The sequence below is a fragment of the Sminthopsis crassicaudata genome, chromosome 2 (assembly GCF_048593235.1).
Source record: "Sminthopsis crassicaudata isolate SCR6 chromosome 2, ASM4859323v1, whole genome shotgun sequence".
In the NCBI taxonomy this organism is placed as follows: Eukaryota; Metazoa; Chordata; class Mammalia; order Dasyuromorphia; family Dasyuridae; genus Sminthopsis; species Sminthopsis crassicaudata.
In genome coordinates this window covers 644,180,174-644,252,262 of record NC_133618.1, presented here as the reverse complement: position 1 = coordinate 644,252,262, position 72,089 = coordinate 644,180,174, and positions in this window count along the sequence as shown.

The window sequence follows — 72,089 nt, the reverse complement described above, 5'->3', positions numbered from 1 at the left end:
TATTAAAGTTATTTGCTTATTCCTTCTCCAATAAATCAACTTTTCTTAGAATTCTTTAATTTGACCTTTCTGTCTTAGATAATCATGCATATTTATAAAACATTTCATGCAGAAAAGCCAAATCTAAACAATTGGATAAATATTAATTTTTTCATGGGCAGGTTGAGCCAATATAATAAAAATGACAATTTTATCTAAATTAACTTAGTATGTGTCACGCCAATAAAACTAGCAAAAATATTTTATAGAATAAATATAACAAGTTTTATCAGGAAAAATTAAAAGAAAAGATCAAGAATATTTTAGGTATCCAACAGGAAAAACTGTGATGTAAAATGACCTAGCAGGACTTGTTTTCAAACTGTATTATGAAGTGGTAGTCATGAAAACATCTTGCACTGGCTAAGAAAGGAAACAATGGATCAATGTAATAAGATTTAGTACATAATGCATAGTAGCAAATGAGCATAATAATTTGCTTGATTAGTTTAAAAATATAATCTTTGGGTGCTTTCCCCTCCAAATCATCATTTGGTAAAAAATTCTTGGAAAACTAGAAAAGTTTGGTAGAAATTAGGTAAAGAACAACATTTCACATTGTTTATAAGAATAAGTCAAAGTAGGTAAATGGTTTTGACATAAAAGATAATGTTATGAGCAAATTAATACAGCATGGAATATTTTGCCTGTGAGATTTATGGATAAGCGAAGAATTTAAGTTCAAATAAGTGATAGAGAACATTATAGGATGTAAAATGGATAATTTTGATTACATCAAGTTAGAAAGATTTTTTGTTTTTTTTTTTACCTAAATAAAATTATAGCATTTAAGTTTAGAAAGAAAATAAGAAAACAGGAAAACATTTTAAAATTAATTTTAATGATTTTTTTCTTCTTTTTCAAATATATGCAAATATAGCTTTAAATATTCATCTTTAAAAAATCTTAAGTTCCAAATTTTTCTCTCTCCCTTCTCCCAACCCCTCTCATACAGCGCAAACCATTCAATATAGTTAAACATGCAATTCTTCTAAATATATTTCTATATTCATTATATTGCACAAAAAATATCATATCAAGAGTAAGCTAAATAGCATAGTGAATGGAGCACTGGTCCCAGAGTCAGGAGGACCTGAGTTCAATTCTGACATTAGACATTAAGATTCATTAGCTGTTTGAGCCATAATTAACCCCAATTGCCTAATCCAAATAAATAAATAAATAAAATATCTAATCAAAAATCAAAGAAAAAAATAACACAAGAAAAATAACAAGCAAACAAACAAGAACAAAAAGTGAAAATACAATGCTTTGATGCACAGTCAGTCTCCATAGCTCTATCTCTGGACTTGAATGGCTCTTCCCATCAAATGTTTTTTTGGAATTGATTTGTATTGCCTCATTGTTGAAGAGTCAAGTCCATCACAGTTGATTATTACAAAACCTTGTTGTTGGTGTGTACAGCATGTTCTTGCTTATACTAATTTCACTTAACATCAGTTCATGCAAGTTTTTCAAGGCTTTTATGAAATCAGCCTGCTTATCATTTTTTTTTCTTTTCAAGTAATTTTTTTAAGTGAAAGCTTTTTTTTTATTTTCAAAATATTAGCATAGATAATTTTCAACATTCACCTTGCAAAACCTTATATTCCAATTTTTTCCCCTTTCCCCAACTCTGTCCCCTAGATGGCAAACAATCCAATATATGTTAAATATGTGCAATTCTTCTATACATATTTCTACAATTATCATACTGCACAAGAAAAATCAGATGTAAAACGGGGAAAATGAGAAAAAAAATGCAAGCAAACAACAATAAAAGTGTGAAAATTCTATGTTGTGATTTACACTCAGTCCCCACAGTCCCCTCTCTGGATATAGATAGCTCTCTTCATCACAAGACCATTACAGCTGGCCTAAAATCACCTCACTGTTGAAAAGAGCCGTGTCTGTCAGAATTGATCATCATATAATCTTCTTGTTCTTGTGTTCAATGTTCTCCTGGTTCTATTCATTTTATTTAGTATAAGTTCAGGTAAATCTCTCCAAAACTCTTTGAAATTATCCTGCTTAGGGTGTCTTATAAAATAGTAATATTACAAAACATTCATATACCATATCATTCTTCAACTGATGGATATCCCCTCAATTTGCACATGCTCAGTGTGCTGTAGTGATGTAATTATACTAAGGTATTTAGGGGCTGAGAGGACTTGAAATAAACAGACTCCATCTTTGACCAGCCTCGTGGATCTCCTGCCTTCCTTACTCCTTCATTAAGACTAGAACTCCCAGAGGCTCCAGAGACCTATTCTGGACAGTATATTTTGGCACCCCAACTTGAGGACTCTAGAAAGCACACTGCAAAAATGTTTTCTCAATTTATTGCTTCCCTTCAAATCTTGTCTGCATTACAGGTTTCTTTGTACAAAAATGTTTAAACTTAATATGATCAAAATTACATATTTTATATTCAATAATTAACTCCAGTTCTTCTTTGACCCCAAATCCCTTCTTTCTCCACAGATTTGACAGGTAAACTATCCTTTGTTCTTCCAGCAGCATTTGTCTAATTGTGAATTCATATCCCAAAAGCTGGGTCTTTGGATTTGTCAAACACTAGATCATCATACCCATTGACTATTTTGTCCTATGAACCTAACTTATTTCACTGATCGACTATTCTATTTCTTAGTCAGTACCAAATGGCTTTGATGAATGCTGCTTTATAATATAGTTTTAGGTCTGGCAGAGCTAAGCCACCTTTATTTTCATTTTTTTCATCAATTCCCTTGAAATTCTTGACCTTTTGTTCTTCCAGATGAACATTGTTTTTATTATTTCAGACCTGTAAAATAATTTCTTAAAAGTTTGATTAGTATGGCATTGAATAATTATATTGATTTAGATGGTATTTTATTTTTTATTATGTTAGTTCGATCTACCCATGAACTCTTGATATTTTTCCAATTGATTAGACCTGACTTTATTTGTGTTTAAAGTGTTTTGCAGTTCATATAGTTCCTAACTGCTTTGGGAGATAGACTGCCAAATATGTTATATTATCTACAGTTGTTTTAAAAGGAATTTCTCTTTGCTGGTAATATAAAAAAATGCTTATGATTTATGTGGATTTATTTTGTACCCTGCAATTTTGCTAAATTTGTGAATCATTTCTAGTTTTTTAGTTGATTCTCTAGGGTTTTCTAAATATAGCATCAATTATCTGCAATGAGTAAGAATTTGGTTTCCTCATTTTCTATTCTATTCTCTGAATATCTATTCACCTCTTTTTCTTCTCTTATTGCCAAAGGTAGCATTTCTAAACAATACTGAACAGTAATGGTGATGATGGGTAATCTTGTTTCACCCTTCATCTTACTGGAAATTGCCATAGTTTGTTAACTCTACATATGATGGTTGCTGGTGGTTTTAAATAGATGCGATTGATTTTTTTAAAGAAAAGTCCATTTATTTCTATACTCATTAGTGTTTTCAACAGGAATAGGTGTTCAATTTTATGAAATACTTTTTCTGCATCCATTGAGATAATGATAGATTTTATTAGTTCAGTTATTGATATAGCCAATTATGCTAATATTTTTCACAATTTTGAACCAGCCTTGCATTTATGGTATAAATCCTACTTGCTCATTCTGATGATAACTTTCTGTAATCTCTTTGCTAATGTTTTATTTAGCATCAATATTCATTAGGGGAATTGGTCTATAATTTTGTTTCTCTGTTTTTACTCTACTTGGTTTAGATAGCAGCACAATATTTGTGTCATAAAGGAATTTTGTAGGACTCCTTTTCTCTGTATTTTTACAACTAGTTTGCAAAGTTTTTGAATTGATTGTTCCTTAATTTTTTGGTAAATCCATCTAACCCTTAATTTTTTTCCTTATGGAGTTAATAGCTTGTTCAAATTTTTTTTTTCTAAAATAGGGCAAATTAAGTAATTTATTTCTTCTTCTGTTAATCTAGGCAATCTATATTTTTGTAGGCATTCTTCCATTTTACTTAGATTATCAGATGACAAACAGTAGAGCAAAATAATTCCTAATGATTGTTTTAATTTTATCTTCATTGATAGAAAGTTCTTATTCTTTAATTTTTGATAGTAAGAATTTGATTTCCTTCTTTCCTTTTTCTAATCAAATTAACTAAATGTTTATCAATTTTGTTGTTTTTCATAAACCAATTCAGTTTTACTTATTAATTCAATAATCTTACTTTCAATTTTATTATTCTCCCTTTTATTTTCAGAATTTCAAATTTGGTATTTATTTGGGGGGGTTAATTTGTTCTTTTTCTAGCTTTTTTAATTGCATGACCAAATTCATTGTTCTTCTCTTTATTTTATGCAAGTTAAAATTTAGAGATATAAAATTTCCCCTAATAACCACTTTGGCTGCATCCCACAAATTTTAGAATGTTGTCTCATTATTGTTATTCTTAGATGAAATTATTGATTATGTGTATAATTTGTTCTTGTACCCACTCTTTCTTGAAAATTAAATTATTTAAGGACTTCCGGCCAACATGGCAACATGGAAGCAGACAGCTGCTTGAGCTCTGCGTTTTCTCTCAGAACTTACTTCATGACAAGCCTCAGAATTAATGCTTGACCAGAAAAGAAACACACAAATAATCACCAAAGGAAAACATCCTTGAAATTCACCAGAAAAAGTCTGTGTTTGCTTGGGAGAGGGGACTAATAGACTGGGCACAGACTGAGGGCAAGCAGAGAGAGCAAAGCAAGCAGCTTACACTGCTCAGACTGGAGGGGGGAGGGGTGCAATCTCTTCAGTTTCTGTGAAAAGACTTTTATCCCAGTGTAGATACTCCATCTTGGCAGCAAGCCAGGAGCAGCAGAGAAGGTATAAACACCAGAGGTAAAGAATAAAACCCCCAGCTAGCATTTCTCTGGACCTGGCCACCCCCACACCCACCTGGAGTGATTCAACTCATTCTTAGAGCCTCAGAGCTCAAACTCAGCCCAGACATCACTGTCCTGCTAGTGACTCTCTGCTGCCTTCCACAGTCTGTAGAGGAAGCCCGTAAAACCATCCAGCCCCATCCCCCAGCCCAGAAACAGACCAATTGTTTCTCTTGTCAATTTGTTTTCTTTGATTCCCACTCTGACAAAATGAACGAAAAATTTAAAAGGGCTCTTACCATTGACAGGTTCTGTATGGAGAGAGAGAGCAGACTTCAAACACTGAGGAGACTAAAAGCAGATTGTCTCCAGAGGAATGCCCTAAGCGGGATATGAGCTGCTCCTCAATACATAAGACTCTCATAGAAGAAATCAAAAAGGCTCTCACAAGAGAGCTAGAAGAGAAATGGGAAAAGGAAAGGGAAGCTTGGCAAGAGAGTCTGGAGAAGTCATCCAGAGTGGATAAAGAGATCAAATCATTGAGAAATAAAATTAGTGAGTTGGAAAAAGAAAAACAGCTCTCTAAAAAATAAGATGGATGAAATGGAAAAAAAAAATTCCATAGAAGAAAAAAACTCTCTTAAAAACTCAATTGGACAATTACAAAAAAAAATATAAAAGAAGGGAGTGAAGAAAATACATGATTGAAAATTAGACTCAAACAAGTAGAAATGAATGACTCAAGGAGAAACCAAGAAGTAGTCAAGCAAAACCAGAAAAATGAAACAATTGAAAAGAATGTCCAGTAGCTTATTGGAAAGACAACAGACCTGGAAAACAGATCCAGGAGAGACAATTTCAGAATAATCATACTCCCTGAAAAATGTGAGGAAAAAAAAGAGCCTGGACATTATTTTCCAGGAAATTATCAACGAGAACTGCCCAGACATTTTAGAAAGAGAAGGATAAATAGACATTGAAAAAATTCATTGATCACCTACTGAAAGGGACCCAAAATCAAAACGCCAAGAAATATACTGGCCAAGTTCAAGAACCATCAGACAAAGGAAAAAATATTGGAAACTGCTAGAAAAAATCAATTCAGATATGGAGGAGCCACAATGAGGATAACCCAGGATATAGAAGCGTCCACATTAAAAGAATGAAGGGCCTGGAATATGATATTCCAAAAGGCTAAGGAACTTGGTATGCAGCCAAGAATAACTTGCCCAGCAAAAATGAGCATCTTTTTCCAGGGAAGAAGATGGACATTTAACAAAATAAATGAATTCCATCTCTTCTTGATGAAAAAACAAGATCTAAACAAAAAGTCTGATCTCTAAATACAGAACTCAAGAGATTTCTAAAAAGGTAAAAAGAAATCTTGAGAACTGTATTTCTGCCAAAAAGATATGTAAAGAACACATGTGTAATTTGTTCTAGAAACTAGAGGTAGAAAGGAAATTATATCATAAAAAAGAGTACAGTGGTGGTACTACATCTCATGAAGAGGAAAAGGTAACCTAGTGTATCTGAGAGAAAGAAAGGAGGAGGATGAACATAGTGGGTATCAATCGACTTCGATTTCTGGTGAAACTTCTTCCACTTCATTGAAAAGTGGGTGGGAAGGAGTAAGCTAAGGGGAAGGGTATACAGAAATTGTGAGGAAAAGGGGTAAAATAGGGGGAGGAACTTTAAGGTGGGGGATAGATAATAAAAAGGGAGGGCTGTGAAAAGCAAGTGGTGCTCACAAGTTTAATACTGGGGAGGGGGGTAAGAGGGAAGGAAAGGAGAAAAGCATAAGCAGGGGTTAACAGGATGGCAAGCAATATAAAATTAGTCATTCTAACCATAAATGTGAATGGGGTAAACTCCCCCATAAAGAGGAAGCAGTTAGTAGACTGGATTAAAAGCCAGAATCCTACTATATGTTGTTTACAGGAAACACACCTGAAATAGGATGATAGATTCAGAATAAAGGTAAAAGAGTGGAGCAGAATCTACTATGCTTCAGGCAAAACCAAAAAAGCAGGAGTAGCCATCCTCATCTCAGATCAAGCAAAAACAAAAATTGATCTAATTAAAAGAGATAAGGAAGGGCATTATATCCTGCTAAAGGGAAGCATCAATAGTGAAGCAGTATCAATATTAAACATGTACGCACCAAGTGGTGCAGCATTTAAATTCTTAAAAGAGAAATTAAGAGAGCTGTAAGAAGATATAGACAGCAAAACTATAATAGTGGGAGATCTCAACCTTGCATTCTCAGAATTAGATAAATCAAACCACAAAATAAATAAGAAAGAAGTCAAAGAGGTAAATAGAATACTAGAAAAGTTTGATATGATAGATCTTTGGCAAAGCTAAATGGAGACAGAAAGGAGTACACTTTCTTCTCAGCAATTCATGGAACCTATACAAAAATTGATCATATATTAGGACATAAAAACCTCAAAATCAAATGCAGTAAGGCAGAAATAGTAAATGTATGCTTTTCAGACCACAATGCAATGAAAATTACATTCAATAAAAAGCCAGGGGAAAATAGACCAAAAAAAAAAAAAAAAACTGGAAAGTAAATAATCTCATACTAAAGAATGATTGCTTGAAACAGCAAATCATAGACATAATTAATAACTTCACCCAAGAAAATGACAATAATGAGACATCATACCAAAATGTGTGGAATACAGCCAAAGCAGTAATAAGGGGAAGTTTTATATCTCTAGAGGCCTACTTGCATAAAATAGAGAAAGAGAAGCTCAATGAATTTGGATTACAACTAAACATGCTAGAAAAGGAACAAATTTAAAACCCCCAGACAAACGTAAAACTTGAAATTCTAAAAATAAAAGGTGAGGCTGATAAAATTGAAAGTAAAATAAACTATTGAATTAATGAATAAAACTAAGAGTTGGTTCTATGAAAAAAACAACAAAATAGACAAACCCTTAGTAAATCTGATTTAAAAAAGGAAAGAGGAAAAGCAAATTGATAGTCTCAAAAATGAAAAGGGAGAACTCACCACTAATGAAGAGGAAATTAGAACAAGTTAGGAGCTACTTTGCCCAACTTTATGCCAATAAATTTGATAACTTAAATGAAATGGAAGAATACCTTAAAAAATATAGCTTGCCCAGATTAATAGGGGAAGAAGTAAGTAGTCTAAATAGTCCCATTTCAGAAAAATAAATCAACTCCTTAAGAAAAAATCCCAGATGAATTTACATGTGAATTCCACTAAACATTTAAAGAACAACTAACTCCAATGTTATATGAAGTATTTGAAAAAAATAGGGATTGAAGGAGTCCTACCAAATTCCTTCTATGGCACAGACATGGTACTGATACCTAAACCAGGTAGGCTGAAAACAGAGAAAGAAAATTATAGACCAATCTCCGTAATGAATATTGGTGCTAAAATCTTAAATAAAATATTAGCAAAAAGACTACAGAAAATCATTCCCAGAATAATACACTATGACCAAGTGCGAATTATACCAGGAATGCAGGGCTGATTCAATGTTAGGAAAACTATTAGCATAATCGACCATATCAATAACAAATTAACAAAAAACATATGATCATCTCAATAGATGCAGAAAAAAGCATTTGATAAAGTCCAACATCCATTCCTACTAAAAACACTTGAGAGTATAGGAATAAATTGACTATTCCTTAAAATAATGAGCATATATTTAAAACTGTCAGTAAACATCATATGTAATGGCAATAAACTAGAACCTTTCCCAGTAAGATCAATAGTAAAACAAGGCTGCCCACTATCACCATTGCTATTCAATATTGTACTAGAAATGCTAGCCTTGCCAATAGCTGTGAAAGAGTTTCAAGGAATTAGAGTAGGTAATGAGGAAATCAAACTCACTCTTTGCAGATGACATGATGGGTATACTTAGAGAACACCAAAGACTCTGCTAAAAAGCTATTAGAAATAATTCAGAACTTTACCAAAGTTGCAGGATACAAAATTAAACCACATAAATCCTCAGCATTTTTATACATTATCAACACAGTCCAACAGCAAGAGATACAAAGAGAAATTCCATTCAAAATAACTGTCAATAGTATAAAAATATTTGGGAATATATATACCAAAGGAAAGTCACGAATTATATGAACAAAATTACAAAACACTTGCCACAAAAATAAAGTCAGATTTAAATAATTGGAAAGACATTCAGTGCTCTTGGATAGGCTGACAGAATATAATAAAGATGAAAATACGCCCTAAACTAATCTATTTATTTAGTGCTATACCAATCAGACTCCCAAGAAACTATTTTAGTGACCTAGAAAAAATAAAAACAAAATCCATATGGAAGAACAAAAGATTGAGAATTTCAAGGGAACTAATTTAAAAAAAGCCAGAGGAAGGTGGTCTAGCTGTACCTGATCTAGAACTATATTATAAAGCAGCAGTCACCAAAACCATTTGGTACTGACTAAGAAATAGACTAGTTGATCAGTGGAATCGGTCAGGTTCACAGGGCAAGATAGTGAATAAAAATAGCAATCTAGTGTTTGACAAACCCAAAGATCCCAACTTTTGGGATAAGAATTCATTATTTGACAAAAACTTCTTGGAAAACTGGAAATTAGTATGGCAGAAACTAGGCATAGACCCACACTTAACACAACATATTAAGATCAGATCAAAATGGGTCCATGATTTAGGCATAAAGAATGAGATCATAAATAAATTGAGGAACACAGGATAGTTTATTCCTCAGACGTGTGGAGGAGGAAGGAATTTGTGACCAAAGGAGAACTAGAGATCATTATTGATCACAAAATAGAAAAATTTGATTACATCAAATGAAGAAGCTTTTGTACAAAATTAATGCGAACAAGATTAGAAGGGAAATAATAAATTGGGAAAACATTTTTACAGTTAAAGGTTCTGATAAAGGCCTCATCTCCAAAATATGCAGAGAATTGACTCTAATCTATAAGAAATCAAGCCATTCTCCAATTGATAAATGGTCAAAGGATATGAGCAGACAATTTTCAGATGATGAAATTGAAACTATTTCCACTCATATGAAAGAGTGTTCTGAATCACTGTTGATCAGAGAAATGCAAATTAAGACAACTCTGAGATACCACTACACACTTGTCAGATTAGCTAAGATGACAGAAACAAATAATGACGAATGGTGGAGGGGATGTGGGAAAACTGGGACACTGATGCATTGTTGGTGGAGTTGTGAAAGAATCCAACCATTCTGGAGAGCAATCTGGAATTATGCCCATAATTATCAAATTGTGCATACCCTTTGATCCGGCAGTGCTACTACTTGGCTTAAAACTCAAGGAAATACTAAAGAAGGGAAAGGGACCTGTATGTACCAAAATGTTTGTGGCAGCCCTTTTCATAGTGGCTAGAAACTGGAAAATAAATGGATGCCCATCAATTGGAGAATGGTTGGGTAAATTATGATATATGAATGTTATGGAATTTCATTGTTCTGTAAGAAATGACCAACAGGATGAATATAGAGAAGGCTGGAGAGATTCAACTGATGCTGAGTGAAATGAGCAGAACTAGGAGATCATTATACATTTCAACAACAATATTATATGAGTATACATTCTGATGGAAGTGGATATATTCAACATAGACAAGAGCTAATCCAATTCCAATTGATCAATGATGGACAGAATCAGCTACATTCAGAGAAGGAACACTGGGAAATTAATATAAACTGTTAGCATTATTTTTGTTTTTCTTCCCAAGTTATTTTTACCTTACAAATCCAATTCTTCCTTTGCAACAACAACAGCAACAACAAAATTCGGATTCTGCACATATATAGTGTACCTAGGATATACTATAACATTTAATAAGTATGGGAATGCCTGCCCTCTAGGGGAGGGAAGGAGGGGAAAAATTCGGACCAGAAGGAGTACAAGGGATAATGTAAAAAATTACCCATACATATGTATTGTCAAAAAAATGTTTTAATTATAAAATTAACAAGAAAAATAAAGAGAGATAAGCAGGAAAAAAGAGAGAATTAAATTATTTAGTTTCCAATTAATTTTTGATCTATTTTCCCTTGGCCTTTTATTGCATGTTATTTCTATTGCATCATGTTATGAAAAATATGCATTCACTCTTTCTGCCTTTCTGCATTTGATTATGAAATTTTATGCTATTTTATAATATATGGTCAAAATTTGTATAAGTTCCATGTACTGCCATGAAAATGTTATACTCCTTTTTGTCTCCATTCAATTTTCTGTCATACCTAACTTTTCTAGCATTCTTTTTACTTCTTTAACTTCTTTTTTAGTTATTTTTGTGGTTCAATTTATCTAGTTCTGAAAGAGCAAGGTTGAGATCTCCCATTATTATAGTTTTGCTGTCTATTTCTTCTATCAGCTCTCTTAACTTCTTTTTTAAGAATTTCCAGGCTCTACCTCTTGATGCAAATATTTTTAGTATTGATATTTCTTCATTATCTATGGAACCATTTAGCAAAATATAGTTTCCTTCCTTATCCCTTTTAGTTAATCTTTTTTTTTTCTTTTTTTTGCTTTTACTTGATCTGAGATCAGGATGGCTACCCCTGTATTTGTGCTTTAATTAAAAAAATATATAAATAAAGTAAATTAATTTAAAGTACCTAGGAACAGTAAAGAAATGAAAGATGGTGATATGGAATCCTAGATATTGATAAGGAAATGATGAGGGAAAAAATAAAAATAAATCTAATCATGCAAAAACTGAGATCTGGAAATACTTCAATATACTGTATGATGCATTGTCCATGAATCCACAAAAGAATCCCTTCTAAAATATAACAATGAATAATTCCAATGAAAAAAAAATTATCCTACCCACCCAGGATGACTCTGATAAATTTTAATAGTAATGATTGCTAGAATTTTTCCCCTATCTCAATCCTAAACTTATGTTTTGCTTTTACCACATTTTGCTCCTAAGTCTGCTGTCTATTGTTAAACTTCACAACTCTTTAATGTTATTTCTGATTCTAGGATCCTTCTCTTTTTTTAATCTTCTAATGGCTAAAGTTAAATGGCTATTAGGATCAGAGGTTATTATTTCTTTTAGAAATAGAATCATTACTTTTAAATGAGGAAATTGGAATCCACAGTCCAAAGGAATCATAGAATCATCAGATCTTAAAACTAAAACACAACATAAATATTTTCCAGCCCATATTTACTTTTGACAAATGAGGAGATGAGCATTCTACAGGATATACCCAAAATTACATGATTACTTAAAATTTGAATAAGTTTAGGATATCCTTCTCTTGACTAGCAGTCTAGAACTTACTCCCTCACATTTCCTGATGCCTTTTTGCCGAATTATAATTAATTCATTTAACAAATATTTATTGATGCTTAATATTCTCTAATAATTATGTATGGTCTCATAATTGGCTAAAAGATTGCTCAGTACAATGTTGTTACAGTGAATATCCAAAGTATAAAGCCTTATGCCCACCCATCCCCATTCTAGTTATTCCACTCTGAATGTATTCTTAATACCCTACCTCATTTTCTCTGCCAACTTTTCTACTTCTTTTTAAATACAAATGCACACAGTGTTATCACAAATAAGAATTATGGCCACAATGTATTGAAACTGGAATAATGGGAATCTGGCAAGATAAAACGTATCTCATTTCAAAGTCACAAGAAATTAATTTAACTTATCTGTCCCTGAGTTTGCTGGTCTCTCAGTGCTGTGTAATCTGTTAGTTGTCTGTTTGCATATCTGTCAGGAGATGTCAGCTGGCTAGGTTTCTATTCCGTTTGCTCAGTCAATGTCTACTTGACTGTTTGTTGATCTCTCCTCCTCAACAGCCTGAGGGTTAGACTCTGTGCCAGCTCGCTTATATGATGATCATTTTGAAGCCATTCGCAATGAATTTGGGGTGCAGAACAGATACATAGTGATAGTGCCCTGACCCAATATGAGCTTGCAGAGCCAAACAGGCTGGAGTGGGGAGGGAAGGAACCCTGGTGTTGCAAAACAGATCTAGCCAGCTCACTGTAGGTGGCACTAGTAGATGTAACAAAAGCTGCCAGCACATTGTAAGTAATGTGAAATGATATAATGCAGCAATTTTACTGCTACAGCATATGGTAGACAGTGCAAATTGCAGGTAGCTGAGGACACAGCCATCTCCATCTAACAACCATCTTTAATAGCTTGATCCTGAAAAATTAGATAGGGCAAAATGAACCTAGGGGGATGAAAAGAGTGAGATGTGGGTATCCTGGGCAACAGATATTTGCTTTTTTATTATTATTATACTGCCTTCTAATTCTATTATCTGTCTGTTTTCTATGTGACATTATGGTTGCTGAATTAAATTATACTCTTGCACCCCTGATCATGTCATCATTCTTCTGCTAGCCTCACATCATATCCTCATATAATTTCATGGGATAAAGGACTTCATGATGTCTATTTACCTTTTTAAGGTCTCTATAGATTATGAAAGCTATCTGATAAGCTTTCAAATATCGCTTATAAATTCCATTTTTCTTCTATCAGCCCCAAAGCTTTTTTTTTTTTTTTTTTTTTTTTTTTTTAATTTCCAAACTTCTGTGAGCACAGACAGACATACTTATGTTATGGCTATTATTTAGTATTTTCCACTATGATGGAAACAATGTTGTTTCCATGTTTCATTTTTAATATGTATGCATAACATACTATGGAGTATGAGTCTAATCTTCTCTGTCAGAAAATGGAATTAATTGAAAATTTAGTGTCACAACAAAAGCACTAATACTAGCTAATACTCAAAGCAGGATAAAATAAGTAAAGGAGTCATTAATTTTACTTCAGTTTATACTTCTGTTACTCAACCTAATTATTCAAATAAGAAATTTTCTTTTGATCATATAGTCTTTCATCAAAATTAGCTAAATAAAAGTGTGATTTACTTTTCTATACAGCTAGTAATCAATTCCTTTTGCTTTTTTATATCACATGGGTAAGTTCCTACTTACATTACCTCCTTCCTCTTTATCCTCCTTTTCCCCACCAATTCAAATTTGTATTTTTTGAAATCTTCTAATTTAATTGATATCTTAATTAATCTTCAACATCTAATATATCCTTCTCTTTTAAAATAATCTTCAATAATCTTTATTGTCTTCTGGATACTGTCCAAATTCATGCATCTAGCTTACAATTTATCCAATGTATCTCCTAGCTACTTTATTTCCAATAGGAACTCTCTTTAAAAACAAAAATAAATTTATTAAATATTTCCCAACTATATTAAAAAATTAGTTCATTAAAAATGAGTTCTACATTTTCTTCTCCCTCCCATCTCTTCCCAACCCCTTTAAAAGATAAATAATATGCATTTGAAGTCATGCAAAACATATTTCCATATTGTTTGGATTCATTGTTCAGTAATCTGAACTCTTCATAACATTTCTCAGCAAAGATACTGGAGTGGTTTTGCCATCTGCTTCTCCTGTGCAAACAAAAGTTAAGTGACTTACTAAAGAGTATCTCAGGTTGGATTTGAATTCAGTTCTTCTTGACTGAAGACCTACTGCTCTATGTGCTAAATCACTTGACTATTTTGTCATTAGTGAGTAGTTTGAAAGAAAGAGTGGGGAAGAGCTGAGATATGTGTACATTTGAATATTAATATATATGTAGATATATAATCTATATTTATATGTGCATTTAGATATATATGTATTTGCATACATGATATACATATATACACATGCATATGTGTGTGTGTAAACATTTCCATACTTAATTGTAGTCTTCTTGTAAGAAAGATGGGAGAAAAACAAAGTAAAATATACATGGAAGAGAACAAATAAAGTCCTACAAGGAAGTAAAGAAAAAAAAATGGACAGTTCTGAAAACAATGTGTAGTATTTGTTATAAGCACTTTTTTGAAATGGAAATTTATTTTTTCACATTTTAATCCTCTTATGTTCTGTTGTGCACATGACAATGTTTTCTTTTATTTTCCTATTTTTTCATTATTTTTCTATGTTGTATTTAAGTTTTTTTTTAAAATAAATATATTTTTAAAATGCCAGAAAATGGGCAAAAATTTTAGGATATGAACAAACTCCAGATGTGGAAAATATAAGGGTATAAGTGAGGAATAACTACTTGCCCAATTTAGCTATATCACAGTAGAGAAAATAATAAGGCTTAAAAAATTGGTTCAAGCTTTCAAAGTTTGGCTTAAGGAATTTGAACTATCTTCAATAGCATACATCCCCAATTGCTAATAATTTTATTTTTAATGTCTCACTTTTTTAAGCTTATGAATTACAATCTCAGTTTATGGAAGGAAAATAAATTGAAAAGTGAAAAGAACTTTAGTAGTCTTTTATCCCAGCTCTCTTATTTTACAGATGAGGAAGCTCATGGGCCAAAGAAGATGACTGCAGCAAAGATAAGGAAAGAAGTGATAAAACCAAATCAGCAGAAGGAAAGATAATTAACATATTACACTTTTTTATGCTACTAATCATCCTTCAGAAGTAAAAGTATTCATAGAAAACTAATAGAATATATATATATATATATATATATATATATATATATATATATATATGGAAAGCAGTCTTATACATGTTAAATATATTACAGTATACTCTAGAGACAATATATATGTGTAGAACCGAATTTTTTGTTGCACAGGAAGAATTGGATTCAGAAGGTAAAAATAATAGTTTACACTCATTTCCCAGTGTTACTTTTCTGGATATAGCTGATTCTGTCCATCATTAATCAATTGGAATTGGATTAGCTCTTCTCTATGTTGAAGATATCCATTTCCATCAGCATACATCCTTGTACAGTATCATTGTTGAAGTGTATAATGATCTTCTGGTTCTGCTCGTTTCACTCAGCATCAGTTGATGTAAGTCTCTCCAAGCCTCTCTGTATTTCTCCTGTTGGTCATTTCTTACAGAACAATGATATTCCATAACATTCATATACCATAATTTACCCAACCATTCTCCAATTGATGGACATCCATTCATCTTCCACCTTCTAGCCACTATGAAAAGGGCTGCCACAAACCTTTTGGCACATAAAGGTCCCTTTCCCTTCTTTAGTATTTCCTTGGTATATAAGCCTAGTAGTAGTATGGCTGGGTTGAAGGGTATGCACATTTTGATAACATTTGGGCATAATTCCAGATTGCTCTCCAGAATGGTTTGATTCTTTCACAACTCCACCAACAATGCATCAGTGTCCCAGTTTTCCCACAGCCACTCCAACATTCATCGTTATTTGTTCCTGCCATATTAGCCAATCTGACAGGTGTGTAATGATACCTCAGAGTTGTCTTAATTTGCATTTCTCTGATCAGTAGTGATTTGGAACATTCTTTCATATGAGTGGAAATAGTTTTAATTTCATCATCTGAAAATTGTCTGTTCATATCCTTTGACCATTTGTCAATTGGAGAATGGCTTGATTTCTTATAAATTAAAGTCAATTCTCTGTATATTTTGGAGATGAGGCCTTTATCAGAACCTTTAACTGTAAAAATGTTTTCCCAATTTGTTACTTCCCTTCTAATCTTGTTTGCATTAGTTTTGTTTGTGCAGAAACTTTTTAATTTGGTGTAATCAAAATTTTCTATTTTGTGATCAATAATGGTCTCTAGTTCTCCCTTGGACACAAACTCCTTCCTCCTCCACAAGTCTGAGAGGTAAACCATCCCATGTTCCTCCAATTTATTTATGATCTCATTCTTTATGCCTAAATCTTGGACCCATTTTGATCTAATCTTAGTATGTGGTGTTAAATGTGGGTCCATGCCTAGTTTCTGCCATACTAATTTCCAGTTTTCTCAGCAGTTTTTGTCAAATAATGAATTCTTATCCCAAAATTTGGGATCTTTGGGTTTGTCAAACACTAGATTGCTATTTTTATTCACTATCTTGCCCTGTGAACCTAACCTATGCCACTGATCAACTAGTCTATTTCTTAGCCAATACCAAATGGTTTTGGTGACTGTTGTTTTATAATATAGCTTTAAATCAGGTACACTTAGACCACCTTCCTCTGACTTTTTTTAAATTAGTTCCCTTGCAATTCTCGACCTTTTATTCTCCATATGAATTTTGTTGTTATTTTTTCTAGGTCATTAAAATAGTTTCTTGGGAGTCTGATTGGTATAGCACTAAATAAATAGATTAGTTTGGGGAGTATTGTTATCTTTATTATATTCACGTCGCCCTATCCAAGAGCACTGAATGTCTTTCCAATTATTTAAATCTGACTTTATTTTTGTGGCAAGTGTTTTGTAATTTTGCTCATATAATTCCTGACTCTCCTTTGGTAGATATATTCCCAAATATTTTATACTATTGACCGTTATTTTGAATGGAATTTCTCTTTGTATCTCTTGCTGTTGGATTGTGTTGGTAATGTATAAAAATGCTGAGGATTTATGTGGATTTATTTTGTATCCTGCAACTTTGCTAAAATTCTGAATTATTTCTAATAACATTTTAACAGAGTCTGTGGGGTTCTCTAAGTATACCATCATGTCATCTGTGAAAAGTGATAATTTGATTTCCTCATTTCCTACTCTAATTCCTTGAATCTCTTTCTCGGTTCTTATTGCCGAGGCTAGAGTTTCTAGTACTATATTGAATAGTAATGGTGATAGTGGGCAACCTTGTTTCACTCCTGATCTTACAGGGAAAGGTTCTAGTTTATCACCATTACATATGATGTTTACTGAAGGTTTTAAATATATGCTCCTTATTATTTTAAGGAATAGTCCATTTATTCCTATACTCTCAAGCGTTTTTAGTAGGAATGGATGTTGGATTTTATCAAATGCTTTTTCTGCATCTATTGAGACGATCATATGGTTTTTATTAATTTGATTATTAATATGGTCAATTATACTAATAGTTTTCCTAATATTAAACCAGCCCGGCATTCCTGGTATAAATCCCACTTGGTCATAGTGTATTATCCTGGGGATGATTTTCTGAAGTCTATTTGCTAATATCTTATTTAAGATTTTAGCATCAATATTCATTAAGGAAATTGGTCTATAGTTTTCTTTCTCAGTTTTCGAACTACCTGGTTTAGGTATCAGTACCATGTCTGTGTCATTTGGTAGGACTCCTTCAATCCCTATTTTTTCAAATAGTTTATATAGCATTGGAGTTAGTTGTTCTTTAAATGTTTGGTAGAATTCACCTGTCAATCCATCTGGTCCTGGGGACTTTTTCTTAGGAAGTTGGTTAATAGCTTGTTCTATTTCTTTTTCTGAGATGGGACTATTTAGACTACTTACTTCGTCCTCTGTTAATCTGGGCAAGCTATATTTTTGAAGGTATTCTTCCATTTCATTTAAGTTATCTAATTTATCGGCATAAAGTTGAGCAAAGTAGCTCCTAACTATTGTTCTAATTTCCTCTTCATTAGTGGTGAGTTCACCCTTTTCATTTTCAAGACTAACAATTTCCTTTTTCTCTTTACTTTTTTTAATCAGGTTTACTAAGGGTTTGTCTATTTTGTTGGTTTTTTCATAAAACCAACTCTTAGTTTTAATAATTAATTCAATAGTTTTTTTACTTTCAATTTTATTAATCTCACCTTTTATTTTTTGAATTTCAAGTATTGTGTTTGTCTGGGGGTTTTAAATTTGTTCCTTTTCTAGCAATTTTAGTTGTAAGCCCACTTCGTTGGCCCTCTCTTTCTCTATTTTATGCAAGTAGGCCTGTAGAGATATAAAACTTCCCCTTATTACTGCTTTGGCTGTATCCCACACATTTTGGTGTGATGTCTCATTATTGTCATTTTCTTGGGTGAAGTTATTAATTATGTCTATGATTTGCTGTTTTACCCAATCATTCTTTAGTATAAGATTATTTAGTTTCCAATTATTTTTTGGTCTATTTTCCCCTGGCTTTTTATTAAATGTAATTTTGATTGCATTATGGTCTGAAAAGGATGCATTTACTATTTCTGCCTTACTGCATTTGATTTTGAGGTTTTTATGCCCTAGTATATGATCAATTTTTGTATAGGTTCCACGAACTGCTGAGAAGAAAGTATATTCCTTTCTGTCTCCATTTAGCTTTCACCAAAGATCTATCATATTAAACTTTTCTAGTATTCTATTTACCTCTTTGACTTCTTTCTTATTTATTTTGTGGTTTGATTTATCTAATTCTGAGAGTGCAAGGTTGAGATCTCCCACTATTATAGTTTTCCTATCTATTTCCTCTTGCAGCTCTCTTAATTTCTCTTTTAAGAATTTAGATGCTGCACCATTTGGTGTGTATATGTTTAACATTGATATTGCTTCATTATTGATGCTGCCCTTTAGCAGAATATAATGACCTTTCTTATCTCTTTTAATTAGATCAATTTTTGTTTTTGCTTGATCTGAGATGAGGATGGCTACTCCTGCCTTTTTGGTTTTGCCTGAAACATAATAGATTCTGTTCCACCCTTTTACTTTTAGTTTGAATGTCTCATCCTGTTTCAGGTGTGTTTCCTGTAAACAACATATAGTAGGATTCTGACTTTTAATCCAGTCTGCTAACTGCTTCCTCTTTATGAGGCAGTTTACCCCATTCACATTTATGGTTGAAAGGACTAATTCTATATTGCTTGCCATCCTATTAACCCCTGCTTATGCTTTTCCCCTTTCTTTCCCTCTTACCCCCCTACCCAGTATTAAACTGGTGAACACCACTTGCTTTTCACAGCCCTCCCTTTTTAGGATCCCTACCCCACCTTAAAGATCCTCCCCTTATTTTACCCCTTTTCATCGAAATTTCTATATTCCCTTCCCCTTAGCTTACTCCTTCCCTTTCACTTTTCGATGAAGTGGAAGAAGTTTCATCATAAATCAAATATTTCTATTGATACACACTATGTTCATCTCCCTCCTTTCTTTCTCTCAGATATAATAGGTTACCTTTGCCTCTTCATGAGATGTAGTACCACCACTTTACACTTTTTTTGATATAATTTCCTTTCCATCTCTAGTTTCTAAGACAAATTGTACATATGTTCTTTACATATTTTTTTGGCAGAAGTATAGTTCTCAAGATTTCTTTTTACCTTTTTAGAAATCTCTTGAGTTCTATATTTGAAGATGAAACCTTTTATGTAGGTCTGGTTTTTTCATCAAAAATAGATGGAATTCATTTATTTCATTAAATGTCCATCTTCTTCCCTGGAAAACAATGCTCATTCTTGCTGGGTAAGTCATTCTTGGCTACATACCAAGTTCCTTATCCTTTTGGAATATCATATTCCAGGCCCTGTGTTCTTTTAATGTGGACACTGCTAGATCCTGGGTTATCCTTATTGTGGATCCTCCATATCTGAATTGCTTTTTTCTAGCAGCTTCCAATATCTTTTCCTTTGTCTGATGGTTCTTGAACTTGGCCACTATATTTCTTGGCGTTTTGATTTTAGGATCCCTTTCAGTAGGTGATCGATGAATTTTTTCAATGTCTATTTTACCCTCTGTTTCCAGAATGTCTGGGCAGTTCTCTTTGATAATTTCCTTGAAAATGGTGTCCAAGCTCTTTTTTTCTTCACTTTTTTCAGGGAGTCCGATTATTCTCAAATTGTCTCTCCTGGATCTGTTTTCCAGGTCTGTTGTCTTTCTAATAAGGTACTTGACATTCTTTTCAATTGTTTCATTTCTCTGGTTTAGTTTGACTACCTCTTGGTTTCTCCTTGAGTCATTCATTTCTACTTGTTCCAGTCTAATTTTCAATGATGTATTTTCTTCACTCACTTTTTTTATATCTCTTTGTAATTGTCCAATTGAGTTTTATCTTCTATGGAATGTTTTTCCATTTTATCCATTTTATTTTTTAGGGAGCTGTTTTCTTTTTCCAGCTCACTAATCCTGTTTTCCTTGGAGTTGTTTACCTTTTCCAGCTCACTAATCTTGTTTCTCAATGATTTGATTTGTTTATCCACTCTGTCTTTGAATGCATGGGATGACTTCTCTAGGCTCTCTTGCCAAGCTTCCCTTTCCTTTTCCCATTTCTCTTCCAGCTCTCTTGTGAGAGCCTTTTTGATTTCCTCTATGAGGTTCTTTTGTATTGAGGAGCAGCTTATATCCCTCCCAGGGGATACATCTGGGGACAGTCTGTTCCTAGTGTCCTCAGCATTTGAAGTCTGCTCCCTCTCCACACAGAAGCTGTCAATGGTTAGAGCCCTTTTGAATTTTTTGTTCATTTTGTCAGAGTAGGAATCAAAGAAAACAAACTGACAAGAGAAACAATTGGTCTGTTTTGCGGGGGATAGGGCTGGATGGTATTAATGGGCTTCCTCTACAGACTGGGGGTAGGGCAGCAGAGAGCCACTAACAGAACAGCAATGACTGTACTGAGTCTGCGTTCTGAGGCTCTGAGAAAGCACTGAGTCAGTCCAGGTGGGGGTTGGGGGTAGCAGGGTTCTGAGAGAAGCTGGCTTTATGGGGTTTTAATCTTCACCTCTGGTGTTTACACCTCTGTGATGATCCTGGCTTGCTGCCAAGATGGAGTATCCAAACTGGGGAAAAAGTCTTTTTGCATAAAAGGCAGAGATTGTACCCGTCCCCCTCTGGTCTGAGCTGTGTGCGCTGCCTCTCTTGCTCTGGCTTGCCTGCCCTCAATCTGTGCCCAGTCTGATTGACCCTCCTCTGAGCAAACACAGACCTTTTCTGGCGACTTTCAAGGATGTCTTCTCTTGGTGATTATTTGTGGATTTCTTTCTGGGTCAAGCATTAAGTTTGAGGCTTGTCATAAAGTAAATTCTAAAGTAAAATGAGGAGCTCAAGTAGCTGTCTGCCTCCACGCCGCCATCTTGGCCAGAAGTCCAGCCCCTCAACTGTTTTATTATGCTCACTTTGTTTCTATATAATTTCTGTATTTGCAGTTACTGGAGGTCAGAGAGACCACATTAATCATAGGTGAAGGTACAGAGTTGCAAATGTTAAAAGTTTGCTAAACACTATTGATTTTATCAGGCCTTTCCCTCCTGATCTGTTTCTATCAAAATTATAACTTTATGGTTCAAAACACAAGATACTTCAGAGATGGTAATAAGATATTTTCTTTACAATCTGGGATATTGAAAAAGAACCCAATGAAATAGATAAACCTTTGGTAAATCTGATTAGAAAAATAGAATAGGAAAATCAAATTCTTAGCCTTAAAAATGAAAAGGGAGAACTTTCCACCAATGGAGAGGAAATTAGAGCTATAATAAGGTGTTACTTTGCCCAACTTTATGCCAATGAATTTGATAACCTTAGTGAAATGGATGACTACCTTAAAAAATATAGGCTTGTCAGATTAATAAAGGAAGAAGTGAATTGCTTAAATAGTCCCATTTTAGAAAAAGAAATAGAGCAAACTATTAATCAGCTGCCTAAGAATAAATCCCCAGGACCAGATGGATTTACATGTGAATTCTACCAAACACTTAAAGAAAAATTAACTCCAATGCAATATAAACTATTTTTAAAAATAAGGAATGAAGGAATCCTACCAAATTCCTTTTATTACATACCTAAACCAGGTAGGTTGAAAACAGAGAAAGAAAATTATAGACCAATTTCCCTAATGCATATGGGGACTAAAATCTTAAATAAAATATTAGCAAAAACACTATAGAAAATCATCCCTAATTTAATACACCATAACCAAGTAGTATTTATACCAGGAATGCAGAACTGGTTCAATATTAGGAAAACTATTAGTATAATTGACCATATTAATAACCAAATTAACAAAAAACATATGATCATCTCAATAGATGCAGAAAAAGCATTTGATAAAATCTAACATCCATTCCTATTAAAAAAACATTTGAAAGTATAGGAATAAATGGACTTTTCCTTAAAATAATAAGGAGCATATATTTAAAACCATCAGTAAGCATGATATGTAATGGGGACAAACTGGAACCATTCCCCATAAGATCAGGAGTGAAACAATGTTGCCCATTATCACCATTACTATTCAATATTGTATTAGAAATGCTAGCTTTAGCAATAAGAATTGAAAAAGATATTAAAGGAATTAGAGTAGGTAATGAGGAAACAAATTATCACTCTTTGCTGATGATATGATGGTATACTTTGAGAATCCCATAGATTCCACTAAAAAAAGCTATTAGAAATAATACACACCTTTACAAAGTTGCAGGATACAAAATAAATCCACATAAGTCATCAGCATTCTTATCTATCACTAACAAAATCCAACAGAAAAGGTTACAAAGAAAAAAATGCATTTAAAGTAACTACCGATAGTATAAAATATTTGGGAAAATCAGGAACTATATGAGGAAAACTACAAAACACTTTCCATATAAATAAAGTCAGATCTAACTAATTGGAAAAATATTAAGTGCTCTTGGATAGGTCGAGCAAATATAATAAAGATGACAATACTACCTAAACTAATCTATTTATTTAATGCTATACCCATCAGACTCCCAAAAAACTATTTTAATGACCTAGAAAAAATAACAGGAAAAATCATCTGGAAGAACAAAAGGTCAAGACTTTCAAGGGAATTAATAAAGAAAAAAAATGAAGGTGGCTTAGCTGTACTAAATTTAAAATTATATTATAAAGCAGCAGTTACCAAAACCATTTGGTATTGGCTAAGAAATAGAATAGTTGATCAGTGGAATAGGTTAAATTTGAAAGACAAAATAGTCAATAACTTTAATAATCTAGTATTTGACAAACCCAAAGACCCCAGATTTTGAGATGAGTTTGACAAAAACTGCTGGGAAAATTGGAAATTACTATGGCAGAAATTAGGCATGGACCCATACTTAATACTGTACACCAAAATAAGGTCAAAATGGGTTCATAATCTAGGCATAAAGAGTGAGATTTTAAATAAAATAAAAGAACATAGGATAGTTTATCTCTCAGACCTCTGGAGGAGGAAAGAATTTGTTACCAAAGAAGAACTAAAGATCATTATTGATCACAAAATAGAAAATTTTGATTATATCAAATTGAAAAGCTTTTGTACAAACAAAACTAATGCAAACAAGATTAGAAGGGAAGTAACAAATTGGGAAAACATTTTTACAGTTAAAGGTTCTGATAAAGGCCTCATCTCCAAAATATATAGAGAAATGACTCTAATTTATAAGAAATCAAGCCATTCTCCAATTGATAAATGGTCAAAGGATTTTGTAAATAAAAAGATATAATTAAAAAATATATACATATATATGTATATATATATATATATATATATATATATATATATATATATATATATATATATATATATATATATATATATATATGCTTTTGAGACTTTATCTGGAGACATTTTGCCTTTAGTGTAATCAGGATTTGAGGTCTGTTATTCCCTGTCTCCATAAAAGTTTTCTAAAGCTATCTTAGGTCAGAGCTTTTTTTTTTTTTTTTTTTTTTTTTTTTTTTTTTTTTTTTTCTCATTTTAAAAGGATAAGGTCTGCTCTTAGGGCAAAGGGGAGATTATCCCAAGCTTCCTCTAGAGGTGACAGTGGGCTTCATGATGCTCTGGGGCCAGTACTACTAGCTTCCTTTTTATGCTGGGTGGGAATTACCAAGTCTTACTTGTTAGGCTGGGGTTCAGGGTTTCACTATTTACCTTCTGTAGTTATGTAGGAGGTCTCACAGCTAGTCTGCTGATCCACTCTTTTCTGAAGCAGGCCAGAATAGGAACCACTGCTATATTGTGGCTATGATCTTCCCACTAGATTCTCCATGCATCAAGAGGCTGCTCTACCCTGGGACTCACTGAACTGTACTATACAGGGATGTGCCTGTGCTGAGCTGCAATACTTCCTGTCCAATTACAACAGACCTTTAATCTCAAATACAGACCTGTCTAATCTCTGTTATTTTGACCCCATCACACTACACTCCAACTTTAAGGGAAAATCATATGGCATGGTAAATAGAAAACTGGTTTTAGAGTTGAAAAGTCCAAGTTTTGAGTACTACCTTTGCTAAATGCTAGTTCTATAAATATGATCAAGTTCTATAAAATTTTAATCCTTCTGTAAATTTTCTAAAATAAGTTGCTTATAATGGAAAAATCTAAAACTAAGATTTATCTTTTTCTTCCTTTTTATTACATAGCTTTTAATTTATAAGATATATGTATGGGTAGTTTTTCAGCATTGACAGGTGCAAAACCTTTTGTTTCAACTTTTCCCATCCTTCCTCCCACCCCCTTCCCCAGATGGCAGGTTAACCAATACATGTTAAATATGTTAAAGTATAAGTCAAACACAATATATGTATATGTGTCCATACAGTTATTTTGCTGTACCAAAAGAATAGTACCTTGGAATAGTGTACAATTAGCCTGTGAAGGAAACCAAAAAATGCAAGTAGACAATAAAAAATGAAGGTGGGCAAAAATAGAGGGATTGGGAATTCTATGTAGTGGTTCATAGTCATCTCCCAAAGTTCTTTCACTGTGTGTAGCTGATTCAATTCATTAGTGCTCTATTGGAAGTGATTTGGTTCATCTCATTGTAGAAGAGGGCCATGTCCATTAGAATTGGTCATCATATAGTATTGTTGTTGAAGTATATAATGATCTCCTGGTCCTGCTCATTTCACTCGGTATCAGTTCATATATATCACTCCAGGCCTTTCTGAAATCATCCTGCCAGTCATTTCTTACAGAGCAATAATATTTCATAATATTCATATACCACAATTTATTCAGCCATTCTCCAATTGATGGGTATCCACTAAGTTTCCAGTGACTGGCCACTATAAAAAGGGCTGCCACAAATATTCTTGCACATACAGGTCCCTTCCCCTTCTTTAAAATCTCAAAGAGTTATCTTTTTAAAGGATTGTAATCTAGAAAGAAAATTAAATTTATTCCATTTAGATTGAGAGGAAAAATTAGGATCTATTATTAGAAGATAATTAATTCTGAAAGGTTAGTATTTTAAGAAATTTTGTTTTAGGCCTCAACACAGGCAAATAGCCAAACTCCAAAAACAAAACAAAGAGTTAACTTACAAATCAGGGGGGGAAAAAGTGTTGAGTGCTGCCAGGCAATGAAAATAAACTCCATTGTTTCTTTATTGAAAAAATTCATAAGTCTAAAATAATCCTAAAAGCCGCATGTTTTTATAAGGCTAGTGCTCCTTGCTTATTATGGAATGATAAGAAAATGAGATTATTGATAAGATGAAATCAAAGCACATAAATGGTTCTTACTCCAAAGTCTAAAAAAAATTTTTTAACTTTATTTTTATGGAATGAATTAGATTGACTCAACACAAATTATAATAAAAGCAAGAATTTTATAATAATCAAATTTATCCAAAAACAGATTGAGATGTCTAATAGAAAGTAAACTCCCAATAAATAGAGATGCTACTTGAGCATTTGGCAGAAACATAATATTCCTTGTACATTAATTAGATATCTTTCTAATTGAAATTCTTTATTGTATTAGCAAAATACTATTCACAAGACATTTATTTTAGGCATTCAAATAAAAAAATGTTAAGGTAATTTAGAGGAAAGCATCTTAGCCTCTGGATTGCAACTCCTTATATATTTGAAGGTGAGGTTTATAAAATTATGATTTATTACAAGTTAATGTTTTATTTGTATACAAATTTTATATGCCTATATACCCAAGGTTACAAAAGCATTTCTTGACAAAAAGAAACAATGGGTAGAAAAAGTTTAAAAAGCCCTGATCTAGGAAAAAATATTTTCTTTACAGCATAAACATAAGTCCATGCTCATTTTCTTCCTTTGGAATTACATATCTAGTAAAAATTAAGATTTAATGTTTCTCAATCATTGATGTAAATGTGAAGGAATGTTTCTATAAACAAAAGCAATGTGACCAATATTGGTATGAAAGCAGAAAGCTGGAAGTATCTCTGATAAAGACCTCATTTCTCATTAGAGAACTGAGTTAATTTATAAAACAAGCCATTCCCCAAGTGATCAGTGGTGGAAAAACGTGATCACTCAGTTTGCAGATGAAAAAATCAAGGCTTTTTATAGTCATATGAAGAAGTATTCTAAGTCATTTCTCATAAGAGAAATGCACATTAAAACAAGTCACACAGGTACCATCTCACATCTATCAGATTGGCTAAGATTACAAAAAAGGAAAGTGATAAGTATTGGACAGGATGCAGCAAAATTGGGACACTAATTCACTGTTGCTGGAGTTATTCACTGATTTAACCATTCTGTAGAGCAATTTGGAACTATGCCCAAAAGGCAACTAACTAGTACATATCCTATAGCCCAGAAATATCACTACCTAAAAAGAGTTAATAAAAAAGATAAAAGTTCTTAAAAATGCAAAAACATTTATAGAAGCCATTTTTATGTTAGCAAAATATTGAAAATTGAGAGGATACCTGTCAATTGCAAATGAACAAGCTATGATATATGAATGCAATAGAGGATTATTGTGAAATAAGAAAAGATGAATGGAATGATTTCATGAAAAACCTGAAAAACTTGTTTGAACTGATGTAAAAATAAACAGAATGAGGCAAACATTGTATACAATATCAGTAATATTATGTGATGATCAATGATAATAGACTCAAGTCCTCTCAATAATACAATGATCCAAGACAAGTACAAAGAACTTATCAAGTAAAATGGTATCCATAACTAAATAAAGAACTGATTAACTCTGAATACAGATCAAAGCTTATTTTTTCACTTAACGTTACTTTTTCTTGTGCTTTTTTTTCCCCCCTTTTGATCTGGTAACTGCAATTAATGTCAAAAAAGTTTTATATGAAAGAACAAGTCCAAACTACATAAAAACGCCTACCTTCTTCAGAAAAGGGTAAAGGAATGAATGAGAAAAAAATAGAACTCAAAATTTCATAAAAATGAATGATAAAATATTTTCTTGACATATAATTCGCAAAAAAGCAAATAAATTTTAGTATAAGTATGAAGGCATGCAAACAATTATTCCTGTGTAACATTTTAAAAGTTCATTTGTATTATTGCTAAGAAATGTTAACATAGTAAAAGGAAGAACAAATACTTCACTATCATATTTTAGAGAGTATTAACTATTCATCCTAATATCAATCCTTAAAGGATATAAATAAATTCCTTTCCATAATTTTGACTTTTATTTAGAATAAACTAATGATAGAGGATCAATTAATCATCAGTCTCAAAACTTATAATCCAAACAAATACACAATAGTTCTTGTTGTTGATTCATTTCAGTCATATCTGAATCTTTATAACCCCATTGGAGGTTTTTTTCATAAAGATATTGGAGTAGTTTGCAATTTCCTTTTCCAGCTTATTTCTATAGAGAAGGAGCTTGACAAACAGGGTTAAGTTTGCCTGTGGTCAAATTAGTGTCTGAGGCCAGATTTGAACTCAGTAAGAGGAGTATTTCTAACTTCAAGTTCAATACTTTATCTATGATGCCATCTACTTTTCCATTGGTTTCTTAGTCAGTCCAAATTTTGTAGAAATATGTTTCTGAGATGGAAGAACTGGATATGTTGAAATAATATGGTAGGCAACTATTTCACCAGCAAAATTAACATAGTGTGACTGCCATATATGGGTCATAGAATATAAGACACATTGCCTGCCCTCAAAGAATTTGCAAAACAATTTGAGGGATAAGAAATAAAAATAAATTAAATAAAATCCTTGATTGGCATATTGAAATAGGCAATAAGAGAGTAAGTGATTAATCAGGAGATGAATTATGCAGTATGATGTTTCTGAGGAGAGAAAAATCACTTCAGTCTAAGGTCAGTAAGGCACCTAGTTGCCATTTACTTTTATGGACTACTCAATACAGTTTTTGAATTTCATATTCAAATGACATCACATTCCTGCCCTTTTTTGCATAGATTGATTTATCAATTATCTTTGTTGCTCAACAAGGTACTAGTAGAAAATCTTTCTGTTGATATACAGCTGTGAATTCAATGGACCAGGTGTGTTTTTAAATTTCACAGTTTTTATTTTTGTTTGTTTCTTTTTTTTTTTGTTTTTGAGTCATTAAGCCCTGAGTTACACTGCCATTTGATTGAAGTATTTTAAGGATGAGATAAAAGACATCAGATTCTTCAGAAGTGCTAAAGGGATGAAGCCAAATTTCTGACTTGAAAAGAGGTTTCTTTAGCTCCCCAGGCGGGAAGGGAAAGGAGGCTGGCACAGCCAGCAAAGTGTTCGGACATGTTAGCACTTATGGTGATAAATGGTGTTTATGTGCCCACCACTAGGAATTGAACTGAGACTACAAATTGTTCAGAAGCAATTTCTAACTGGAACATTTGAAAAGGCAGTTGTATAAAGGTTAGAAAGTTTTTTTAAAAGATCATTATTCAATCAATAAGCAGGGAAATAGGTTTACAAGTTTACAATTACTTTGACGATAATTATTGGACTATTTTAAGTTATTAAATAGTCCATCATTATTTTTGTTTGTTTGTTTGTTTTTTGTCGAAATTGGCACATACTTTGAGATGAATTTTCAGGGGGAGTTCCTGTTTCTTGAATAAACTGCTAGAATTGGTGAGCACTATAACTCTTTCCTCAGTCCCTTTTACATTCTTGATAAGAGGAGAAATGAAAGCAAAGTTGATGAGTAAATTAGGGATTTCAACTAAATGCTGAGAATTAAATATAAAAACAAAAAAAAATGGAAAAAGAGAGCAGAGAATTAAGGCTATCCAAAGTTTAAAAGAATATGTCTTAAAAACTCTTTGAATACTAGAACTCTAACTGTGAAGCAATAAAACCATATTTTATAATGGATAGAAAGCCAGCCTCATAGTGCAGAATGAGTTCTGGGTTTAAGAATTACCTCTTCTGATATATAGAAACCTGGCTTCAAATCCCGTTAGCTCATACAGAATATATTCTTGGCAAGTTATTTTGTGTCACTATTCTCAGATACTTTCCAATACAATGAATTTTATCAATTTCAGCCTGCATTGATAAAAGAAATTATGTAAAACTGAGCATTATTTATATTAATAGCTAATAACTAGCATTGAATAAGACTTTAGATTATGAAAATACATATACATTTTAACATCAAATTTTAATCTAAAAGCAATCTATGAGAAGTAGATGTCATTTTTATTTTCATTTTACAGATAAAAAAATTAAGAAATAACAATTAAGTAATTTTCTTAGATTTATGCAGCTAGGAAGTATCTGAGGTGGGATTTGAACTATTTCTGACTCCAGGACTAGTATTTTATTCATTGTGCACCTTCCTGCCCATATAGTTGCCTATATCAATTAAATCAAATGATCATTGCCTCTCTTTTCTTTACAATCACAAATCTTACATGGATGTCTGAAAAAAATAGAATTTTTCTAACCTAGTAAGAACTGGAAATATATTATTAAATTTAAAACCTAAAATTTTAAGTGTTTCCAGTATGATTCACCAAAAGAACATCACGTTGATTTCTCCAAGACCAGAAAGAATGTTTTAGTTAGGAAACTTAACCTTAATAAGAGAGATTTAAGTTGCAATTTGAGATGGAATTTCAGGAAAGAGGAAAGGTATTTTAAAATGTTTAACTCAAACTGCAAAACTATGTATTATATAATATGACAGGTGTTAATGATAATTTATTTGGTGTTTATAACGTTTTGGAAAAAGTAACAGGAAATTGAAACAGGAACAACATTTTTATATTCAGTATAACGCTACCCCAAATGTGAATAATCAATATAATACACTTGAAATAATATAACAAATTAACTGTTATTACATAGTCACTATCAAGAGTTGGTTTTGTGTGTGACATGATAGAAATCCAGTAAAGGAAAAGTATGATTTGACACATAAACATATTATATTTCACTTTTAAATGAATTTGGAAGATATTTAGCCAAAGAAACAAGCTGACAAATGATTATTAGATTTACCAGTCAGTGAAACTCAATTTCCCAAAATCACAGCCTCTCAGAAAGAAGACAAAAAAATTTATGTAATTCATTTTAAATCTGAGCACGAATATTCTTCACTACTTTCTCCAGAGAAGGCCTTTATTTTAAGATCTTCAATGATAGAAAGGAAAAAAAAAACTTTCCTAGGGCTGACAATTAAAATTTTGTATATTTTTCATTCTTACAAATTTATTTTTACATTGAATAACATTCTTGTTGCATACCACTTTCATTCATTACTCTGAGTTCTAACATCTTCTCCTAACAAGCTTCTCTTCTACATGACAAGACTTCAATATCCTAAAAGTAGCTATTTTCCATTTGTTCTTTTCAAAGTTAATCACAATTTCATGAATTGATTCCAGTTCTGCTGTAATCCTGATTTTATTCCCCTGGATTATCATTTATTTTGGAAAGTTCTCCCTAAATTGTGACATCCTTTAGAATTTACCAAAGAATATTTAAACCATAATCAAGTTGAATTATACAAATAATTATTTCCCATTGTTTTTTATCAATATTGAGAATTTATTAACAGAGAGAGAAAATCACAAAACTCTTGTCCTTCAGAAACCAGTGAAGTACTCAGACCAGAGAAAAACATGGCAGCCAAAATAGTGAAAATTTAAGAGCGTTTATTGCTAGCTAGCAGTTGCACTCCACCAGAACAAGGCGGCCAGCAAATGAGTGGCCTCAGGGCCACATATTTATAGGAAGAAGAGAGAGACATCAAAATGTTTCTTGATGCATTTGTCATAATAAAGGAATTTCTATTCTAAATAGGAGGCAAAAAAAAAGTTATCAGTCTAAGGGGGTCATTCTCAGGCAGCAATAAGCTTATCAGGTTTCAGGGTTTCAGGGCAGTATATCTGAGTTGTTAAAATACTATCTGCAATAGGGAGTGAAGAACCAATAATAAACTTCTAACTACAAATATTCAAGATTATATTTTTCACGGTCCCATTTAGGGTCCTTTTCCACTTCATTCCCCCCTTTTCTTGAAACCATCAGAGACTGGACTCATCAGAACCCAGGGGAGGGTAAGTGACCTTAGCAACAAACAGCTTAAAAGCCTGCATCTTCTTCCTGATATATGTGGTTAAATGATTAATTAGGTAAGGGGCAATCAGTAGATAAAGCAGAAATAGGGTAAGGGGGCTTATCAGGGAGGTCATAAGAGAAGTTACCCAGGGGAACCAATTGAAAAGTGCCTGGGACCAATACATTGATTGGAGTTGAGATATCTCCCAGTCCTTGTTTAACTTCAGAGAGGGACTCTCACCATCCCAGAGTTGTTAGCATAGAAACAGCAAGGGCCATATGTATCCCTCCTTGCCCTATCTAATAGACCAAAATGTTCTTCAGCTCCTTCCTCAGAATACAGAGAGATCTGAGGGAGCACATGCACAAGCAGGCAAAACTCGGGGGATTCTTCCAAGGCCAAAGGGAATCCACTGATACAAGGAGTTAATCCCATAGTGCATGCAAAGGTAGGACCCTGTTGGGGTCCATATTAGGGAGTTTACAGTATTTTTGTGTGGGGGAAACTCGGTAACCACCACACAGTGCTTTTTGTATGAAGAGTACTCCAGATTATAACCTTTTGATTTGATGCACCTACCTAACCTCCCCACACTCCCCCCAAAGTTAACTTGGGAATATGGGCAGTGCACTCTGGGGCCAGATCCTTAGTGGAGAAAGCAAGATTCAGGATGGAGGGGGCCTCTGTCCCTCAGGTGGCGCCTATGCTCATGTGTGGGGGGAGCGGATCCAGGCAGAGCCTGTGAGAATGGGGCTGGTCAGGTTTATCAGCTGGTGTATTCTGTGAAGGGCTGACATAAATGTCTCATACAGAGATAGCAGTCTTCTGAGGTGTGGAGACTGAGGGAGTATTGTTGTGGTTTCCCCCTCTAGAAGAGAAGGGGTCATGGCTGGTCTCAGGGGTAAATGAGTAGTATTAATAACTGTATTAGGGCCTATGGGGATGTTTTCCCTCAGGAGGGTTTCTTTGGATTGTGAGCAGGGTTCCCAAATCTCTTCCTGCCGCATAAAATCTGATACCCCAGGTCCTTCCCAAGAACTGGCATAGGTCCAGATAGAACCATGGCTGCCTGTAAGTATCATTTCAGGCCTCCACCTCCCCCTTTCCCCAGTTCTTATTAAGGTCCACACATATCTATGGGGAGAATAATGGCTGGGCTTCCCCAATAGGGTGGAGGAAGCAAGAGGGAGGATCAGACCATAAAAGGTGATAAGATACAAAAACACCATCTTCCTGAGTCAGTCCTGCAGAAGCACCCAGAACAGCTCAAAGCCTCACATGGGAATAATGGATCCAAGCCATCAGGTGGGTCACCTTCACTACTGAGGGACTGGAAAGGATGACCTGGTGAGGGCACGTCCAGCAGGGTTCTAAGCAGAGCCATAAGGAAATTCTCTGGTCAGGATCCAATCCCCGGTTGGAGGTCTGGTCTAGCAGGCTGGGCAGAGATGCAATAGAGAGCTCTGACTGCTTCCTGGGTGTCCTGGAGAGCCTGTAGAGACTTGAAAAGGGAATCATTAGCAACATCATAAGAGCTGTCCTGCCCCATGTGGGGAAGGATGGGGCTGGAGCATCAAATAGGCTCCTACGCAGGTCTCACCAGTTCTCAACCAGGGCTTAGAAATGTGCTCTTTAAGTGTCCTGTTCATGCTTTCTACCTGACCAGAACCCTGTGGTCCATGGTACAGTGCAGGTGCCCTTGAACCCGAGGGCCTGTGCCAGGGACTGAACAACATTAGAAACAAAAGCCAGGCCATTGTCAGACCTGAGGAAGAAAGGGAGTCTGAACAGGGGAATAATATCAATCTCAAGTTTCTTGGCCAGGATCAAAGTAGATTCAGACTTCACAGGAAAGACTTCGGGCCATCCTGAGAAGGTATCAACAAATACTAAAAGAAAATGATGTCCTTGAACCCAAACGTCCATGTTCGTGAAATCAAATTCCCAGTGTTCCCGGGATGTGATCCCTCAGGGCACAGGGCAGGCACAGTGGGGGGGATGGGCGGGGTTCACTTTGTCACAGATCAGGCATTGGTGAGCAGCAGTCTCAATGAGGGATTCCATTCCAGGCGAGAAAAAGAAACAGTGAAACAGATTATTATAAGGGAGTCCCCCCTAACTGAGTTAGAGAGTGCAGTTTTGAAATAAGGATACCCCAAGGCTTTTGGAAGAATCATACTTCCTTCTGCAGGACGCCACCAGCCCTGGCCATCAGCTTTGTCAGGAGCATCTCGAGGCCCGAAGGAGGATAAGTTGCCCATAGGTTTTGTTGAACTCTCCTTTTCTGGAGTTGGCACATATACAAATAACTAGCCCTAAGTTATATCATTCCTAATTAACAGGAGGGGGTTTGCAAATAGGGAAACTGAGGCAGAACAATTCAGGGAAACTGAGGTAGGGCCATTTAGGGAACTGTGACACAACAGTTCAAATCATTGAATTGCCTTCCCCTAGATACCTGGAAGGTCCCAGAACCATAATGTTGATCAACCCTATTTAAGGCAATAAACCAAAATAGAAGTAGAAAATGCAAGGAATTATATGGCAAGGGCAAGTCTCTCCCTGACAACCCCAAAGGCTCCCTATTGTAGCTTAACACAAGCACCATCTCAGCAAGAGAATCCCTTTTGAGATGAACAGTTCACTGTGTTAGGTGGTCTGCAGTTATTTGTGCATTTAACTCAGCCTCTGCTTATAGAGCAGCAGGGCTCAAGACAGTCACACTACCCATTCAGAAGGGCAGTCCACTCCAGAGGAAGAAGGGTGAGGCCTGGAGTAGCTCCACTTGTCCCCGCCCAGAATACAGATTTCTGAGCAAAGCTATGAGAGTATGCACAGTTAGATCATCAAGGCAGGCAACCCCAGACTTTAGAGGACTGAAACATCCTTTGAGAAGGCTGAGGTACCAGTTAAGAACCTGGGATTATAGGACTGGAGACTGCCAAATCCCAAAGTGCCTGATTTCTGGTTGTTTAAAAAAAAAATGCCAAACACTGAGTCTGCCAGAGCAACTCCAACAGAATAAGGGGTTTCAAAGTTTAAAGCATAACCAGCAGTCACATTCCAGTAGGTTTAAGCAAGGAGTAAAAATTAAAAAGGACTGCTTAAAGGACTTCTAATTCAGTCTGAACTAATGAGATAGGAGGTGGGCAGAAGTATCTAGGGCAAAGTGAACAGGAAACTAGGGGGTCCCATTCTTCCTCTTTCCCCAATTTCCTATCTCTTCTTCCTTCCCTTTTCTCTTAGGCAAATGGAATCATCCAAAAAAAAAAAAGCAAATAAATTGTCAACCATCCCACGTATAAATCCCAACAGTGAATTCCTATACATATCACAGTAGGGTTTCCTAAAAAAATCATTCAAACATAACAGCAGGAGTTACACAATTTTAACAATTTCCATCCCAATCTCAACACAGTAATAAATGACCCATTCACGGTTTAATAGTCATTCATCAACCATTTTTCAATTCCCTATATCAGTCTATGAGGGGCAAGGGGAGAAGTATCTCATCCAAAAAAATTCTTCAAAAGCTGATTAGGGGCAAAGATAGTCTGAGATAGAAAGACCAGTCCACAAGGATAGCTGCAAGATGTGGGGAGGCCAAAATAGACTGGCCAGCAGCTTCCCATGGAAAGAAACATGCTTTCTCACAGGACAGCCAAATGGCTGTCAGCTATAGTCCCAATAAAAACAGCAGTTAGGTTTCACAGATCACTGTTAATTGTGCTCTCATCATTTATAAACTTAAAAACCAGAATATCCTTGGACATGAATGTGTAGATGACTCATTTGCCCAAGTATTCAAGATGTAATGATTACATATAACCAGATTGGAAACAGCAAGGTATGAAATAATTGAATTGCATTAACAAATTCTATTGACCATTGGCCCCTATTAGGCACAGGAGGAGAAAAAAATGCAGAAATATGACTATAACATAATATAAAAACTGATCCTTCAGCACATACAAGACACAGTATAAAGTAACCTTAACCCAATTATACTCCAGGTAATTGTCCCACTAAATATCAGAGGGTGGAGCTTAAAAACTCCCTACAATTAATTACAAGCCCAACAAATTTTACCTCCAATAACAAATTCCAATGAAAAAACTTCCAGATAGATCCCAAACAGGTATTTACCATGACCTTATATTGATAATAGTAAGACATTTGTCTCAGTAAGTTCACAACTCATCATTCATATCTAAGTAGGCAATGTCCTAAGTCGAACATTAAACAAAGCATTTTGCTTTAAAATACCTAATGCATAGAAAATTTCCAAATTACATATTGCCTATAACAGAAACATTTTCAAAAGGACAAAAAAAAAACCTTTTATTTTCAAAAGTCCTATAAATGATACAATCAATACAATCAATTAAAACTATACAGAATATCCTATACCACATAAAATAATCTGAGATCCTTTAAAATATCAATTAAACTTTAAAAAATAAATTTACCAAATTATAGATCACATTTATGACTATATTACTTAACCAAGGAAATCATTATGTATCCAAAAAAACAAAAACAAAAACAAATAAACAAATGGAGGCTATCTCTTTAAAATCACAGTTTCTTAGCCTGTTGCAACTTGATAAAAAAGTCTGGAACAAACTTAGGTGGGCGGGGAAAAGAGGAGGAAAGGAAGGTGAGCTAAATCTGCACAAAAGATTCCCTCCTCTTCCCATTCAAGCTTTCCCCACACAGAAATCCTTTTATTAAAACCCTTCCTTTTTCTCTTCCTACTTAACTCTTCTCTTTCCTTACTCCTAAAACCCTTCAAACCTAGATCTGCTCCTACAAATCAATCTTTCATAAATCACCATAATTCTCCTTTCCTTTTACCTTCAGAAGTTTTAAGATTCATAATACAATAATTAGCTATATAACTCTATAAAACCCACATGTCCAGCAAACATTACTCATAATGTTAACAATTTACCCAATGTTTCAGAAGCAAACCAAATAGTTTTTTTTTTCCTTTTCTTTTCTTATTTTTTTTTTTTAAGTTTTTCTTCCTTCTGCTTGAGTGTTTCAAGGTCACTAGCATAAACTTCTTTTTCCCAGGCCTCAGTAAGCAGATAAGGTTTTATTTCTGTTCCTCCTCTCTAGAAGACTTTGAAAACCTGCTTTTCAGGGAAAACTTCCTCACCAGTTTAAAATAGTCAAGTTTTCTGTTCTTTTACTTACAAATTAGTACTACAAGTTAAAAAGTTTTAAATCACAAAATATTTTTGTTTTTATACCAAGCATAGTTGCAACCAATTGCCAAATTTCTTAACCAGTGTTCTCAAAATGTAATAGAGCTCTTTAAATCAACACAACAGAAAGACAAGTCACAGACACAGAACAAAGATCACACAGACAGGGACACAATTACAACATTAAACAAACATTTAACGTATACAAACTAGGGGCTATTCAAAAACCATAGAATAGCCCTGAGGGAAGTTGTTACAGCTGGAGAGTGTTCCCTGAATCCAAATGGAGCTTTTTAGGCTTCCAAGCCTCACTTTGGTGCATTCCTCTGCCTTCAAAGAGAATGCCCAGAGAACCAGATAGTGCCAAAAGGCACTCAGAACCAGAGTTGTACCACTGGCACAGAGAACCAGATAGACACAAGTACACTTAAACACAAAGAGACAATAGACAAACAATTCCGGAACACAACAGACAACCAAACCAGCAGGGCACTTCGCCAGTGTCTTGGGGAGGCTGGTAGGCCTTACTCAATGCTGCATCCAGAGTAAAGACCTACAATCCTTGAGTACTCACTCAGAAACCAACCAGTTCCCAGAATGATCAAAGCCAATTGAGTCAAATTGATGTTTCCTTTCCTGGTCCACAAGGGAGGATGACCGAAGTCTGAGGAATGTCTCTCCTTGGCTACCCTCTAGAGATGGTAACCCCCCCTTGTCCTCCAGGAAAAGGGAATGGCTGTTGAAACAGAGCCTAAGGCTATCTCACTGGGGAGCCACCAAATGAAGTACCCAGGCAAGAGAAAAACAGGGCAGCCAAAATAATGAAAAATTAAGAGTGTTTATTGCTAGCTAGCAACTGCACCCCACCAGAACAGGGAAGTCTGCAAATGAGTGGTCTCAGGGCGACATGTTTATAGGAAGAAGAGAGAGACATCAAAATGTTTCTTGATACATTTGATATAATAAAAGAAATTCTATTCTAAACAGGAGGCAAAAAAACAAGTTATCAGTCTAAGGGGGTCATTCTCAGGCAGCAGCAAGCTTATCAGGTTTCAAGGTTTCAGAGTAGTACATCTGGGTTGTTAAAATACCATCTACAATAGGGAATGAAGAACTAATAATAAACTTCTAACTACAAAAATTCAAGATTATATTTCTCATGGTCCCATTTGGAGTGCTTTTCCACTTCACCAGCATACTAAAGCATTAGATATGGGAATTGGCAAAAGCCTTAGAAGGTCTTGAACCCATTTCCTTAGCCTAAATCTCAGCATTTAGAAGTGGCTTCTTTGTTCTTCCTCTCTGTCTTCAGGAACAAAAGGAATTCCTATTCCCATCTATGCTGCTTCTTGTACTCTTTATTACTCTCTTGTACACTTTATTACTTTTTGAAGCCTAAGAGAAAAAGTAAGATGAAAGAAAAGGAAATGGAGGGGGAAAAGGAACAGAAAGATGAATAACAGAAGGAAGAGCATAAATAAAACAGCAAAGAGGGCAACTAGCTGTCTTTTAAGGTATACAAAAGATTTTACATAAATTATTTCATCTGATACCTGGCAGGATTTTTATTTTTTCAGATAATCCCTAAGGTTTCACCTAATATTTGGTGCTTTACAAAAATGTTAACTCATAATGAATTTATGGTTGTCAAGATATAATTATAGTTGATTAGAAAAAGATTCAAAACCTCATCATGGCATGTTTTTCTTATTTTCTTTTTTGGGCAGTGTATGTGATCATCTTTCTTATTTATGTCATGCACATCATCTTGTCCTACTATAAGTAAATTTCCTTTCAGTCTCCAACTCATCCCTTATATAGAACAAGAAGCTAATAAGTAAGAAAAAGAAATTGTGCATTGGTTTTTTAATGCATCAGTTGCTATACTTTTGGTGGTTTTACTCCTCCTGCTTATGTTTCTTATATGGCTCTTACTTAATAACTAAGCTCTAATTTTGTCCTAATGAATTCTATTCCTGATCTTTGTTATGGTGTTTGTGTGTATCTCTTATTCCTTTTAACTTGCCTTGCTACTATGCCTATGGATCCATCCCTTGTTTTCTCCTCCCATGGTTTCCCTCTTTCTTTATCTTTTCCCATTAATCTACAGACCTTAAGTCACTCTTAACAATCTAAACACTCTCTTCCCACATTATCCCATGCCATCCTTTCTCTCTCTCTTTATTGCTTTCCCATTAATTTACACACCTAACCACACTGCAGTAAATCTACATATTTTTCTATACTCCATATTATTGTATTCCCTCTCCCCTTATTTCTTTATAGATTTAGGAGGCTCCTGTCATGGTATTATATTGTTCTTGTTATCATTGTTTTCCTTCATTCTCAAATAAGACCATGATATCATGCAGGTGATGCAATTATATGCAAATGAGTTGATTTAGGCAAGGTTGGCCTGTGCAATTAAATTGCTTCACCTTCCCTTCTAGTGCCATATTGGATAGTGGCCACAAAGAGATGAAGATGACTGCAGATGGCCCTGGATGCAATCTCATGGTATTACACACACACACACACACACACACACACACACACACACACACACACACACACATATATATATATATATATATATATATATATATATATATATTTTTTTCCACCCCTATGTTTTTACCCCATCATAAAAGGAATTTGATAGAACTCTTTCTTTGCCTATTTTTTCAAATAGCTAGCATTATATTGGAATTAATTCTTCTTTAAATGTTTGGTAGATTTCACATATAAATCCATCTGACCCTGCATATTTTTTCTTAGGGAGGGAGTTCATTAATAGCTTTTTCAACTTATTTTCCTAAAATGGGACTATTTAAGTAATTTATTTCCTCTTCTTTAATCTGAGTTCTATATTTTTTGGTAAATATTCATTCATTTCACTTAGATTATAAGATTTTTTGGCATACAGTAGGGCAAAATAGCTCCTAATTATTGCTTTAATTTCTTCTTCATTGGTGGAAAGATCAGGTTTTTTCATTTTTATATTAGCAATTTGATTTTCTGATTTTTTTCTAATCAAATTAACTTAAGTTTATTTTGTTTTATTCATAAAACAAATTTTTAGTTTTGTTTATTAGTTCTATAGCTTTATTTTCAATTTTATTAATTTCTCCTTTTATTTTTAGAATTTCAAATTTGATATTTACTTGTGTTTTTTATTTTGTTCTTTTTCTAAATTTTTTTACTTACATGCCCAATTTCTTGATCTTCTTTTTCTCTGTTTCATTCAAGAAAGCATACAATGATATGAAACTTCCACTAAAAATTGATCTGTCTATATCCCATAAGTTTTGGTATGTTGTCTCATTATTGTCATTCTCTTGGATGAAATTATCAATTGTGTCTATGATTTGTTATTTGACCCACTCATTCTTTAAGATTAGATTATTTATTTTCCAAGTAATTTTTGGTCTGTTTTTCCCTGGACCTTTATTACATGTAATTTTTATTGCATCATGATCTGAAAAAAGATGTATTTACTCTTTCTGTTTTTCTTTATTGCATTTTTAATTTTTATGCCCTAATACGTGGTCAGTTTTTGTGTAGGTCCCGTGTAGTGTTGAGAAAACAGTGTATTCATTTCTGTCTCAATTTAATTTTCTCCAAAGGTCTGTCATACTTAACTTTCCTAAAATTATATTTATCTCTTTATCTTCTTTCCTATTTGATTTATCTAGTTCTTAGAGAGCAACGTTGAGATTCCCCATTTGCATAGTTTTTCTATCTATTTCTTCTTGCAACTTTTTAAACTTCTCTTCTAGAAACCTGGTTGCTTCACCACTTGGTGCATATATATATATATATATGCAGTACTGATATTACATCATTATCTATAGTACTATTTAGCAGAATGTAGTTTTCCTTCCTTATCTCTTTTAATTAGATCTATTTTTGTTTTTGCTTTATTTGAGATCAGTATTCTTATTTACCTTTCCTCTTTCTCCTCCTACTTCCCTGTGGAATGAGACTAATTTCTATTTTAAACTAAACATGTCTAATAATCTCTCATTGAGCTACATCCAATGAGATTAAGGTTCACATAATGCTCATTCCCCTCTTTTCTAACCCTTAATTGGAATAGGTGTTTTTTGCCCTTTTATGTGATTTGATTTGCCTCATTTTACCTTGTATTCCCTCTTCTTCCAATACAATTTCATACTATCTTCGTTTTTATACCATCACAGTAAAATTAAATTATATCTATACCTCTACGTATACCCCTAGCAAAGATACAAAATAAAACATGTCATTTTCCCATATAGGAATATAAACATTTTAACCCTTAAAACACATAGTTTTTATTTACTTTCCTTTTTGCCTTTTTATGAGTTCTGTTTTTGAAGATCAAATTTTCTGTTCAGCTGTGGTGTTTTTATCAAAAATAAATGAAATTCTCTATTTCATTGAATGTCCATCTATGCCTCTGAAATGTAGTACTTAATTTTGCTGGATAGTTGATTCTTGCCTGCAGTCCAAGTTCCTTTGCCCTATGAAATATGATATTCTAGGTTATTTTATAGGTTTTTATTTACAAGAATATGCATGGGTAATTTTTCAGCATTTGTCCTTGCAAAAACTGAGTATTTTTATTTTTTTTAACAACATTATCCCTTGTATTCACTTCTTTTATGAATTTCCCCCTACTTCCCTCTACTCCCTCCCCTCGATGACAGGCAATCCCATACATGTTAAATGTGTTACAGTATATAGTAGATACAATATATGTGTGCAGAACCAAATTTCTTGTTGCACAGTAAGAATTGGATTCAGAAGGTAAAAGTAACCTGGGCAGAAAAACAATAGTGCAAACAGTTTACACTCAATTTCCAGTGTTCCTTCTTTGGGTGTATCTGATTCTGTCCATCATTGATCAACTGGAAGTGAATTGGATCTTCTCTATGTTGAAGATATCCACTTCAATCAGAATACATCTTCATACAGTATCATTATTGAAGTATATAATGATCTCCTGGTTCTGCTCATTTCACTCAGCATCAGTTCATGTAAGTCTCTCCAAGCCTCTCTGTATTCTTTCTGCTGGTCATTTCTTACAGAACAATAATATTCCCTAACATTCATATACCATAATTTACCCAACCATTTTCCAATTAATGGGCATCCATTCATTTTCCAGTTTCTAGCCACTACAAAAAGGACTGCCACAAACATCTTGGCATGTACATTTCTCTTCTTTAGGATTTCTTTGGGATATAAGCCCATTAGTAGCACTGCCAGATCAAAGGGTATGCACAGTTTGATAACTTTTTGGGCATAATTCCAGATTGCTCTCCAAAATGGTTGGATTCTTTCACAACTCCACCAACAATGCATCACTGTCCCAGTTTTCCCACAGCTCCTCCAACATTCATCATTATTTTTTCCTGTCATCTTAGCCAATCTGACAGATGTGTAGTGGTATCTCAGAGTTGTCTTAATTTGCATTTCTCTGATCAATAGTGATTTGGAACACTATTTCATATGAGTGGAAATAGTTTCAATTTCATCATCTGAAAATTGTTCATATCATTTGACCATTTATCAATTGGAGAATGGTTTGATTTCTTATAAATTAGAGTCAATTCTCTATATATTTTGGAAATGAGGCCTTTATCAGAACCTTTAACTTTAAAATATTTTTCCAGTTTGTTACTTCCCTTCTAATCTTCTTTGCATTAGTTTTATTTGTATAAAAGCTTTTCACTTTGATATAATCAAAATTTTCTATTTTGTGATCAATAATGATCACTAGATCTTCTTTGGTCATAAATTCCTTCCTCTTCCAGATAGGTTAATACATGTTAAATATGTTAAAGAATATGTTAAATATAATATATGTATACATATCCGTACAGTCATTTTGCTGCACAAGAAGAATCAGACTTTGAAATAATATACAATTAGCATGTGAAGGAAATAAAAAATGCAATCATACTAAAAACCAGAGGGATTAGAACTGCTATGTAGTGGTTCACATTCATTTTCCAAAATTCTTTCACTAGGTGTAGCTGGTTCTATGCAATAGTGAACTAATGGAACTTATTTGGTTCATCTCATTGTTGAAGAGAGCCATGTCCATCAGAATTGATCATCTTATAGTATTGTTGTTGAAATATATAATGATCTTCTGGTCCTGCTCATTTCACTCAGATTCAGTTCTTATAAGTCTCTCCAGGCCTTTCTGAAATCCTCCTGCTGGTCATTTCTTAAAGAATAGTAATATCCCATAATATTCATATACCACAATTTATTCAGCCATTCTCTAATTGATGGACATCCACTCAGTTGCCAGCTTCTGGCCACTACAAAGAAGGCTGCCACAAATATTTTTGTACATATAGATCCCTTTCCCTTCTTTAAGACCTCTTTGGAATATGAGCCCAGTAGTAACACTGCTGGATCAAAGGGTATACACATTTTGATAACTTTTTGAGCATACTTCCAAATCACTCTCCAGAAGGGCTGGATGTATTCACAATTCCACCAGCAATATATCATTGTCTCAGGTTTCCCACATCCCCTCCAACACTCAGCATTATATTTTCCTGTCATTCTAGCCAATCTGAGAGTCATATAGTGGTATCTCAGAGTTGTCTTAATGTGCATTTCTCTGTTTAATAATGACTTGGAGCATCTTTTCATATGGCTAGAAATAGTTTCAATTTCCTCATCTGAAAATTGTCCATTCATATCCTTTGACCATTTGTCAATTGGAGAATGGTCTGATTTCTTATAAATTTAAGTGAGTTCTCTATATATTTTGGAAATAAGGACTTTTAACAGAAACTTTGACAGTAAAAATGTTTTGCCAGTTTATTGTTTTCCTTCTAATCTTGTCTGCATTAGTTTTGTTTGTACAAAAGCTTTTCGATTTGATATAATCAAAATTTTCTATTTTGTGATCAATAATGACCTCTTGTTCTTTTATGGTCACAAACTCCTTTTTCCTCCACAGGCCTGAGAGGTAGACTATCCTATGTTCTTCAAATTTATTTATAATTAAAGAAGCAGAGCCAAGATGGCAGAGAAGGCATACACTTTTTAAGCTCCTTTCATGTCCTCAATACCAATCTTTGAATTAGGCCTCAAAAATAGTGCTTGACTGTTGAAATTCATGAAGATTAAAGGTATAACAATTTACCAGCCCAAGATAATCTGGAGGACTGCCAGAGCAGGTTTGTCCTGAGGGGTGGGAAAAGACCAGCAGCAGGCAGGGGGAGAGGAAAGTCTGGTGTCCTGAGAATATCAGGGACAGGGATAGCCTCTATGGCTAGAAGAGCAGTGGAAATGATCCTGCCATAGGATGAAGCACAATCACGACAGCTGCAAATCCACATAGCAGTGGGGTACATCCTGGGGAAGCCTCTAATCTGCACAGTGGGGGGACTCAGCCTGGGGAAACAAAACTTCCCCAGCTCAACTGTGTTTCTTGGGCAGAGACACTCCCAATCCATGTAGGGCTATTCAGCTGCTCAGCTGCTAATACCCACAGCTCCACAGCAGGTTTTAGATTGGGGTTTCACTGCTTAGCCTCTTGCCTCAGGGCAGTTATTAATCTGCACAGCAGGGTTCCTAGCAGGGCACCACCACAGCTAGGCTGTACAAACCTGAGTCACTTTTGTTGGGGAACTATTTCCCAGAGCACTCCCATACCTGGCCACTCTCTGTAGCCAGTTTACAGTCCGTTCATACACTTATCCCTGTTCTGCAGAGGAAGCTGGTAAACTCCTGGCCCTGAAGGCAGACCCTACAGGCTTTAAAAAATAGTACAAAAAATTAAAAGGACGATTGATAGCTTCTATACAGAAAGAAAGCAGGTTTTCAACCCTGAGGAGACTAATAGCAGACAGTCTCCAGACAATTGTTGGTCCTCAACACAAAAGGCTCTCCAGAAGAGACTGTTAAAAATCTTAAAAGAGAGCAGGAAGGAGGGGCGGAGCCAAGATGGCGGAGAAGAAACACACGACTCAGTGAACGTCCTCACTCCCTCACAACCAATTAGATAAATTAAGTCTCAGAATTAGCTCAGGACTGATAGATACCACAAGGACTGGAAGCACGACTTACCAGCTGAAGAGAATCTGGAGTTTCAACAGGAAAGGTCAGTTCTCAGGGGAGGAATAAGAAAGACCAGCACAGACGGTGGGGTAGGGGCACACTGCGCCCATTGCGCTGGGAAGGGCTCTGGGATCAGAGAAGCCACTGAGGTAAAGGAATCTGGCACAGGCTGTTAGCTCTTCTCTGCTAATTATTTAGCAGTTCAGAAGAGAAAGCCAAAATATTTTAAAACTCAAATTAGATTTTCCCCGATCCTGGGGGTGACTCAGCAGATCTCGGCACCAGGGGGTGTGGCCTCAGCTACCACCTGAGAATAGTTAAGAGATTGACAAGTGGGTGGATACGGCCCAAGGCAACACACACTGCCTAGCTTAGCTGGAGGGAGTGGAACTCAGCTCCAGGAAGTCCCAGAGAAGCGGAACCTTTGAACTAGGGACCTTCCAGTTTGAGCACAGGGGCTTCTCACATCACCTGCTGCAGACATCCACTCCCCACCCGGACACATAGGCTGGGCTTCGTGCTGTCTTCACTATTCTACGCCCTCTAAGCACAGCAGTGCTAATCACCTCTGAGGCACTTCCAGGGAGGGGGTGGGGAACTCTCTCCCAGAGCTCTATCTTAGCTCAGGCGCAGGGGCCGCTGCATCCATCCAGTCTGGGAGGAAGCTGGTAAAGAAGTAAATAATTTCCTACCCCAGGGACAGACCCCAAAACATTTTTTTTAAATATGAGCAAAAAAGCTAGAAAAACTATAGATTCCTTCTATACAGAGAAAGAGCGGGTATCCAACCCCGAGGAAGTTGACAACAGAGAATCAGCAGATAACAACCTAAAGGGGAACGATTCCTGCCCCCCATCACATAACTCTCTCCTAGAAGAAGCTCTTAAAAAATTGAGGGAGATCGAAGAAAAATGGGGAAAGGAAAGGGAAACTATGATAGAGAATAACAACGTCCTGAAATTGGAGTTGGAAAAAATAAAGAATTCACAGGAGATGCAGGGAAACAAAATTAGTGAATTAGAAAAGGTTAAAAAAAACACAGGAAAGTAGGATTTCTGAATTGGAAAAGATAAAAAAGTCTCAAGAAAATAGAATTTCTGAATTGGAAAAAGAAAATAATTCTCAAAAAAAAAAATTAGGGAAATGGAAAAAAATTCAATAGAGCAAAATAATTCATTTAAAAACGAAATTGGGCATTTACAAAAAGAACTAAAAACTGTGAAAGAAGAAAATAACTCCTTAAAAGTCAGGATGGAACAAATAGAAATGAATGATTCACAGAGAACCCAAGAATCAGTCAAACAAAACAAAAAAAAAAATGAGAAGCTGGAGAACAACGTCAAATACTTACTGGGAAAATCTATAGACCTGGAAAATAGATCTAGGAGAGATAATCTGCGGATTATTGGACTTCCAGAAAACTATGACCAAAAAAAGAGCCTAGATTCTATTTTGCAGGAAATTATCAAAGAGAACGGTCCAGAGATAATAGAAACAGAAGGGAAAGTAGATGTGGAAAGAATTCATTGAACTCCTTCTGAAATAGACCCTAAAAAAAGAACACCACGGAATATTGTGGCTAAGCTGCAGAATTACCACACAAAGGAGAAAATCCTGCCAGCAGCTAGAAAAAAACAATTTAAATACCAAGGTGCCACAATAAGGGTCACCCAAGATCTGGCTGCCTCCACATTAAAAAATAGAAGGGCCTGGAACCTGATATTCCATAAGGCAAAAGATCAAGGACTGCAACCAAGAATGAACTACCCAGCTAAGTTTAGCATCTTTTTCCATGGAAGAAGATGGTCATTCAATGAAACAGAGGAATTCTATATGTTTCTAAGAAAAAAACCAGACTTAAACAAAAAATTTGATCTACATCCACAAGACTGAAGAGAAACAGAAAAAGGTACACAGAACCCTTGAGAACTGTAACTCTGTTGTGGGTATATAAAAAATACTCAAGGATAATTTGATTTTACTGATATAAAAGAAAAAAAGAGGGGTGTAGTAAAGGGAAGGAGGTCGGTTCAGAAAAAGGGGAAGGAGTGATAAAAAGAGGGAAACTACATCCCAGGAAGAGACATAGAAAATACACCATATCTGAGGGAACTTAGTGAGGAGGAGAATCATTGTGTGAATCTTACTCTCATCAGAAGAGGCTCAAAGAGTAAATAATTAACATATTTGTTTTTCAGAGAATTTTCTCTCACCTCATTAAAAGGGGGGAGAGGAAAAGGGAAAAGGAAAAGGAGAATAAGTGAAGGGACTTGGAGGGAGGGGGGAGGGATCCTAAAAAAAAAAAAAAAAAAAAAAGAGGGAGGGTTGCGCGTCACAAGGGGGGTCTGTAAATTAAATATCGGGGAGGGGGATCAGGGGGGTTAAGGGAAAAAAGCATAATCTGGGGATAATACGATGGCAGGAAATACAGAATTAGTAATTTTAACTGTAAATGTAAATGGGATGAACGATTCCCATTAAACGGAGACGGATAGTAGATTGGATCAAAAAGCAGAATCCTACAATATGTTGCCTACAGGAAACACACTTAAAGCAGGGAGATACATACAGAGTAAAGGTAAAAGGTTGGAACAGAGCCTATTATGCTTCAGGTAAAGCCAAAAAAGCAGGGGTAGCTATCCTTATCTCAGATCAAGCAAAAGCAGAAGTAGATCTTGTTAAAAAAGATAAGGAAGGAAACTATATCCTGCTGAAAGGTAGCATAAATAATGAAGCCATATCAATACTAAACATATATGCACCAAGTGGTATAGCATCTAACTTTCTAAAGGAAAAGTTAAGAGAACTGCAAGAAGAAATAGACAGTAAAACTATAATAGTGGGAGATCTCCACCTTGCACTCTCAGATTTAGACAAATCAAACCACAAAACAAACAAGAAAGAAATTTAAAAAGTAAATAGAACATTAGAAAAACTAGGTATGATAGACCTTTGGAGAAAACTGAATGGCAATAGGAAGGAATATACTTTCTTCTCAGCAGTTCATGGATCCTATACAAAAATTGACCATATACTAGGACATAAAGATCTCAAAATTAAATGTAGGAAGGCAGAAATAATAAATGCCTTCTTCTCAGATCACAATGCAATAAAAGCTACATTCAGTAAAAAGTTAGGGGTAAATAGACCAAAAAGTAATTGGAAACTGAATAATCTCATCTTAAAGAATGACTGGGTGAAAGAGCAAATTATAGAAACAATTAACAATTTCACCCAAGATAATGATAATGATGAGACATCATATCAAAATCTTTGGGATGCAGCTAAAGCAGTAATAAGGGGAAATTTTATATCTTTAGAGGCTTATTTGAAGAAAATTGAGAAAGAGAAGATTAACGAATTGGGCTTACAACTTAAAAGGCTAGAAAAAGACCAAATTATAAACCCCCAACCAAAAATTAAACTCGAAATACAAAAATTAAAAGGAGAAATCAATAAAATTGAAAGTAAAAAAACTATTGAATTAATAAATAAAACCAAGAGTTGGTTTTATGAAAAAGCCAATAAAATAGATAAACCTTTGGTAAATTTGATCAAAAAAAAGAAAGAGGAAAATCAAATTGATAGTCTTACAAATGAAAAGGGGGATCTTTCCACCAATGAAGAGGAAATTAGAGAAATAATAAGGAGTTACTTTGCCCAACTTTATGCCAATAAATTTGATAACTTAAGTGAAATGGATGACTTCCTCCAAAAATATAGGCTCCCTGGATTAACAGAGGAGGAGATAAATTGCTTAAATAGTCCCATTTCAGAAAAAAGAAATAGAACAAGCTATTAATCAACTCCCCAGGAAAAAATCCCCAGGGCCAGATGGATTCACATGTGAATTCTACCAAACATTTAAAGAACAATTAGCCCCAATGTTATATAAATTACTTGAAAAAATAGGGGATGAAGGAGTCCTACCAAATTCCTTTTATGACACAGACATGGTACTGATACCTAAACCTGGTAGATCGAAAACTGAGAAAGAAAATTATAGACCAATCTCCTTAATGAATATTGATGCTAAAATCTTAAATATTAGCAAAAAGACTTCAGAAAATCATCTCCAAGATAATACACTATGATCAAGTAGGATTTATTCCAGGAATGCAGGGCTGGTTTAATATTAGGAAAACTATTAATATAATTGACCATATTAATAATCAAATTAATAAGAACCATATGATCATCTCAATAGATGCAGAAAAAGCATTTGACAAAATCCAACATCCATTCCTACTAAAAACTCTTGAGAGTATAGGAATAAATGGATTATTCCTTAGAATAATCAGGAGTATATATTTAAGACCGTCAGTAAGCATAATATGCAATAGAAATAAACTGCAACCTTTCCCAGTAAGATCAGGAGTGAAACAAGGTTGCCCACTATCACCATTACTATTCAATATAGTACTAGAAACGCTAGCCTCGGCAATAAGAGCCAAGAAAGAGATTCAAGGAATTAGAGTAGGAAATGAGGAAATTAAACTATCACTTTTTGCAGATGACATGAGGGTATACTTAGAGAACCCCAAAGACTCTGCTAAAAAGCTACTAGAAATAATTCAAAATTTCAGCAAAGTGGCAGGATACAAAATAAATCCACATAAATCCTCGGCATTTTTATATATCACTAACAAAATGCAACAGCAAGAGATACAAAGAGAAATTCCATTCCAAACAAATGTTGATAGTATAAAATATTTGGGAATCCATCTACCAAAGAAAAGTCAGGAATTATATGAGAAAAATTACAAAACACTTGCCACAAAAATAAAATCAGATTTAAATAATTGGAAAGACATTCAGTGCTCTTGGATAGGCCGAGCGAATATAATAAAGATGACAATACTCCCCAAACTAATCTATTTATTTAGTGCTATACCAATCAGACTCCCAAGAAACTATTTTAATGACCTAGAAAAAATAACAACAAAATTCATATGGAAGAATAAAAGGTCAAGAATTGCAAGGGAACTAATGAAAAAAAACTCAGAGGAAGGTGGTCTAAGTGTACCTGATCTAAAGCTATATTATATAGCAGCAGTCACCAAAACCATTTGGTATTGGCTAAGAAATAGACCGGTAGATCAGTGGAACAGATTAGATACAAAGGACAAAAAAGGGTACATCTATAGCAATCTAATCTTTGACAAACCCAAAGATTCCAACATTAGGGATAAAAATTCATTATTCGGAAAAAACTGTTGGGAAAACTGGAAATTAGTATGGCAGAAATTAGATATGGATCCACACTTAACACCATATACCAAGATAAGATCAAAATGGGTCCATGATTTAGGCATAAAGAGGGAGATAATAAATAGATTAGAGGAACAGAGGATAATCTACCTCTCAGACTTGTGGAGGAGGAAGGAATTTATGACCAGAGGAGAACTAGAGATCATTATTGATCACAAAATAGAAGATTTTGATTACATCAAACTAAAAAGTTTCTGTACAAATAATACTAATGCAAACAAGATTAGAAGGGAAGTAACAAATTGGGAAAATATTTTTAAAAACAAAGGTTCTGACAAAGGTCTCATTTCCAAAATATATAGAGAACTGACCATAATTTATAAGAAACCAAACCATTCTCCAATTGATAAATGGTCAAAGGATATGAACAGACAATTCTCAGAGGAAGAAATTGAAACTATATCCACTCACATGAAAGAGTGTTCCAAATCACTACTGATCAGAGAAATGCAAATTAAGACCACTCTGAGATACCACTACACACCTGTCAGATTGGCTAAGATGACAGGAACAAATAATGACAAATGTTGGAGGGGATGTGGGGAAATTGGGACACTAATACATTGCTGGTGGAGTTGTGAAAGAATCCAGCCATTCTGGAGAGCAATCTGGAATTATGCCCAAAAAGTTATCAAACTGTGCATACCCTTTGACCCAGCAGCGCTACTACTGGGATTATATCCCAAAGAAATACTAAAGAGCGGAAAGAGACATATATGTGCCAAAATGTTTGTGGCAGCTCTTTTTGTTGTAGCTAGAAACTGGAAGATGAATGGATGTCCATCAGTTGGAGAATGGTTGGGTAAATTGTGGTATATGAAAGTTATGGAATATTATTGCTCAGTAAGAAATGACCAGCAGGAGGAATACAGAGAGGGTTGGAGAGACTTAAATCAACTGATGCTGAGTGAAATGAGCAGAACCAGAAGATCACTGTATACTTCAACAACGATACTGTATGAGGATGTATTCTGATGGAAGTGGAAATCTTCAACATAAAGAAGATCCAACTCACTTCCAGTTGATCAATGATGGACAGAGGTAGCTACACCCAGAGAAGAAACACTGGGAGGGGAATGTAAATTGTTAGCACTAATATCTGTCTGCCCAGGTTGCATGTACCTTCGGATTCTAATGTTTATTGTGCAACAAGAAAATGATATTCACACACATGTATTGTACTTAGACTATATTGTAACACATGTAAAATGTATGGTATTGCCTGTCGTCGGGGGGAGGGAATAAGGGAGGGGGGGTAATTTGGAAAAATGAATACAAGGGATAATATTATAAAATATATATACATATATAATAAAAAAAAAATTTAAAAAAAAAAAAAAAAAAAAAAAAAAAAAAAAAAAAAAAAAAAAAAGAAATAATTGGAAAGACATTCAGTGCTCTTGGATAGGCCGAGCGAATATAATAAAGATGACAATACTCCCCAAACTAATCTATTTATTTAGTGCTATACCAATCAGACTCCCAAGAAACTATTTTAATGACCTAGAAAAAATAACAACAAAATTCATATGGAAGAATAAAAGGTCAAGAATTGCAAGGGAACTAATGAAAAAAAACTCAGAGGAAGGTGGTCTAAGTGTTCCTGATCTAAAGCTATATTATATAGCAGCAGTCACCAAAACCATTTGGTATTGGCTAAGAAATAGACCGGTAGATCAGTGGAACAGATTAGATACAAAGGACAAAAAAGGGTACATCTATAGCAATCTAATCTTTGACAAACCCAAAGATTCCAACATTAGGGATAAAAATTCATTATTCGGAAAAAAACTGTTGGGAAAATTGGAAATTAGTATGGCAGAAATTAGATATGGATCCATACTTAACATCATATACCAAGATAAGATCAAAATGGGTCCATGATTTAGGCATAAAGAGGGAGATAATAAATAGATTAGAGGAACAGAGGATAATCTACCTCTCAGACTTGTGGAGGAGGAAGGAATTTATGACCAGAGGAGAACTAGAGATCATTATTGATCACAAAATAGAAGATTTTGATTACATCAAACTAAAAATTTTCTGTACAAATAATACTAATGCAAACAAGATTAGAAGGGAAGTAACAAATTGGGAAAATATTTTTAAAAACAAAGGTTCTGACAAAGGTCTCATTTCCAAAATATATAGAGAACTGACCATAATTTATAAGAAACCGAACCATTCTCCAATTGATAAATGGTCAAAGGATATGAACAGACAATTCTCAGAGGAAGAAATTGAAACTATATCCACTCACATGAAAGAGTGTTCCAAATCACTACTGATCAGAGAAATGCAAATTAAGACCACTCTGAGATACCACTACACACCTGTCAGATTGGCTAAGATGACAGGAACAAATAATGACAAATGTTGGAGGGGATGTGGGGAAATTGGGACACTAATACATTGCTGGTGGAGTTGTGAAAGAATCCAGCCATTCTGGAGAGCAATCTGGAATTATGCCCAAAAAGTTATCAAACTGTGCATACCCTTTGACCCAGCAGCGCTACTACTGGGATTATATCCCAAAGAAATACTAAAGAGCGGAAAGAAACATATATGTGCCAAAATGTTTGTGGCAGCTCTTTTTGTTGTAGCTAGAAACTGGAAGATGAATGGATGTCCATCAGTTGGAGAATGGTTGGGTAAATTGTGGTATATGAAGGTTATGGAATATTATTGCTCGGTAAGAAATGACCAGCAGGAGGAATATAGAGAGGCCTGGAGAGACTTAAATCAACTGATGCTGAGTGAAATGAGCAGAACCAGAAGATCACTGTACACTTCAACAACAATACTGTATGAGGATGTATTCTGATGGAAGTGGAAATCTTCAACATAAAGAAGATCCAACTCACTTCCAGTTGATCAATGATGGACAGAGGTAGCTACACCCAGAGAAGAAACACTGGGAGGGGAATGTAAATTGTTAGCACTAATATCTGTCTGCCCAGGTTGCATGTACCTTCGGATTCTAATGTTTGTTGTGCAACAAGAAAATGATATTCACACACATGTATTGTACCTAGACTATATTGTAACACATGTAAAATGTATGGTATTGCCTGTCGTCGGGGGGAGGGAATAGAGGGAGGGGGGGTAATTTGGAAAAATGAATACAAGGGATAATATTATAAAATATATATATATATATATATATATATATATATATATATATATATATATATATATATAATAAAAAAAAAAAAAAAAAAAAAAAAAGAGAGCAGGAAGAAAAATGGGGAAAGGAAAGAGAAGCTATGTAAGAGAGTAACAACTTCCTGAAAGGTGAACTGGAAAAGGTAAAAAATTCCCAGGAAGTTCAGGGAAACAGAATTTGTGAATTCGAAAGGGTAAAGAACTCCCAGGAAAGCTGGATTTGTGAATTAAAAAAAGAAAATAACTCACTAAATAAATAAATAAATAATAAAATCTGATATTCCAAAAGACAAAAAAACTTGGAATACAACCAAGAATAAACTACGCAGCTAAGCTGAGCAGTTTCTTCCATGGAAGAAGATGGGCATTTAATGGAACAGATGAATTTCATTTGTTTCTAAGGAAAAAAATCAGATCTAAACAGAAAATTTGATCTCCAACCATAGGACTCAAGAGAGATACAGAAAAAGGTAAAAGGACCTCTTGAGAACTGTATTTCTGTAATAGATAAACATAAAGTCTACATGTATAATTTGATTTTACTGATATAACGTAAAAAGGGAAGTAGAAATGGAAAGGGGACAGTATCAGAAAAGGGGAAAAGGGGATATAAAAAGAGGAAAACTATATCCTACGAAGAGACAAAGAAAACCCATCATATCTGAGGGAAGTTAGAGAGGGGGAGTAACATTATTTGAATCAGAGTTGGCTCACAGAGAATATAATGACATATTTATTTTGCTGAGAATTCTCTCTCAACTCATTAAAAAGTGGGAGGGAGAAAGGGAAAAGAAAAGAGTAATAAGGGAAGGGTACAAAAAAGGGGAAGGGATTTAAAGGGAGGATGGAGGGATACTAAAGAGAGAGGGCTGCGTGATGCAAGTGGGGCCCAAAACTTTAATACTGAAGAAAGGGTTTGGGGGGAGCAAGAAAAAAAAGCATAATCTGGAGATATTATGATAGCAGGAAATACAGAATTAGTAATTTTAACTGTAAATGTGAATGAGATAAACTCTTAAGCAGAGGCAGGTAACAGACTAGATCAAAAGTCAGAACCCTACAATATATATTATTATAGGAAACACATTTAAAGCAGGAAGATACATACAGAGTAGAGGTAAAATGCTAGAGCAGAATCTATTATGCTTCAGGTGAAGTCAAAAAAGCAGGGGTAGCCATCCTTAGGTCAAGCAAAAACAAAAATTAATCTAATTAAAAGAGATTAGGAAGGAAACTAAAGGGAAGCATAGACAATAAAGAAATATCAATACTAAACATTTATGCACCAAGTTCATAAAAGAGAAGTTCAGAGAGTTGTAAAAAGAAATAGATAGCAAAACTATAATAGTGGGAGATCTCAACCTTGCACCCTCAGAATTAGATAAATCAAACCACAAAACAAATAAGAAAGAAATTAAAGAGGCAAATAGAATATTAGAAAAATTAGGTATGATAGATCTTTGGAGAAAATTGAATGGTGATAGAAAGGAGTATACTTTCTTCTCAGCAGTTCATGGAACATATATAAAAATTGACCATATGTTAGGACATAAATATCTCAAAATTAAATGTAGGAAAGCAGAAATAGTAAATGCTTTCTTTTCAGATCATGATAAACTAAAAACTACATTTAACAAAAAGTTAGGGGTAAATAGACCAAAAAGTAATTGGAAACTAAATGTCTCATATTCAAGAATGATTGGGTGAAATAGCAAATTATAGACACAATTAATAATTTCACTCAAGATAATGACAATAATGAGACATTATATATATATATATATATATATATATAAAATGTCTCATCATATATATATATATATATATATAATATATAAAATACCAAAATTTGTGAGATGTAGCTAAAGTGGCAATAAGGGGAAATTTTATATCTTTAGAAGCTTACTTGAATAAAATAGAGAAAGAGAAGATCAATGAAGTGGGCTTGCAACTTAAAAAGCTAGAAAAAGACCAAATTAAAAACCCCAAATCAAATACTAAACTTAAAATTCTAAAATTAAAAGGAGAAATTAATAATATTGAAAGTTAAAAAAAAAACTATTGAATTAATAAATAGACCTAAGAGTTGGTTTTATGAAAAAATAAACAATAAAATAAATAAACCTTTGGTAAATATGATAAGAAAAAGGAAAGAGGAAAATATTAGTCTTAAAAATGAAAAGGGGGAACTTGTGACTAATGAAGAGGAAATTAGAGCAATAATAAGTAGATACTTTGCCCAACTTTATGGCAATAAATTTGATAACCTGAGTGAAATGGATGACTACCTCCAAAAATTTAGGCTTCCCAGATTAACAGAAGAGGAAGGAAATTGCTTAAATAGACCCATTTCAGAAAAAAGAAATAGAACAAGCTATTATTAATCAATTCTCTAAGAAAAAAAATCCTCAGGACCAGATGGATTTCCATGTGAATTCTACCAGACATTTAAAGAACAATTAGCCCAATGTTATATAAACTATTTGAAAAAAAGAGGGAATGAAGTAGTCGTACCACATTCCTTTTATGACACAGACATGGTACTGATGCCTAAACCAGGTAGATTAAAAACTGAGAAAGATAACTATAGACCAATCTCCTTAATGAATGTTGATGCTAAAATTTTAAATAAGATATTAGCAAAAAGGCTACAGAAAATCATCCCCAGGATAATATACCATGATCAAGTAGGATTTATACTAGGAATGCAGAGGTGGTTTAATATTAGCTGTTAGGATTACTAGGTGAGAACTCAGGTTGTCTGGACAGTGACAAGGTGAGAATTCAGTTTGTCTGGACAATTACAAGGTGAGAATTCAGGTTGACTTGATAGAAGGAGCAAGCTCATTGGCTGAAGCGGTTCTTCCGAGAAGCCCTTGCATTATCTCACGCCCATTCTCTGGGAGGATAAAAGAGGACAGCACTCCAGGAAGAGGAGAAGACTGCACTACATCTGGCTTGACGCAGCTCTCTGCAGGAAGGGAAGTCACTTCTCTGGACAAGAGTTAACAGCAACTACCTGTAGACAACGGTTCACTACAGGAAGAAGAATCTGTCTGAGAGATTTGAGTAGACACAGCAGATCTCTTCCCAGAGAGCGATCCAGCAGCTTCTGGAGACGACAGCTCGCTACAATTGGCGTCCACACGTGGGGCAAAGACTTTTGCTTATCCTGACAAGAGGAGCTAGACCAGACCTTTGCAATTTGGCACCCGAACAGGGACAGACACGTCCTGATTCCAGTGTAAAAGCCTCCCATCCAGATCTCAGTCTCTCTAGCTTAGGGTATCCTCCCTGGACAGAAAGATTGGGGAGAGGCTTTCACTAAAATACAGCAAGGTCCCAATGAACCTTTTGCAGATTTTGTGGGACGTTTGCAAACTGCTGTCAAAAGAACTATTGGAGAAAATGCAGTTACAGAAATAATGACCAGACATCTGGCTAAGGAAAATGCCAATGAGATTTGCAAAAGAATTATATGGGGATTAGACAAAGATGCTCCTTTAGAGGAGATCATAAGACGCTGTGCTACAGTGAGAATAAATGCTTTTTACACCCGGACAATGATGAATGTGGAAAGGCAGGGTCCCTTCTGGCAAGGGACTTCTAGAGAAACTCGGCGATGTTTTCAATGTGGAAAAATTGGACATCTAAGAGCTCAGTGTAGGTATGGAGATATAGTGAGAAGACAGGGTGAAAGAAGACCTAAAACCCCATGTCTAAAATGCAACAGAGGACTCCATTGGGCATCAGAGTGTAGAATAATTCAGGGAAATGGGATAAGGGGCCCAGGTCCAGGGCCCCAGGCAAAAAAGACTTGGGGCATGATGGCAGCTGATGTTACACCCAAAGAGCCTTTAGAAGGTCAGGACTCTGATTTGATCAACCAGCAGAAAAGCAATCACATGGCAGAAAGGGATTATCTGATAAGTGAGCCAAAAGGCAATCAGATTGCAAAAATGGATTACACTTGGGGAGAATACAGGCCTTTTAAACCAACAGGGCTGTGTCCAGTGCAAAAAATTCCAATGTAATTGCCAGATGATGAGAAGAGATTTAGAAAGTGGTAAATAGAAGGTAATTAGATAGGTTAACTGCCTGGGAGAGAGGGTTTGCTTGTATTTCTTCAGCAGGAGAAGGAATCAGATGGTGCCAATGAGTCGTGTTCGCCTTGTCCATCAGAGAGAGACAGAAAAAGAGAAAGATCTCAAAATACACTAACACTTTTAAAAGTGACACTGAAAGACATGGATAATAAGAAGACTGTTAAAGAACTTTAAAACCAGCAGGAATCATTGGACTTCCTCACACAAGATGAGACTAATGGACAATGGACTTATGGACATTTATAAATTTTCAATTTATGATTATTTGATTATGTTATTTGTCATATACTTCTAGCATGTGTTATGTTACTATGTTACTATGTGCTTATGTAATTTAGGTAATTATGTGTAATACTTCCCATATTGATGGATTTATGTTTCAAGGTCATGACTGTCCTATGTTCTAAATCAAAAGAAAGGGGGAGATGTTAGGATTACTAGGTGAGAACTCAGGTTGTCTGGACAGTGACAAGGTGAGAATTCAGTTTGTCTGGACAATTGCAAGGTGAGAACTCAGGTTGACTTGATAGAAGGAGCAAGCTCATTGGCTGAAGTGGTTCTTCCCAGAAACCCTTGCATTATCTCACGCCCATTCTCTTGGAGGATAAAAGAGGAGAGCACTCCAGGAAGAGGAGAAGACTCTGCACTACATCTGACTTGACGCAGCTCTCTGCAGGAAGGGAAGTAGGCTCTCTGCAGGAAGGGAAGTCACTTCTCTGGACAAGAGTTAACAGCAACTACCTGGAGACAACGGTTCACTACAGGAAGAAGAATCTGTCTGAGAGATTTGAGTAGACACAGCAGATCTCTTCCCAGAGAGCGATCCAGCAGCTTCTGGAGACAACAGCTCACTACAATTAGCAAAACTATTAGTATAATTGACCACATTAATAGTTAAATTAACAAAAAACATATGATCATCTCAATAGATGCAGACAAAGCATGTGATAAAATCCAGCATCGATTCCTAAAAAAAACACTTGAGAATATAGCAATAGATGGACTATTCCTTAAAATAGTCCGGAGCATATATTTAAAACCATTAGTAAGCATCATATGTAATGAGGATACACTGGAACCTTTCCCAATAAGATTAAGAGTGAAACAAGTTTGCCCACTATCACCATTACTATTCAATATCGTATTAGAAATGGTAGCTTCCACAATAAAAGATGAGAGAGAGATTAAAGGAATTAAAGTAGGTAATGAGTCACCAAATTTTCACTCTTTGCTGATGAGATCGTATACTTAGAGAACCCCAGAGATTCTAATAAAAAGTTATTAGAAATAATTCACAACTTTAGCAAAATTGCTGGATACAAAATAAATCCACATAAATCCTCAGCATTTTTATACATCACCAACAAAATCCAATAGCAAGAGATACAAAGAGAAATTCCATTCAAAATAATTGTCTATAGTATAAAATATTTGGGAATCAATCTACCAAAGGAAAGTCAGGAATTATATGAGCAAAATTACAAAACACTTACCACAAAAATAAAGTCAGATTTAAATAATTGGAAAGAGATTTAGTGTTCTTGGATAGGCTGAGCAAATATAATAAAGGTGACAATACTCTCCAAACTAATCTATTTATTTAGTGCCATACCAATCAGACTCTCAAGAGACTATTTTAATGACCTAGAAAAAATAACAACAAAATTCATATGGAAGAACAAAAAGTCAAGAATTTCAAAGGAATTAATGGAAATTTAATTAATTAATTAATGAAAAAAAAATCAGATGAAGGTGGCCTAGCTGTACCTGATCTAAAACTACATTATGAAGCAGCAGTCACCAAAACCATTTGGTATTGGCTAAGAAATACACTAGTTGATCAGAGGAATAGGTTAGGTTCACAGGAAAAATAGTGAACAACTACAGCAATCTAGTGTTTGACAAACCCAAAAATCCCAACTCTTGAGATAAGAATTCATTATTTGACAAAAACTGTTGGGAAAACTGGAAATTAGTATGGCAGAAATTAGGCATGGACTCACACTTAACACCACATACCAAGATAAGATCAAAATGGGTCCATGATTTAGGCATAAAGAATGAGATCATAAATAGATTAGAGTAACATAGAATAGTCTACCTCTCAGACTAGTGGAAGGGGAAGGAGTTTGTGACTAGAGGAGAACTAGAGATCATTATTGGTCACAAAATAGAAAATTTTCATTACATCAAATTAAAAAGGTTTTGTACAAGCAAAACAAATGCAAGGAAGATTAGAAGGGAAGTAAGAAACTTGAAAAATATTTTAAAGTTAAAGGTTCTGATAAAGGCCTCATTTCCAAAATATATAGAGAACTGACTCTAATTTATAAGAACTCAAATCATTCTCAATTGATAAAATTCAAAGGCTATGAACAGACAATTTTCAGATGATGAAATTGAAACTATGTCCACTCATATGAAAGAGTGTTCCAACTCACTACTGATCAGAGAAATGCAAATTAAGACAACTCTGAGATACCACTACACACCTGTCAGATTGGCTAAGATGACAGGAAAAAAAATAATGATGAATTTTGCAGGAGCTGTGGGAAAACTGGGACACTGATACATTGTTGGTGGAATTGTGAAAGAATCCAAGCATTCTGGAAAGAAATATGGAATTATGCCCCCAAAATTATCAAACTTTGCAAACCCTTTGAATCAGCAGTGCTACTACTGGGCTTATATGCCAAAGAAATCCTAAAGATTAGATAGGGACCTGTATGTGTCAAAATGTTTGTGGCAGTCCTTTTTGTAGTGGCTAGAAACTCAAACATTAATGGATGCCCATCAGTTGGAGAATGGGTGGATAAATTATGGTATATGAATATTATGGAATATTGTTGTTCTGTAAGAAATGACCCGCAGGAATAATACAGAGAGGCTTGGAGAGAGTTACATGAACTGATGATGAGTGAAATGAGCAGAACTAGGAGATCACTTCACCAAACATACTGTATGAGGATGTATTCTGATGGAAGTGGATATCCTCAGGAAAGAGACTATCTAATTCAGTTCCAGTTGATCAATGATAGACAGAATCAGGTACATCCAGAGAAGGAACACTGGGAAATGAGTGTAAACTTTTTGCATTTCTGTTTTTCTTCCCAAGTTATTTTTATTTCTGAATCCAATTCTTCCTATGCAACAAGAAATTCGGTTCTGCACACATATATTATATCTAGGATATACCATAACATATTTAACATGTATGGGGCTGCCTGACATCTAAGGAAGGGGATGGAGGGAAGGAGGGGACAATTCAGAATAGAAATGAGAGCAAGGGACAATGTTGTAAAAAAATTACCCATGCATATGTACTGTCAAAAAAAATGTTATAATTAAAAATAATTAAATAATAAAGTATAAAAATTATTTATAATCTCATTATTTATGCCTAGGTCATGAACCCATTTTGACCTTATTTTGTTATATGGTGTTAAGTGTGGGTCAATGCCTAGTTTCTGCCATAATAATTTCCAATCTTCTCAGCAGTTTTTGTCAAACAGTGAATTCTTATCCAAAAAGCTGGGGTCTTTGGGTTTGTCAAACACTAGATTATTAAAGTTATTGACTATTTTGTCCTTTGAACATAACCTATTCCACTGATCAACTACTCTTTATCTTAGCCAATAGTAAATGGTTTTGGTAACCACTGCTTTATAATATAGTTTTAGATTTGATAAAGCTAGGCCACCTTCATTTTATTATTATTATTTTTTATTATTATTAGTTGCCTTGAAAGTCTTGACCTTTTGTTTTTCTAGATGAATTTTGTTGTTATTTTTGTCTAGTCATTAATATTTTGGGGAGAGTCTGATTGTTATACATTAGTTTATTAGTAATAAATACATTAGTTTAGATAGTATTGTCATCTTTATTATATTTGCTCGACCTAACCAAGAGCACTTAATATTTTTTCCAATTGGTTAGATCTGACTTTTTTTGTGTGGAATATGAGCTTTGCTCATATAGTTCCTGCCTTTCCCTTGGCAGATAGATTCCCAAATAATTTATTCTATTGGCAATTATTTTAAATGGAATTTCTCTTTATAACTCTAACTGTTAGATTTTGTTAGTGATATATAAGAATGCTGATGACTTATTTGGGTTTATGTTGTATCCTGCAACTTGGCTAAAGGTGAAGATTATTTCTAATAGCTAAAAAGCCATGAGTAGAATTTCTGGGATTCTCTAAATATAACATCATATCATTGGCAAAGAAGGATAATTTGGTTTTCTCATTATCTACTCTAATTCCTTTAATCCCTTTCTCACCTCTTATTGATGAAGCTAACATTTCTAATATCATATTCACTAGTAACTGTGATAATGGGCAATCTTGTTTCACTCCTGATCATATTGGGAATGGTTACAGTTTATCCCCATTACATATGATGCTTACTTATGATTTTTAAAAGATGCTACTGATTATTTTAAGAAAAAGTGCATTTTATTCCTATACTGTCAAGTATTTTTAATAAGAATGGATGTTGGAATTTATAAAATGTTTTTTCTACATCTATTAACATGATCATATGGTTTTTGTTAATTTGGTTATTGATACAGTCAATTATGCTAATAGTTTTCCTAATATTGAACTAGCCCTGCATTCCTGGTATAAATCTTATTTGATCATGCTATATTATGCTGGGGGTGATTTTCTGTAATCTTTTTGCTAATATTTTATTTAAGATTTTAGCATCAATATTCATTAGAGAAATTGGTCTATAATTTTCTTTCTCTATTTTCACCTTACCTGGTTTAGTTATCAATACCATGTCTGTATCATAAAACAAATTTGGTAATATTCCTTCAATCTTTATTTTTTGAAATACTTTATATAACATTGGAGTTAATTGTTCTTTAAATATTTAGTGGAACTCATGTATAAATCCATCTGAACCTGAGGATTTTTTCATAGAGAGTTGATTAATAGATTGTTCTATTTCTTTTTTCTAAAATGGGACCATTTAAGCATTTCCTCCTCTATTAATGTTGGAAGCCTATGGTTTTGAAAGTAGTCATCCATTTCACTTAAGTTATCAAATTTATTGCCATAAAGTTGGACAAAGTATCTCCTAATTATTTTTGTATGTGATTTGCCTGTGTTTTCTTTTCTTTCTTTTCTTTTTTTTTATATAATTTTAACTTCTTTTTGACAATAAATATGCATCAGTAATTTTTTTACAACATTATCCCTTGAACTCACTTCTGTTTTGATTTTTCGCTCCCTTCCAATTTCCCTCCTAGTTGGCAGGTAGTCTTATATATGTAACTCCTAATTATTTCTCTAATTTCTTCTTCATTGGTGGAAAGTACTCCCTTTTTATTTTTAAGACTAACAATTTGATTTTTCTCTTTTCTTTTTCTAATCAGATTTATCAAAGGTTTATGTATTTTATTGTTTTTTTTCATAAAACCAACTCTTAGTTTTATTTATTAATTCAATAGTTTTTTTTTACATTCAATTTTATCATTTTCTCCTTTTAACTTTAGAATTCAAGTTAAGTATTTGATTGGGGGTCTTCAATTTGCTCTTTTTCTAATTTTTTAAATTGCAAGTCCAAATCCTTGATCTTCTCTTTCTCTATTTTATTCAAGTAAGCATCTAAAGATATAAAAAATGTCCTTATTAGTACTTTGGCTGCATCCCAAAAATTTTGTAATGTTGTCTCATTGTCATACTCTTGGGTGAAATTATTAATTATATCTATAATTTGCTGGTTCATCCATTTATTCCTTAGGATGAGATTATTTAGTTTCCAATATTGTTTGGTTTCTGTACACTTAGCTTTTTGTTGAATGTAGTTTTTATCACATTGTGATCTGAAAAGAATGCATATACTATTTCTGCCTTTCTGCATTTAATTTTGAGGTTTTTACATCCTAATATATGGTCAATTTTTGTATAGGTTCCATGAACTGCTGAAAAGAATGTATACTCCTTTCTATCAACATTCAGTTTTCTCCAAAGATCTATCATACCTATTTTTTCTAATATTTTATTTACCTCTTTCATTTCTTTCTTATTTGTTTTGCGTTTTGATTTACTTAATTCTGAGAGTGCAAGGTTGAGATCTCCCACTATTATAGTTTTGCTGTCTATTTTTTATTGCAAGTCTCTTAATTTCTCTTTTAGGAAGTTAGATGCTATACTACTTGGTGCATATATGTTTAGTATTGATATTGCTTTGTTGTCTATGCTACCCTTTAGCAAGATATAGTTTCCTTCCTTGCCTCTTCTAATTACATCAATTTTTGTTTTGGCTTTATCTGAGATAAGGATAGTTACCCCTGCTTTTTTTATTTCACCTGAAGCACAATAGATTCTGCTCTAGCCCTTTTACCTTTACTCTGTATGTATCTCCCTGCTTTAAATGTGTTTCCTGAAACTACATATTGTAAGGTTCTAGCTTTTGATCCAGTCTTCTATTTGCCTCTGCCTTATGGGAGAGTTCATCCCATTCACATTTAAGGTTAAAATGACTAATTCTGTATTTTCTGCCATCTTATTATTCCCCCATTATGCTTTTCTTTTTCTTACCCTCCTTACCCCCATCTCCAGTATTAAACTTATGGGCACAAGTTGCCTTAGGCAGCTTTCCTCTTTGGAATCCCTCCCACCCTATTTGAGTACCTTCCCCTTTCTTATACCTTTCCCTTATTACTCTCTTCCTTTTCCCTTTTTCTCTCCTACTTTTTAATGAGGTGAGAGAAGTTTGTCTGTAAATTAAGTATTTCAATTATTTTCTCTCTGAGCCAAATCTGATGAGAGTAAGATTTACACAGTGGTCCTCCCCCTCCTTAAATTCCCTCAGATATGATAGGTTTCCTTTGCCTCTTCATGTGATGCAGTTTCCCTTTTTTATCTCCCCTTTTCCCTGTTTCTGATACTATACCCTATCCACTTCTACTTCCCTTTTTTATGTTATAGCCATAAAATAAATTTATACATGCACTCTTTATGTATGTCCATAACAGAAATATAGTTGTCAAGACTTCCTTTTACTTTTTTCTGCTTCTATTGTGTCTGATAGATGGAGGTCAATTTTTTTTGTTTAGCTCTGTTTTTTTTTTGTTGTTTTTTTTTTTTGTTGTTGTTGTTTTTGTTTTGTTTTGTTATGTTTGTTTGTGTGTTTGTTTTCATTAGAAACAAATGGAATTCACCTGTGGCAAATGTCCATCTTTTTCCCTGGAAAAAAATGCTCAGCTTATCTGGGTAGTTTATTCTTGGCTGCATTCCAAGTTCTTTTGCCTTTCAGAATACTAGAATCCATGTCCTTCCATCCTTTAATATGGAAGCAGCTACGTCTTGAGTGATCCTTATTGTGGCTCCTTGGTATTTGAATTGTTTTTTTCTGGCTGCTTGTAATATTTTTTTTTTCCCTTAGTCTGATAGTTCTGAAATTTAGCCACAATATTCCTTGTAGGTTTCATTTTAGGATCTCTTTCAAAAGGTATTAGATTAATTCTTTCAATGCCTATTTAACCTTATGAATCTATTATATCTGGTCAGTACTCTTTGATGATTTTCTATAAAATAGGATCTAGGTTCTTTTTTTCATCATAATTTTTAGGAAGTCCAATAATTCTCAGATTATCTCTCCTAGATCTATTTTCCAGGTCAGTTGTTTTTCCAAGTACATATTTAAGGTTTTTTTTTCCTGTTTTTTCATTTTGTTTTTGTTTTGCTTGACTGATTCTTGATGTCTCAATGAATCATTCATTTGTTTGTTCAGTTCTGATTTTTTAAATTTATTTTCTTCATTAGTTTTTGTTTTTGTTTTTGTTGTTTTTTAAACTTCTTCTTATATATGTACAATTGAGTTTTTAAATGAGTTGCTTTGCTCTATGGAAATTTTTTCTATTTCACTAATTTTTTGTTTTGTTTTGTTTTGTTTTTTTACTGAGTTATTTTAAAGAGTGATTTTCTGCAAAAAAAAATTTTGTTTCTTTTTCTGGAGCTGGTATTTCCTTTCCTCACTTTCCTTCTAACTCTCTTTTAAGAACCTTTTCGAATTATCCTGAGAGCATTGTGAAATGAAGACATATATATATATATATATATATATATATATATATGTAACTCTTTGAGGTTTCATCTGGAAATGTTTTGCTTTTAGGGTCCTCAAGGCTTGAAGTCTGTTCTTCCCTGTCTTCATAAAAGCTAACTCTGGGAAGAGCACTTTTTAACTTAATTTTTAAAAGGTTAAGGTCTGTTCTTAGGGCAAAAGGGAGATTATCCCAAGCTTCATCTTAAGGTGACAGAGGCTTCACCCTGCCCTGGGGTGGATGCTGCTGGCTCCCTTCTTGTGCTGGGTGGGTGTGGCCAAGTTGTGTGGGCTTGCAAGGGCTCATTATTTGTCCTCTGTAGTTACATTGGCATTCTCAAGTTAGTCTTCTGATCCATTAACTTCTGAACCAGGAAGCGTAGCAAACACTGCTGTATTTTGGCTATGAATCTGCCACCAGGTGTGCAGAAGCTCTCCATTATGAATCTCTGTACACTGCACTGCATTGTACTGTGTCTGTGCTGCTTTGCAACCTCTCCACACTGCCTTTTACTGAAGTTCTTCCAAAATATCTTCTGCCGAAAATGTCTTACACTCTAAATATTTATGGGTTCTGTCTCTCTAAAACTCATTCAGAGACGGAACCTTGTGTTGATCTGAGGCAAGTCAGGAACACCTCAGACAAAGACCTATCTATTCTCTGTCATCTTGGCTCTACCTGTCTCATTTTATTTTAAAGTCTTTTTTGGTATTCTATCAATTCTTTCTTTATTAGGTAGTCATTTACTGTTACTCTTTGAAGTGCAAGAGGCTTTGTTTTTACTTCAATACACTTCTCTGAAAATAACCTCAGTATTCTCTATTACCTCATTCAGTTTCTATGGTTGTATTTTTTCTTCTTTACTTGCTAATTTTTCTTTCCTTTTTTTTGAGGATTATTAGTATAAGCACCTCTAAATCTGGGATGGTGGTGACTTTACTTCATCTCTTCCTTCTACTCTGACACCCTGAACAAAAATAAAAAAGCTCCACCCTCCTGAAAGTGATTGCAGCCAGCAGTGTCCCTGCCCTACTGCTTATGCCCTCATTGAAGGTACTGATTCGTTCTTGCTCAGGGCAGTATCTCAGCAGTAGAGCTGGAACTGGCATTCTTAATCAGCTAGGGTTCGCTCAGTCTTCCCAGAGTAAGACCTCCAATTCCCCAACTTCTAGGAGGTGAAAGTTCGTGTGGTTCAGGCTGGAACTACTTTAGAATCCAATTGATCTTAGAACTTGCCATTAGCTGTTTCTGTGGAACTATCCTGGAGGTGTTTACATTTTATACTACCGTGTTTCCCCGATAATAAGACCTATCCTGAAAATAAGACACCCACATACTCTTTAATATTCCGCTAAAATAAGCCCTCCCCCGAAAATAAGCCCTATCGAACTTACTATGAAAACGGTCATCATGGTGATCCCCTGCGCTATATGCTGCGTAGCGGTACCTTCAGTAAGCAGCGCTGCCCTCCCCTCCCGGGTGAAACGCACGTCGCGCTCCGAGCTGCATCCAATCAGAGCTGCAGCAGTGAGCGCGTCATGCTCTTCTTCCCTGGTGATTTGCTTGCTGGCGCTACTGAGAGCAGCGCCGTGGAGTAGAGCTGAGACAGGACCATCTAAAAACTCGGTAAGTTCAGTAAGCGATGGAGAATAAAATAAGCACTCAGGGGGCATGATGGAGGCTAAAAGGGGCATGATGGAGGCTAAAATGGGCATGATGGAGGATAAAAGGGGCATGATGGAGGCTAAAATGGGCATGATGGAGGATAAAAGGGGCATTATGGAGGATAAAATAAGCCCTCCCCTGAAAATAAGCCCTCTGGTGTTTTTTAGTCCCAAAAAAATAATAAGACAGTGTCTTATTATCGGGGAAACACGGTAGTTAAATCCAAATCCTAGGGCCATTCTTCTAATCTCATGATGTTCCAGGTGGCTCCCATTTCTTCCCCATGTTTTGGTTTTCATCAATTTATGTTCACCCTGATTCATAATCTTGTTTTGTTTGTGAGACAAATCTAGAAAGCTTGGAATTTTCTGACCTACTCCTTTTGCAACTTTTTCTATCTCCTTCCTATACAATGCTGAGGATCAATTGGTATATAATGGATAGAGTGCTGGTATTAAAGATTTTAGTCTGTGTGATCTTGATCATATTATTTTCTAGGTCTCCATCTTCTCATATGCAAGCTGAGAAGGTTGGGTGAATAATAAAAGCTAATATATAACACTTTTATAGAGATTTAATTTTTTTATATATTTTATCTTGTTGAATCCTCACAAAAGTCCTGTGAAAGATGCTTCTATGTGATTCTCATTTTGCAGATGAGGAAGTTGTGACTGAGAAAGAAATGCTATATTACTAATCTAATATCACTAGTATCAGAAAAATAATTCAAATTCTATTTTTTTGTCTTGCTCTTTGGGCAATTTTTTCTCCCTGATTCCAAATATTAAATTCTATCCACTATGCTAAAGTTGATTCCAATACTAAATTTATTGTACTTCCCATTAGAGAAATTTAGGTCATTAATTACCTTTGGGTTTACAGAAAACTTTTCTAGGTATTCAATTGAGTAGTACAACCCTACTCCTATTTTGCTTAGGGGTAATGTGGGAAATAGGGGGTAAAAACGTGCTTTGAATGAGAGAAAAGACTGGCATTAGAATTGTTCTGTGGGGAGAATTCTTGGAAGATGGTACAGTAACTCAATAAATTTCCAGCTCTCCAGATTTCCCCCACAAAAATAACAAATTTCCATCTCAAAGTAAACATTGACTAGTGAAAAATTAAAAAAAAAAAATAATTAAAAAATCCCCCAAACCTTAGGCATAACAGTGGTCCTCCTGGCACAACCAAAAAAGATCTGAGGGATGACTTCAAGCCAGAATAATAATGCCATGTGCTTCCCAAGGCTGTTATGAGACTCAAAATAGGTAACATTTGAACAATGCTTTGCAAACATTTAAACATTACAAAAAATTTTTGCAGTTATTTCAGATGTCCCACACATGAAAATGACAAATAAAAGAGTGGCTACATGGTAGAGCAGAGAAAATGCTGGGCCTGGATTTAAGAAGACATATCTCTGAGTCCAGATATGGTTCAAACATTTACTATTTCAGTATTTCACTCAATCCTGTTTGCCTCAGTTTCATCATCTATAAAAAGAGCTGAAGAAGGAAATGGCAAAGTACTCTTGTATCTTTGGCCAAAGAACCTCAAATAGGGTTACAGTCAGAGATGACTGGAATGACTGAAGAACAGAAAAGTAATCATTGGATTTAATTAAATTTTGTATCTGCTATTAAAAACAGAAGCTTTTAAAGATCTGGGGCTGTTGTTTTTGATGTTTTATTTTTGTGTTTCTATTGCCTAGTCAGTTCCTTCCACATAGTAGATAATTAATATTTTGTTTTTAAATTTTTTATCAATTATAAAGCAATACTATAATGTTTATGGATTTATAGGATAGTGTAAAGGGCTAGAACTGAGCAATGCACTTGGATAATGAAGCACGTGAGACTAATTGCCAATTGGACAGTTCCCTATTAACTTGTTTGAAGGTTGACCCTCCCCAGTTGTTCTGTGCTGACTTGATTGGTGGGACAAAGAGGGGGGAGTGACGTGTGTGGGAGGAGTAGGAGGAGGAAGAGGAAGTGAGATGCAGAAACTGACTCAGTCTCCCCTGGCATTTGAGGGAGGAAGGTGTGTGTGAGGGAGTTAGGCCTAACCCCCTGACCTTGACTGTAAAGATCAAGAATAAAGACATTTAGTGATCCTGACTCCAGCTGATTTCTGGGAAGACAGAGTTCCAGCAGGATAAAATGATAAAAGGAAAACTCATGGTTAATCTAACAAAATTTCTTTCTTTCCCAAATGAAGGCACTGAAGTCAAAGAAGTAAGATTAGCCCTTGGGACCATACAGGTAGTAAATAATAGCCAGAATTCAGTTTGACTTCTGATTAAAAAGCTTTTGATCTGTGGAATGCAGTACATGCTATGCATTTGTGGGCCCCAGCAAAAGTTAGAGAATTTTCTTCTCCATAATATATCCAGAAGACATGACAAAAGGAGAGAATACAGAATTATTGCTTTATTAATTTTTGCTTTATTGATTTTCCCCTGATGATGTGAGTAAAATAGTTGAGAATGCATTCTTTCTTTCTTTTCTTCTTTCTTTTTATGTTTTTTTTATCCTTCCTTCCTTCCTTCCTTCCTTCCTTCCTTCCTTCCTTCCTTCCTTCCTTCCTTCTTTCCTTCCTTCCTTCCTTCCTTCCTTCCTTCCTTCCTTTCTTCCTTCCTTCCTTCCTTCCTTCCTTCCTTCCTTCCTTTTAGCATTTCTTTCTTGCATGTTTGCTCCAAGCATATGCTTTATATATATTCTCCAATGACAGTTTACTCCCAAATTATATATCGTGACATTCTCATAACTCATTAAAAACTTCAATAATTTCCTCTACACTGGTTTCTCCATTTTCCCTCTTGCCCGCCATTCCTTGATTGACTAAAATCTTGGTAGTCATATAGCCTCCATAGGTCATATTTGTTAGCTCCCAAAAGTAGATGGTGAATCTCAATTGTATTCTGCCCTGAAAAACCATTTGTCATTTGGAACAATCCACGCAGCTGGCTTCACCATTCTTCTACATAAATCAGAGTGCATTTAGAGTTCTGATAAAAGCTTCCAATAAACTTTTGTCTGTGTCATATAAATGAGACACATTTGGCATCATGCATTTCAGTTGTCTCTTCCCTGAATTAATATTGTGCTTCACTGTTGATAGTTTGGTTTGCTAACTGGCTCAGAGTGAATGGGTATAAGTGTATACTTTTTATGGTAGCATGAGTACCCAAAATTTGAGTTATCCAGGTTATATCATTTTAGCTACTTATCATCAAGTGCCTGATAATACTCATCTTCCTGGATAATGAATACCATTATTATGTATATGTCTGTGTGTACCTATGTGTGTGTGTGTGTTTGTGTGTGTGTGTGTGTGTGTGTGTGTTTTCTTTTAGTATTCTGATTTCATTCATCTGGTAAAGTCCTCATATAGCAAATCTTGCATTAGTACAAACTGACATAATACATAACTGCTAGACTTGAAGATTTACCTGGAATAGTTGGAGGTTTAATCATTTGTCCATGGTTACATAGTATGTGTCAAAGGCAGGACATAAATGAATATGTTTTGGAGCCTGACAACGCTTATGTCTACTGATTAAACTATACTGCCTCTTAATCATAGTTTGAAATTAATAACTGTGTGTTAAATGTTAGTCATCTGAACTATCATAACAGCTTCCAAGTAAGTCTCTCTGACCATCCTCCACTTGATTGCCAAATTGGTTTTCTTTAAGTGTAGAGATGATGATGTTACTTTCATAACAATCTTCAAGCATTTTGCTCTATTTGATCATCAACCCTCTCCAATCCTCTATATACATCACAAATTTATATATTCTCTGAATCATTCAATTAGGGACCAGATTTAAAAGACATTTTTAAAAAATCCTCATTATTATTAAGAACAACAATAATAACCAATGCTAAAGTGTTAATTCAGGCTAAATACTTAATTTAGGCAATGATTTTTAAAAATTTTCTAACAAATGTTTTCAGGATATAGGTTAGTTTATCCTAAAAAAAAAAATAAAAATAAAAAAGTGACTCTGATTTTGAGAGTCTTGTGATAAGAAATATTAGAATGACCTTTTTCATTATCAACCTTGTAAGCCAGACAATTCCGAAAAGTAATCCTCTTTTATAAATACAGCAACAGATGTCCTTATATGTTAAGGTTGTCCAGAGTCACAAAGCTAGGAAATGTCAGGCAATCTGACTAGTCTAATAAGTGACCCAATAAATTATACTTTATTAGTTCTTCTGACTTGTCCCTATATGAGTTCTTCCATTATTTAAATACTTTCCTCCATACTTCAACTGTCTGGTTTCTCTCAAATTTCACCTACAGAAAGCGGTTTCTGGTCCACCCCATTTTATCTGTTTTCCTTTCCAATTCTTCTGAGGTTAACTTTCTTTTGCAACATGCTTCTGTGGTATATTTAGGGGTGTGTGTGTGTGTATAAATAGATAAATATAGATAAATCTATGGATATATATATATATATACAAATATGTGTATATATATATATATATATATATATATATACATTTGTATATGTATATAATATGGATATATTGTATATGTTTAAGTATATAAACTTTCATTTGTAAATACAGTATACAAATGATATTAACACATATATCACCCTAATAGAATATAAGCTTCTTAAGA